Below are 72089 nucleotides of genomic sequence, written 5' to 3'. Positions count from 1 at the left end.
TATTAATTTCTGCTTTACTTTATTGTTTTCATATCAAAATCTTCCACAGATTCACTAGTATTATTGTGTCTGGTTTAAAGATAGATCATGTTGTTATTTCTGCTTAAAATTCTTTCCCTGAGTTAACCTGAACTTGCTGACTCCTGAAATTGTTCTTCATAAGAGTTGAATTCTCCATGATATAATTTCCACTAAAACATTGTCTTTTCCTACAGATATAATGCTTTTAAATTAACCCTACTAATATTATACTTAGAATATACTAGTATTCAATTTTTTGTTTATTTTTGTTCTAACAGCCTAGTTTTCTCATGAGTAGAGTTCTATTAGAGCACAGTTTCCATTGGTGTTTTGTTTTGTTTTGTTTTGTTTTGCTATAAAACATACATAGGATAGAGTATGTACTGCATAAGAAAGAATAGATATGTAAATAGATAGTTGAGTGAAGTATATAAGAGTTTTAAACTGAAGAAAGTCAGAGAATCAAAGTTCCAATACATTTCAGAGATGTTCCTTTACCTCAGTTAATTTCACTGAATCACAACTTCATCTTTAAAATATCTTTTCTTTTACATCCAAGGATGGACAGTTTCATGATTACAAATTTAAAAGCCAAATCTTTATTTGAGATGAAAGAGATCTGAACAATACATATTCTCTTAATAAATTCAGTTACATGTCACTGGGGAGGATACAAAATTTTCTGAATATCTGATAATAAGGAACAGAAATTCATACTAGGAACAAAAAGTCATTTTCTCTGGAAACTGATGCCACTTTTTGTTCTCAATCTTTACCTTCCTTTATTTAATGCTGAGTTAAGTCCATAAGCTATTTTTTATCTTGACTAGCTTGTGTTTGTAGCACTATGTCAGTGATACAGAGTTGTCAAAAAATGTTTAGATTAATTTAAGCTATTTTGAAGATACAGGAGGAGCTAAGGGACACACCTATATATAAATATAATCAAACCTCCCTACTCTGGGCTCTCTGTGGCTTTTTCCTCTCAGGTCACTTATCAATGAGTCTTCTGGAAAAAAATATTGCCTGAAAATGGGTAGGGTGTATGTTTACTAACCTCACAAGGAATGCATAACATTTTATGTATAAAATGCTTAACTAATGCCATATGGTAAGTTTATGTTGAATATTAATTGTTGTTTTTATCATCATTAACGCAAGTATTGATCTGATTATTCTCACTCAACCAGACTGTGAACTTGTTGAGATCAGAACATTGTGTTCTCTGCTTAGTACAATGAAGGCAATTTATCATTCTACTAAGTAAATGGATCCTTTTATTATTATTATTATTATTTATTATCCCTTTCATTGCCCTTGTTTTTTAATTGTTGTTGTAGGTATTGTTGTTGTTATTGATGTTGTCATTGTTAGATAGGACAGAGAGAAATGGAGAGAGGAGGGGAAGACAGAATGTGGGAGAGAAAGATAAACACCTGCAGACTTGCTTTACTGCCTGTGAAGCACTCCCCTGCAGGTGAGAAGCTTGGGGCTCCAACCAGGATCCTTACTCTGGTCCTTGTGCTTCGTACCACATGCCAGGTCCTTATGCTTGGTAATATGTGAGCTTAACCAGGTGTGCCACTGCCCAACCCCCTGTCTTTCCCTTTTTATTTATCTCTGTCACTATCTGGGAAAAAAATGACCCAAAGCAGTGAAGCTCCAGCAACTGTAACATTTTTTTTATTTTTTTGCTCATGAATTTCTATGCAAACTCTTAATACTAGCTTTTGCTCAGTACAGTCATAAGAAGCATATAGACTCAAAGGTAAGATATTAACCCTACAATCCCTATTATTACCACCCTAGTCCATAACCATCATAGTTCACCAATATCATCACAGAATGTTCCTATTTTTTTTCTTTAAAATTCCTTCTTCACACAGTAGTAATGTATTAATATGTAAACATGAGACTTTCTTGTCAAGAGTCAGTGAATGCCTACTCATTAAACTGAGACTAGAATCCAAGCCCACTGCAATGTTTTACAAGATCATCTGTGGTCTTGCCCTTGACTTCTCATGTCTCCTTTCATAAACCATCTCCCTACTTTTCGTTTGACACTAGTCTGTCTGAGCTTCTTTCTGTTCCTCAGTACAGAACATCCACTCCAGTTTTTTTGGTCTTTGGACTGCTTTACTGTCTATCAACATGTCTCCACATTTACTTGGCTATTTATCAACATTCAGGTTTCAGCTCAAAATGCCATTCTCTAAGGAAGCTTTCTTTGTGAACATAATGTAAAATCAACTATTGTACCACCTTTTTGTCACACTCAACTTACACAATGAATTCTCAGTGAATATTTGATTTTTCTTTTATACAAATTAATCCAGGGTTATCACTGGGGCTCAGTGCCTGCACTACAAATCCACTGTTTCTGTGGCCATTTTTTTTTCAAATTTTTTTTGGATAAGTCAGAGAGAAATTGAGTGGGGAGGGGAAGATAGAGAGGGAGAGAGAAGGATAGACACCTGCAGACCTCTTCACTTTTAGTGAAGCAACTCCCCTGCAGTTGGGAAGCTATGGCTCCAACTGGGATCCTTGCACGGGTCTTTGTGCTTCATACTATGTGCCCTTAACCTGGTGCACCACGGCCCACTCCCTATAATACTTACTTTTTAAAAAGTAGTACTAGGGAATGGTGCCAGAGTTAAGTCCATAATTGATACTGCTGTGTGGTTTCTCTGATTCACTGTTTTTGTTGTTGCTATTGTTGCTCTTCACGTATATACACAGAGAGATAGACAAGTGGGTGAAGGAGTCATATCACAGCACTGCTCCATTACCAATAGAGCTCTACTAGTGTCTTTCATGGTGCGAACCTATGATGCTGGGGCTCAAACTCAGGACTTGGCACATGGCAAAGCATGCACTCTACTGACTAAACAAACTTCTATTACTATGGAAATTGTATTCTAGCTATTAGGTGAGTAATCGAGCTTTAAGTGGTGTGTCTTTAAAGAGCCCAAATCTCCAGAATCTTGAAAAGACCACACTTTCTACATTGTGTTGTAATACATACTGACCTGACCTGTCCTGGGGAAAGCTGAAAGGTCCCTGATGTGGGATTATGTGAAAGCTTGGTAGAGCTTAGGGAAGCTCCCCACATCCTTGGATGGAGGTCTGGAAAGACACCCCACTTGTTAGCCTCTCTCATAGAGATGAGCCAAGAGGGAAAAGTCTCCCAGACTCAGTTTCTCCTTGTTAGTCTCTCAAGCTCACAGAAATATTACAGTTTCTCCCTGCTAGCAGCAGGCTGCATGGCTGCCTGCTTTAAGGTTCATTTAAAGTTCATATAGTCATTCAAAGTTCACACATCCACCCCACCTTTTTGATCACAAAAGAGAACACACTCTATTACATACCTCCCCAACACCAGACAGTATCCTCAAAATGTTATTTCCTTATGTCTTTTGATATCTATGATTTACATAAGGCATTGTTTTTCTTCTCTGTATCTCTCCTTACTGGTTTAATACCTATGCTTCTCTCATATGCCTTTAGATAATTAACCTGCCTGCATCATGAAGAATAATTGTCTTGACCTTTATGTATCGCTTCAATTCTTGTCATGCCAGCCCCCTACCATAGGGGCAAGCTGACCTTTAAGAAATCTGTAATTTCTGACGTATTTGAAAAATGTTCTTTGTTTAACTTTCTATGTAAACCCAAGCCCACCCTCAAATAAACGAGTGTTTGTACCAAGATACTCCCAATTCTTCTTTATCACGCAGTCACTAGAACTGGTGAGAGAGCCTCAGTAAGCTTACCTCCTGGCTGGAGACACCCCACCTGAGCCCCAGCACTCTGAGAGGAGGGGAAAATAATGAGAGGGCACAGAAGGACCATATTGATTACCTGGTGCTTTATTTCTTACAGAGCTCAGCTTATAGAGTGAAATAATAACAATGACTTTATTTCTCAGCTTAGACAGCACAACATGTTAGCACAATGTACAAAGTTTAACTCAGTGAAACAGTGAAGACATAACAAAAACTTCTTGTTGACTTTTCCTTTACCCAGCTGCAGCCTGTACTTGAGGTCAAAATAATCTTTGCCTGTCTGCCAATGATTTCTACACAACCTGTGTGAATGAGTTTAAAGGTCAGAGAAAACTGTTCCTGGACTTTGTCCAGCATAACCGTACAGACCTTCTTTTAAGGCAGTCATACAAGTTGTTCCTGGACTTTGTCCACCAGAACTGTACAGACTTCCTATGAAGCAACTGTACGTTCAGGTGAAGGTCCCCGACACTGACCTTCCTGATGATGTAGTTGTTTGTTTTTCCCTTTATTGGGGGGAATTAGTGGTTGTTGCCACATGAATAAAATTTTTCATCATGGGTCCAGGGTTGACAGTATAATGGTTATGCAAAGAGACACTCATGCCTGAGGCTCTAAAGTCCCAGGTCCAATCCCCTGCACCAGAGTTGAGCAGTGCTCTGGTTAAAAAAAAAAAAGTGAAAAAAGAAAAATTAATAAATAAAAATTTATCTCACCATATAGATGTCTACAGAACAGTCTCACCTCCAACTAGGTCCTTTTTCACTATCATGCAGGAGTATCCCTCCGTCTAGTCCCTCCTTACTCTCCTTCCCCAGAGTCCTTTGCTTTAGCTCAATATACTACATGCAATCTTAGTTTTACTTTGTATTTCCCCTTTCAGTTCTTTTCTCTTAAATACTGCCTATGAGTGAAATAATTCCATATGCATCTTTCTCTTTCTGGATTATCTCAATTAGCATACTCCCTTCAATTTCCTCCATACTGAGGTGAAGAAGGTGACAAGTGACTGATTTCATCATTATTTATAGCTGAGTAGTATTCCATTGTGCATATATATCACATTTCCTTAGTCACTCATCTGTTGCTAGGCACCTATGTTGCTTCCCTGATAATACAATTTAAAATACCTACGATACATGAAAAAGAAACAACCAGTACAATTACCTAATATTTCATGTTTTTCTTTGCTGTGTCAGGGGTTTATTTTAAACCTAATTTTAGGGTGTCAATGGCTAAATTTCAGCCAATTCTAAGTTTTCATTGCAAACAGTATGAATCCTCCAAAAGAGAATTATAATGTCCTTTTTAGTAACATTTTATGACAATTAAATAAAAGAGTAAAATTTTGTTAACAGTTACAAAAAGTCTGTGAATATACTTAAACTCACTGATTTTTATGTAGAATTTGCATATAACATTATATGATCTTTATGTGGACAGCATATTGACCATATTGTTGTCTATATTGTATGATGGCCACCACAATATATCTAGTTAACATCTGCCCTCATCCAAAATTATAGTTTTTTTCTTTTCATGAAGATTTTTGTCTTACACTCTCAGCAGCCTTCAAACATGTATCACATTAACTATAGTAACTGTTCTGTATAGAATATTCCCATGACTTATTTACTTTCTAGTTGTAAGTTTGTATATATTGTATATATTGATTCCATCTTACATGTATCTTACACCTCCTCAAACATCTGCCTCTGTAATGACCAAAATGTATTTTCACCCTACTAGCTACATTTTTTTAATTGTTGTATTTCACAAATAAATGAGATGACATAATATTTTCCTTTCTCTTCCATATTAGAGTTCATATATCTTTACAGATTAATATTTTCTTTGTAAAGAATGCCCAGAAAACGCAATTACTTGATCCAGTGGTAATTCTTCTTTTACTTGAGGAATGCCTAATGTATTCACAGCCATACACACACATTGCTTATTTTCCTTTTCTTTCCATACTCGCCGATATTTGTTACTTCATATCTTTTCAATACGAGCTATTCTACAGAGAGGTTAGGCTATTTCATTGTAGTTTTAATTTGCATTACCTTAATTAGTGATATGAAGCTTCTTTCCATAAACCTATTGATTATCTCTGTGTCATTTTATAGTAATGTCCTTCATAAATTCTGCCTGTTATTTTTAAATAGACTGTCTATACTTTTCTACTCAGTTATGACTATAATGCTTTAGAGAGGAAAATTATATATTGTGTGTGATCTATCTCCCAATGAACCTATTCTTTAAAAAATCATGAAATGTGTTATTTATTTACCCTTACCCCTTAAATTAAATTAAATAATGTATTTGATTTAATAGTTTATTTAAATTAATTTATTGGGGATGCTGTAGCACTGCAGAGCTGTGTTTCCTTTCTAAGTTCCATTTCATTAATTATTCTCAGAGCTTGAAAATCTTTTCCCTTATAGTAGGATTACTTTTTAGGAAAAAAAATTAGATTTATAAAGTATAAGTCACTGTAGGATAGATTCTATACTCTGAAGAAAACTTTAAATAATTTTCACATAGTGTCTGTTATAATTTTGTTAGGAAGCAGAAGTAGAATTGTGTTTTTTAGACCCCAAAGGGAGGACAATATACTTATTTAGTAGGTACCAGTTTAAAAAGGGGTCCATATGAGTACAAACTCCTTAATCTTAAACAAACAGTGTCATGCTAAAGTGGCTGTGCTATTCTTTGTTGGTATCCAGTATTATTCCTGGTGACATGTAGGTGGTTGTGTCGATGTTAACTCTACCAAAAAGTTAATATCATTATTTCTTCCAATTTCTGAGGTTTATAAATATGATTTATGTGTCTGTTATCTATCAAGAAGTAAAAGGGGAGTGGTCCAGAAGGTGGCGCAGTAGTAAAGCTTTGGACTCTCAAGCATGAGGGCCCAAGTTCTATCCCCAGCAGCACATGTGCCAGAGTGATGTCTGATTCTCTCTCCTATCTTACTCATAAATAAATAAAATCTTAAAAAAAAATTTTTTTAAATGAAAGAAACGGGGTTGGGGGAAAAGATACCCAGTTAAGTACACATAGTACAAAGAAGTGCCAGGATCCAGGTTTGAACTCTGGCTCCTCACCTGCAGGGCATCAGTTTCATGAGCAGTTAAGCAGGTCTGCAGGTGTCTATCCCTCTCTACCTCTCTATCTCCCCCTCACTTCTCAATTTCTCTCTGTACTATCCAATAAAATGGAAAAAGAAATGGCCACCAAGCCCAGTGATAATTCTGGAAGGAAGGAAGGAAGGAAGGAAGGAAGGAAGGAAGGAAGGAAGGAAGGAAGGAAGGAAGGAAGGAAGGAGAAGGAAGGAGAAGGAAGGAAAAGGAAGGAAAAGGAAGGGAAGGGAAGGGAAGGGAAGGGAAGGGAAGGGAAGGGAAGGGAAGGGAAGGGAAGGGAAGGGAAGGGAAGGGAAGGGAAGGGAAGGGAAGGGAAGGGAAGGGAAGGGAAGAGAAGAAAGGAGAGGAGAGGAGAGGAGAGGAGAGGAGAGGAGAGGAGAGGAGAGGAGAGGAGAGGAGAGGAGAGGAGAGGAGAGGAGAGGAGAGGAGAGGAGAGGAGAGGAAAGAAGGAAGGAAGGAAGGAAGGGAGAGAGGGAGGGAAACTGAGACTTTCCTCACTACTGAACATGGTTTGAGAAAATTCACAATGACCTGTGAATTTTTTTTTATTTTTTATTTATTTATTTTTTTGCCTCTAGGGTTATTGCTGGAGCTCGGTGTCTGCACTACAAATCCACTGCTCCTAGAGGCCATTTTTTCCCTTTTTTTTTGTCCTTATCGTTTATCAGTGTCGTTACTACTATTATTGTTGCCATTGTTGTTGTTGGATAGGACAACGAAATAGAGAGGAGGGGAAGACAGAGAGGGGGGAGAGAAAGACACCTGCAGACCTGCTTCACCGCCTGTGAAGCTACTCCCTTGCAGGTGGGGAGCTGGGGGCTCGAAACGGGATCCTTAAGCTGGTTCTTGCGCTTTGCGGCACATGAGCTTAAACCGTTATGCTACCTACCTACCACCCGGCCCTCCATGACCTGTGAATTTCAAGTGAACATTCTATCATTATCCAGAATTGTTTTTACTAATTTGTATTGTCACAAATGTGAATAATTATACCTAGTTGTATTCATTTCCATCAGTAGTGAGTCCTCTCACTTTATATTAGATGTTTTAAATCTTTGCTTATTTGTGAAATTAAACATTTTTTCATATGTTTATTGGCTACTATATTTGAAAACTTCCTTCTCATATGTTTTGATATTTTTTCATTTCAGTCCTTGGCAATGAAATCAGGTTCTCACACCTATTCTATATATTGAGCTAACTCAGTGATCCAATTTTTATTCCAAACATTAAAATAGAGTCAGACACCAAATGACTTCTTCACCGTTCCTGGAGTTTTCTTCATGTTAAAAAAAAAAAGCCATATAATGTCTCTAAACATTATTAGTCATACTTTTCTCATATGATTTCCTAAATGGATTTTGAAGGACAATGTTTTATGACGTGTGAGACTGAGAGAGAAGCAAAGAATTGAACAGAGGGAGAGAAACCATAGTGCCAACGCTTGCTTTCTCTGTAGTTACAGCTTCTGAGTTGTGCCAAGGTTTAAACCTGTGTTGCTTGCATGGCAATAGAGCCTCTCTAATCTCTGGTGAAAAAAAATAATTTTAAGACCAATTTAAGTAACTTCAGTAGGCCTCACTATTTCAGTGCTATTCAGATCTTATTTTTAAAGTTTTATTTACTATGAGAGTTCCACATATGTGAGAGAGAAAAGTCAGAGCACCTCTCCAGTACATGGAACACTGTGGACTTAACTGAATCTCGGCTGTATAAGCTGAGCTATTTCTCCACTGGCTACTCAGATCATTTATTATATTCACAATAGCCACCATTCCAGTGGATGTGAATACACCATCTTTCCAAAATATTTTTGGTAATGAATCTCTTAGAAAATGTCACAGATTGCTTTATTTAAATTGGCTTTAATAATGTTTTATTACTCTGCAAAACATTAGTAAAGAGGAAACTCATTAAAGCAATAATATGACATATAAAAATGATGTAAACTTAGTAGTAATATGTTCATAACTATTCCTAATATTGAAATGTACTTTATGAAAATATCAGTTCAGAAATCTGGTTACCTTATATAGGTTTCAGTTCACATGAAATATTCAAGGTTCATTTTATATGAAACAAAATTATGAATACAATGTCTAATTTTCTTTCCTTTTTTTTTTTTTTTTTTTTTTTGGCTTTCTGCTGTCTCCTGGGTACCATGCCTAACTTATTCAGTTCCTTGGGTTTATCGCAAGTTATTAATATTGAGTTTTTTTAGAGCCATCTACATTCTAAGACTCCAACAGAGTCGATTATGACTCTTTTAGTAGTACCATCTTTGCCAAATATTATTGCTTTCATTTGTGCCTATTCCTTGGAGGAAAAACTAATGTGATAGATGCTAATATTTTACTATGTGCAAATGAAATAAAAGTTAGGATACCCCAGTAATATACCTTTTAAGTTGTTGGGTGTTATTAGCAAGAATCATATTTTAACCAGTGATCCCATTCTTAGGTGAGACAAACTGGAAAGTATGTTGTTTTTTCGTCCGGTAAGATAGGAAAGTACTAAGACGTTCTCATGGAGAGCTTTCTGTTAGTTATTTTGAAAAGAAGATTTGGTAGGATGCACTCTGCTTTGTATTTCAGAATTCGGATAGAGATAGTAGTTAGAATTTTAAGACAATTATTTAAAATATTTAAAATGTTATATAAATTCAACCCACAAGCTGAATTTCTATAAATGCCTTCGTTTCCTTGATGCAGAGTTAGAAGCAAAATTCATGAAATTGATTCACTTAATTCATCCCACTAGAGAAAAGTATTGCAGGGCCGGTGGCACACCTGGTTGAACACATATGCTATAATGCTTAGGGACCCAGGTTCAAGGCCCTAGTCCTCACCTGCAGGGGAAAAGCTTTGTGAGTGGTGAAGCAGTGTTGCAGGTGTCTCTGTCTTTCTCCTTCTCTGTTACCCTTTTCCCTCTTGATTTCTGACCATCTCTTTCCAACAAATAAATAAAGATAATTGATTTTTTAATTAAAAAAGAAAAAGAGAGAGAAGTGCATTGCTAGGTACATCTTTTATCTCATATGTAAAGCAGTAACTGTCTTAGAATCACTCTTAGCACACTAAATTATGCTAACTACCATGCTTTATACAACTTCCCTGACAATCCTTCAACTAATGAAGCAGAGAACTTTAGGTTCTTAGATTTACCAACATCCTAGCTTCTCTCTCTTGCATATACAATATGTAAATATTTTTAAAATTTATCTAAATAAGAAATTAGACAAATTAATGTAAAGCACATATGAGGACCACAAATAAATCAGATTTGAAAGTGGAGATTTCTTCTCTGCCCTTTGTGTCTTAAGAAAAACAAGTGATTTGGGGGTCGGCGGTGGTGCAGTGGGTTAAGCACATGTGGCACAAAGTGCAGGGACCGGCATAGGGATATGGTTGAAGTCCGTGGTTCCCCACCTGCAGGGAAGTCGCTTCACAGGTGGTGAAGCAGGTCTGCAGGTGTCTATCTTTCTCCCCCTCTCTGTCTTACCCTTCTCTCACCATTTCTCTCTGTCCTATCCAATAACGAACAACATCAACGATGGCAATAATAATAACCACAACGAGGCTACAACAAGGGCAACAAAAGGGGGGAAAAATGGCCTCTAGGAGCGGTGGATTCATGGTGCAGGCACCGAGCCCAGCAATAACCCTGGAGGAAAAAAAAAGAAAAAGAAAAAGAAATGACTTGAGGAAAATGAATCTGGGTCCACATTATACAGTGATTCTAAACTCAGATTTCATGCATCACAAATAGAATTAACTTCACTGAAACTCTTTCCTTACTAGGAATATGCATATTTTTTTCTGAAACTGTGTCCAAAGGAGAAATATTTATATAAATGTGCATTTATGTATATTTCCCAGTTGTAAAATTTATAAAGAAAAATGAACATCCTCTTCAAGGAAGAGGTGAAAGCAACTTAAAATAAATAACACACTTAATTAGGGCACTGAGGTTGTTTATATCAGTATTTTCCTGGAGATGGGATAATTTTCACCTGCCACTGAGTGTTGGTATTTATAGTCATCTTCCAAGGACATTTATGTATTGTTTTCTATTTCTAGAGCATTTCTAATCATCTACCAGATGTGCTTGAATAGTAGCATACTTCAGAAATTGACTTATACCATATTCCGTAATGTGTGCTTCTGTGCTTTCAACAGGAAAGCAAGATGAAATAGCATGATTTGTTTGAAGGTCAAATCTAATAATTAGGGATATAGAAATTTTACTTTTTAAAAATTATTTTTTTATTTATTGGACAGAGACAGAAAGAAACCCAGAAAGAAGGGCATATAGAGAGGGAGAGAGGAAGAGAGAGACACCTGCAGTACTGCTTCACCATTAGTGAAGCTTTCCCCTGCAGGTTGGGGTTGGAGTTTGAACCTGGATCCTGTGCATTGTTATATGTACACTTAGCCAGGTGTGCCACCACCTAACCCCAGAAATTTCACTTCTTCTAACTATGTAAGCTTCATTTTTTTTAGAGTGTTAAAGATACTATGGGGAAGGAAGGGAAGAATAGGATAAAGGGTCATTAGGATACAGATGTGTCTAGACACCAATCAAAGAAATATGAGAGGTTGTGCCTATGTGTTAAAGACTATACTGTAAGCCATTAATCCCCTGGGGGTGGGGGGAGAAGCCAATGTAAGCAAACAACTTTTAGTTTAATGATTCAAGTTAGAAAAATTATGAGAAAATAAATTGCAGTTAACCTTGTGGAATTCATTTTTCATTTACCAAACATTGTGTTGATTATCTCTTTTGCTTATGTTTCCCTCATATTTTCTCCGTTTATCCTTGCCAGAACTGTAGAAAGTCAAAGAGCTATTATTATTTTTTTCTTTTGGCTTCCAGAGATACCGCTGGGGTTCCTGCACTACAAATCCACTGCTTCTGGTGGCTTTTTTTTTTTTTCCACTTTATTGGATAGGACACACAGAAATTCAGAGTGGGAAAGAGAGACACCTTCAGAGCTGCTCCACCGCTTGTGAAACACCCCCCCCCCTGCAGGTGGGGACCCAGGGCTCCAACCAGCAACCAGGACCCTTGTACATGGACTTGCCCTTCTTACTATATATGCTTAACCCAGTTCACCACTGCCAAGACACTCAAGGAACTATTAAAACTCCAAATGCTACAGCAGGAAAACTGAGGTGCAGAGAAATAAAGGAACTTTCTGAGTTTGCCCAACTAGCAGGTGGTTGAGTTAGAATTGAAACACAGGTTCATCCCTGATTCTAGGCCATGATTTGTAATAATGACATTGTATAGCCTCTAGAAACACACACACACACACACACACACACACACACACACACACACACACACACACACACACACATCATTCAAGCTTTTCTTTTCTTTTCTTTTTGTCTCCAGGGTCATCTCTGGGGCTTGATGCACACACTACAAATCCACTGCTCCTGGAAGCCATTTTTCCCATTTTGTAGCCCTTGTTGTTGTTATTGCTGCCATTGTTGTTGTTGTTGAATATAAAAGAGAGAAATCGAGAGAGGAGGGGGAAGCCAGAGAGGGAAAGAGAAAGATAGACACCTGCAGACCTGTTTCACTGCCTGTGAAGGGACCCCTGACCCATACAGGTAGGGAGCCAGAACTTGAACTGGGCTAATTATAGCAATTTATCTGTTCAGTTACATAACAAGGCATTCATTTAGTAAACTTTTAAGGAATTTCTACTTTATCTAGAAGGAATTCTATTAGATAATAAAGTTTTGTGAAGCCCAGAGCTCCCACCCTTGTTCACAGTTTAATTCTCAAACCAGAAGATTGTAGGGCAGGTAGGAAATCCTCAATAAATATTTGTTTATTTGATAATACTGTTAAAAAGAATATTTTCACTTTCTAGAATATTGGTAGAGGGAGTCGGGTGGTAGCACAGCGGGTTAAGCACACATGGCACAAAGTGCAAGGAGCAGTGCAAGGTTCCTGGTTGGAACTGCCAGCTCCCCACCTGCAGGGGAGTCACTTCACAAGTGGTGAAGCAGGTCTGCAGGTGTCTGTCTTTCTCTCCCCCTCTGTCTTCCCCTCCTTTCTCCATTTCTCTCTGTCCTATCCAACAACGTCATCATCAACAGCACCAACAATAATAACTACAACAATAAAAAACAAGGGCAACAAAAGGGAGCAAATATATATATATATCATAGATGAGCAGTGCTCTGGTAAATAGAATATTGGTAGACTTGAAGAGTTGAATATATTCCCTGAAGTCTGTTTGCATGGAATGAGGATCTTAGAGTAGTGAATGATGATATGGAAGAGGAAGTTGGGGTTAGGGGTCCTCTAAACATCTGCTGTTAAGAACTTGATGATTCCCAACTAGGCAAATAGATAAAACATTTATCTAGAGTCAGAGATCATTTTTTCTTATCTTCAAACTTCATTTATGACTTGAAAAACAATATTCCTTGCAGGTTGCCTTCAGAGATCTAAACTAATTTTCCCTTATTTCTTATGACTACTCCCAGAAATGTTTGGATACAATGACAGAAAATTAAGCCAGGCAGGAAAACTCAGTATTCCTTTGTAAGTCATTATAGAACACAGCACTAACAAATTCCTGTACCCATCTAGCAAAAGTTATATCCAGTAAAGGTGCTAAATCCATCCTTAGGAAGTACCTCAAGAGTTGGCCTCTTCAGTATGCCTCTTCCTTAATATGTTTTCTATTTTTTCTCATCAAGGTTTCAGTCCTCTAAGCAGACTTCTTTTTTTTTTTTTTTTTTCCATATAGAAAGAGACATAGTGATGAAGAGAATGAAAAATACCACAGCACTGAAATATCCTTCAGTGTGACAGGGTAAGGTTTCCAGCCTGGGCCTTGAACAGAACAAAACAGGCATAGTATTCAGGAAAGTTATCTTGCCAATTTATTATGCTAATTATTTAAACTAAAGACAAAGAAGAGAGTAAATGAATTTCATTTGCTTCTCCTTTTATCAAAGTAAATACTAGTTCTCAAGTCAGTGTCTTTTCCTTTATCTGAATGGAAGTAATTACTATTCCATCAAAAGTTTATTCATTCATTTTTTTCCCATCTCTGTGTCTGTCAGTTATTGGAGATTTACAAAGTAATCAAGTATTTTTAAAATGTATTTTATTTACTTATTTTAATGTGAGTAATATAGGGAGATATCAGAACTCTGCTCAACTTTGCTCATGGTGAAGCCAGGGAGTAATCCTAGGACTGGGAGCCTCAGGCATGAAAGTCCCTTTGCATAACCATTATGCTATTTCCTCAGCCCTGAAAGCAGAACATATTTTAAGTAGAACGGATACATTCTTTGCCCCAGGTAATTTACTGCTAATGGAGAAGACAAACTAAGTAACAACAACCAAGGATAACAACAACAAAGACTAATGTGACAGGGACAGCAAATTTACAATGGAAGGTGGGGAGACACTTCTGAGAAAATCCCAGTCTGATTTAAGATGATAAAGACACCTCTCCTATATAGGAAGATTTTTAAAGTGAGACCAGAAGGTTTAGGGGGTTATTACCAGGTTAATGATGCAGTGAGGTCAAGCAAAATTCACATGGGCTGGGACGTTATTGAATGTTGAAAGGTGAATGTAGAAAGCTGGGAAGTAACTGGTATAAAATGGTGAGAAATCTGAACCTTAACTTTAACCCTTTGTGAAACCTCCAAAGGCCCCTTAAACATGATTGACATGATCAGCTGGGTGGCTTTGAAGAATCAATCTTTCTACTGTGCACAGACAAGATTGGATAGAGGAAGAACAGGATTAAAGAGACCCAGTGAGTCTTGCCTAGTTATTCAAACAGATGACTATAATCTAATAGGAACAGTTTTCTAGAGTGACTGACCTAGAGTAAAACATATTTTAAAGTCAACCAATACTACTTACTCAACACTTAACACCATCAAACAACTTGTCATTAAATTGATTTGACCTTTTGTACATTAAAACTCTCTTTATCATCATTTCACAAATGCAAATGATGTTCTTTACCAGAGGATGCTCCGTTATCTTGGGGCAGGCATTTCTTTTTTATGGTTAACTTCATAGAAAGTCTGGGCAATGTGATATCTGATAGTTATATTAACTAAGAGCCTTTTTTGAATTGTCCAGCTTTAACAAGAGCAGAAAGTTTCTGCAGCTCACAATTGTCTTTTGCCAGGGAGAATGTAATAGTACACTACAAAAATAAATATATAAATGGTCACTATGTTATCATAACAATAAGAAAACTCATGGAAACATAATGCCATGTTTTTATCTCTCTAGTATGTATAGCATGAGGCTATGGGGTTTTTAGCATTTTTTGAGTGAAAGACATAGTTTATTCTTCTAGACCCTGGTTATTATTTTCTTCTTTTTCCATGAGTAGGTCATTTGTTAAATGGAACCCAACTGCTCTAAAAGTAGTAAAGCCCTACAAAAAAGAGAGCAGTTCATTCTCTTCTTTATCCCCTGTTATTGCTGTTCTTAACTGGCTACTCCTGAAACTAATAGCATTATAGGTATTATGCTCATTTTCTATGATTATGCATGTATTTTTTTCAATATTTAGGGTTAAAAGTGTGTGCTTGCATGTGACAAGGAGGTGGGAGGGAGGTCGTGTGCTGTAAGTATATGAGTAAATGGATACATAAAAATAGAAGACAGCTCTTGAATCTGGCTAAACTCTACCACTTAGAATGCAGTGGTCTGGTTTAACTACCTAGCTATTTCTTTGAATTTCTTCACTTAGGAGTTTTCAAAATTGATAAAGGCTCTGACTGTGAGATAACCTACAAAAGGAGATCTGGCCTCGTGCAGATAGAAAAGTGCTTCCAAGAGATAAAAATATGTGTGTGTGTGTGTGTGTGTGTATGGCACACACACACACACACACACACATATATATATATATATATATATACAATAAACAGCCTTAAAATAAATGTTCAAAGCAGAGCTGACCCCAGTGGTTAAAGGGTGGGTCACATCAAAGAGATTTAGAAAGCCCAGAAAATAAATAATTTTAACAATGGTTCCAGCACCTCACAAATGAACTAGTTAGTTAAAATATTAGCCTAGAGAAGGAAGAATATTGATCAGACTGAAATGGAGATAAAAATTTTGTGAATGAAAGGGCTGACTTACAAGTCTATAAAAGAGACTTTGGGAACTAATTTGAATATTTAAGTCCAGTTGATGTCATTATATTTGCATAAACTGGTGGATTCCCTTTAACAACCTAGGTGTTTAGTGAGAAGTTCTGGGAGAAAGCACTTAAGGTTTGTGCAATGAAACTTTTATGACTCTCCCACTAGCATGCCCAGCAGCACTGATTGATGGACATGTTCTGTGCCTCACTTGATATATGGCAAACTAATATTAGGCAAGTAAAGAAGAGAGAGCAACTTAATCTCCTTCCTGGTTTTCACTGAAATTGGTCCTTGTGGCATTTTAAATTCACATCTGGAAAAAAATTAATGTGACCACAATTATTGACACATTTTTAGAGAAATAAGTCAAGAGCTACTTAGGCGGCACAGGTGTCTGTTATCAAAATCTCAGCAGAGAAGTGTTAATATGGTGCATGTTATTTTAGACTCCCCAGGTGGGCTGCTGCTAAGAACTGGAGAGAAGATCATTAAGGGGATGCTTAAATACAAAATGTTAATTTTGCATGAAAGGAAATCAGTGAAGGAGATTAGAGGACTCCATTAATACATAAAATGAGACACTTCAGATGATAGTATAGGAAAAACAGACATAACCACTGTCTCAGCAGAAAGAATTTCATTTACAAGATTTTCTGTGTGGGCCAGACTATACCAGAGAGTAGGGCATGTGGCCATGTGATCTTCCCTGTGTACTGCTCAGGGTCAAGGCTAGAACTCCAAGGGAGTGCCACAGTATCAGCAGAAGCTCCAGCACTGTGGTGTCTCTGCCTCTGTGTGTGTGTGTGTCTATCTGAATGAAAAAGTTGACTCAGAGGAAGTGAAATTAGATATGCATAAGGCACTGGCTCTGGACAAAAGAAAAAAATATATATATATGTAAGAGAAAACTGTTTCTGCCCTTTTTCAGGACAAACTTGCAGCTGACTTATTCCCTTCCCAGAAGACATTTATCTTTGACCAAGTGCTTAATGAAATCAGCTCTTATGATTCTCTGTAAATAGATTTTTACTCAAAGTGAAAAACTATTTATTGGGATCTTCTGGTGTAAATGAATATCTTCCAATTTTATATTATTGGAAATTTTGAACAATAATTATTTTAGGTGGTTTTTTTTTTTTACCTAAAATTCAAACTTTTGAGGAACCTACTTTGTAGAACTTTATTTTGCAAATAATATTGCACTAACATCATAAAAATTGGTTAATTGTGTTGGGTTGTGGTTCACCCAATAGAATACATGCATTATGTTGCCCAGGAACGTTTTATGAATAATAGGGAAATTCTATAAGTGACTATCCTCTCTTTCCCTATCTTTTTGCATCTCACCCTTTATTTAAAAAAAAAAAGGAAAAAAAGAAAAAAAAAAACTAGAACATAAAGTAGTGCAAATATCAAGTTTCAGTGAAAATACTGGTGGCAAAGGGAAAAAAATGTAAAATAAAATAAAATTGGACTCATCTTTGGACACTAAGTGGTAGGTGACATAATGAAACCATTAGGTAGAAAATCTCTTCCCTAGGAGAATAATATTAAGAACATGAAACTAATGACAGTGAGTGATTTGTGAAAAACATATTGCTAAACAATGGCATGTGTGAAGACAGCTTCCATTATTGTGATTACATTCACATGCACAACTTTGATTATTTTATGTGGTTGTTTGGCATCCTGAAACCTGTATTCAGGAGACAGCAGGGAGTCTTGTATTCCTAAAGGGAGAATCACAGCCCAAACACAGAATTAAAATGCTGCACTCTAGGGAAGCTTGAGCAGGTTTGTGGTTATAAGTATATGAGTATGCACAAGAGGTGGGTTGGTTGGTAGAGAGTCAGAAAGGTTTGCTTAATAGTAGGCGATGTTATTAAATGTAGGTAAATGGGTTTATAATTAATTTTTCCCTTTTTATCCTGCAACCAACATTTCATTTGAAACAAGTACTTGATTTCTATTTATCACAGTAGTTGATTTGAGAATAATGAACCTTTTCTTTCTAAAAAAGAAGCGTTTCAGGGCTGGCAGTAGCACAGTGGGTTAAGCGCAAGTGGCATGAAGCATGAGGACCAGCATAAGGACCAGGTTTGAGCCCCTGGCTCCCCACCTGCAGTGGGCTCTTTTCAAAGCAGGGAAGCAGGTCTGCAGGCGTGTGTCTTTCTTTCCACTTTCTATCTTCCCCACCTCTCTCGATTTCTCTCTGTCCTAGCCAACAACAACAACAGTAACAGCAAGGTTAACAAAAATGGAAAAAATGGCCTCCAAGAACAGTGGATTCATAGTGCAGGCACCAAGCTACAGCAATAACCCTGGAGGCAAAAAAAAAAGTTTTCTGTTTCATGGCCAACTATCTGATGCTACCCATTCCCTAAATGATAACAGGAAAGGGGATAAAACTTAAAAAATTATTTTAATATGTTTATTGAGGTAAGATTAAAATGTACCATAAAGTAGAATTCAGGACTGTGACACTATATTCCAAAATATATATTACATTGAATTGGCAAAATAGCTCATTTGGATAGTGTACTGCTTTGTCATGTATGTGATCTAGCTACAAGTATGAACCCCACTGAGGGGCAAGCTCTGGATGGCCTGTATTGACAACTCTATGCCCACCTGTCTGTTGGCCACCAGAGAGGTGTTGTTGTAGGGGAGGAGGAGAACAGGCCACAGTGGCGGTGAGCATGCAGAGAGGCTTCTCTGGCAGTGGATAATGTGTTTGTTGGGTTACATGAAGGTATTCTTATACTGGAACAAGCAGACAGAAAAAAAAAAAAAAGTATGGTCGGACCAATCATTGTAAAGGTCAATATTGTGAAGCAGGAACAAGCTGCGGACAGGGAAGTTGTGGTCTTATCAGGAATGAGCTGGTGCAAAGGCTGATGCAGTCTCAATGGTTATTCTATTTGTGGTGACACCCTTTTGCCTGCAAGAATGGAAATTCAATTATAATCTGTGCAGCAGTTTTGGTAAACAGCTCCTGCCCCCGGGGCAGGTGACGAATACTGGCAACAAGGCTGGCTGAGGAGAGGGAGGAGGGGCAGGGAGGCTTTTTTGGGTGAACTCCTACCAGTATCAGAGAGATGAGTGTCAGCCCTGCTTGACCTGCCATATCCCCACACCCCACAACTTTAAAAGAAGCTTTGGTGCTATGGTCTCTTTCTCTGCCCCTATCTATCTATATCTATCTATCTATCTATCTATCTATCTATCTATCTATCTATCTATCATTCTATCTATCTATCATCTATTATCTTTATCATCATCATCTGTCTGTCTATATGTCTCTGTATCTATTTATCTAAATGTCTACTTTCTATGCTACACCATACAATTGATCTTTTACCAGTTTATTTACCTCCAAATTACCCCCTTCCTTCTGGTTAGCAACATTTTGTTCTTATAGAGTAAGAAATTGTTTTACTTGTTTGTTTGACACCTTCATTTTTCCGATGTGAGTGAAATCAAGAATAACTTGTGATTACATACTTCACTTATTTCACTCATAATCCATACTGTCACTTATGGCAAGGCTTCTTCTTTCTTACAACATAATGCTATTTTCTTACAACAGAATATTATTTAAAAATGTGAAAAGCAGGCCAGTGGGTAGGGTGTGGGCCTTGCCATGTATGCAACCTAGATTCAAGCTCAGAAACTGGAAAATATGCCAAAGAATTGAGAAAAGTTTCAGTGATGTGGCCTTTCTCTCTCTCCCCTTCTCTGTCTCTCTACCGGAATAAAAATGTTGCCCTGTAATCATGTAATACACACACAAATAAATGAATAATTCACAGAATATGTGCATTACTATGCTATTGTACTTATTTATGATAGTCAGGACATGAAAATAATCTTAATGCCTGTAACTGGATGAGTAGATATAGAATATGTAATGTATATATAAAATGGCAATAGTGTTTCTACACAGTAGAATACACTACACAATAGTGTTTCACACACAGTCATTCTATTATACTATAAAACATATACAAAGTGTACGGATGTTTTGTAAGTCAGTTTTACAAAATGAGAGGTAGCCCAGTGAGTAGAGGTCCTGAGTTCAGTTCTTGAATGAGGCTCTGATTTCAGTTCTTGGCATCAGATGTGGGCACCATTGAACATCAAAGGTGGCAGATGCGCCAGGATACTCAAGTGGTACTTTGGTATTTCTTCCTCTTTCAAAATGTAGAATAAAATTTGGCCCAAGGAGGTAGCTCAGTATGTAGCATATTTTTAAGTATCTGATTTCATTCCTCAGCGTTGCATTAAAATAGCAAAACATTTGAGAAAAAAAATATTTATTTTTCCCTTTTGTTGTCCTTGTTGTTTATTACTGTTGTTGCTGTTATTATTGCTCTCATTGGATAAGACAGAAAAATTGAGAGCGGAAGAGAAGACAGAGAGGGGGAGAGAAAGATAGACACCTGCAGACCTGCTTCACTGCCTGTAAAGTAACTACCCCAGCAGGTGGGGAGCTAGGGGCTTGAACTGGGATGCCTATGCCAGTTCTTGCGCTTTATGCCATATGTGCTTAACCCTCTACACTACCACCCGGCCCCTTGAGAAAAAAATTAAAAGTAATGATCAGTGGACATATTAAAAGATATTCACAAATAAAGCTATATAATATCTAAAATTAACAAGAGTGAATGAATCCATTGCTAATGAATAAATTATAACTGGGTATGATTACTCACATTTCATTATAACTTGATATAACATTTCTAGACAATTATTTAATGTTTGTGTAAAGAATATATCCATATATACTGCTCAAGCAATTTATTCTAAAAACGTACACTAAAAAGTGTACAAGGCATTAATGTCTATATTAGCAATAAACCAGAAACAACCTAGTATTAATCAATAGGTAAACTGAAAACATTAACTGTAATACAATGAAAGAGAATGCAAGCTGCTTAAAGAGCTTTATTTATTCAAATGGATGAATAAGACTTTTTTTGCTGAACTAATTCTTCTTCTTCTAGCATTTGCCCTTCTTCCGTAGCCACTCAACAGCATCAGGTTGAGCCTGATGTAAAGTTTCGAGACCTCCTTTGAATCTGGAGAGGTGGCAGTCGTTGACCATGTGTGTAGCCGTAGGGGCAGTTCGGGTCGTCTCTGGCTCCCCAGCGATGGGACATAGCTGTGCACCGGCCATGGCCTGTTCGATAGCGATTGAGGAGGGCCCAATCATAACGTGCTAGGTCAAAGCCGGGTTGACGCTCGCAGGGGTCTGTGATGAGGTGTTTGTTCTTTACCTCAGCTGACTGCCAACTCTGTTTCCAAGAGACTGGAATAGAGAAGTTCAGTGTAGGCGTAGGGGAACAGATTGGGTGACGAGACGTCAAGCGTTGGACAGGGTGGGCGAAGATATCCGCGTATATTGGCAGGTCCGGTCAAGCGTAGACGTGGGAAGTGAACTTAGATGATGCCGCATCCCGAGGAATATCTGGTGGGGCGATGTTGCTAAGAACTGGCAGCCATGGAACCGGGGTGGAACCGATGGTTCCAGAAATGATCCTCATGGAGGAATATAATTTGGAATTGACCAAGTGGACATGGGGGCTACAGAACCATACTGGGGCACAATATTCTGCAATGGAATAGCATGATGCCAGAGATGATGATCGATCGTAGTGTGGAAGCGCTCGCGCCCCATGAGGAGCTGGCCAGTCTTGCAATGATGTTATTCCTCGCGCCCACCTTTGCTGCAGTTTTTATGAGATGTTCGTGAAATGACAGGGTGCGATCGAGAGTAACGCCAAGATAGACTGGCTGGGCTTCATGCCGGATTCTCATATCGTCAAGCTGCACATTAAGCTCACGTGAGGCCGAGGCATGGTGTAGATGGAAAACAGATGATACCGTTTTTGCAGTGCTAGGGATTAGTCCCCATTTTTTACAGTAATCAGATATCAGAGACATGTCTTTCATGATGTTTCCTCGAGGATGTCAAACTTGGATGCCTGAGTTGTATAGCAGATGTCATCAGCGTAGATGAACTTCCTTGAAGAAGTTTCTGGGAGGTCATTGATGTAAATATTAAATAGCGTAGGGTCAGAACAGATCCCTGGGGGAGGCCACTTGAGACAAGTCTCCATCTGCTAGACTTGTCACCCAGATGCACCCAGAATCTTCTGTTTTGGAGAAGAAATGATATAGTGTTGGCCACCCATGGAGGCAGGCATCTTCAGATCTTGACTAGGAGACCACAGTGCCAGACCGTGTCATAGGCTGCTGTGAGATCAACAAAGACAGCACCCGTCTTTAAATTCTTCTGGAATTCATTTTCAATGAACTAATAAAATCATATCACAACAAACATGACTAAACTCATTTATTGACAGACATCTAGAATGAACAAAGTTTACCAGAATGTTCACAATGATTTTCTTTTATTTTTATTTATAAAATGGAAACACTGAAAAGATTATAGGATAAGAACAGTACAATTCCACACAGTTATCCCCACCAGGACTCTGTATGCTACCCTCTCCCCGATAGCTTTTCTATTCTTTAAACCTCTGGGAGTATGGACCCAGGGTCATTATGGGGTGCAGAAGGTGGAAGGTCTGGCTTCTGTAATTGCTTCCCTGCTGAACATGGGTGTTGACAGTTTGATCCATACTCCCAGCCTATCTCTCTCTTTCCCTAGTGGGGCAGAGTTCTGGGGTCATCTGCCCAGGAAAGTCCGGCTGGCATCATGGTTAGCAGCTAGAACCTGGTGGCTGAAAAAAGAGTTAACATATATATATTAAAACAAATATCACCAAGTAAGAACAGCACAAGTAGGGAACACCTCCTGCTTTGTGGAATATTCACATTCCAGGGACACTTTTTTCCCTAGATATCACATCACAATTTCTGTGTCTTTTGTTTTTCCTGTATTTGTGTGCTAGGCAGATGTCCTGTTGATTAAGACTAATATTCTACCTGTATGGCTATGCCATCCTCTGTCCCTATGCATCAGAAGCCGTGGTTCATAGAAAGTTCAAGCTTGTTATGTTTCTAGGGGCCTTAAACAAATTGAGAAGCCCATTTTTCATAAAATCTGTTCCATTGTTTGATCAAGGAGTTTTGTTTTGTTCATTACTGAGAAGGTGCAAAGGTAGTACTGACCGGGCCAGCCTCTCCATAAAGTTAAGCTCTCTAACTGGAATCCACTTTTCTTGTATGCTCACTATGTGACCTAGGTTCTCGTGTACTATTCCTGTATAAGGAAGTGAGAGCATAGTGGTGGGTGGTAGATTAAACTCCCATTGTATCTAGGTGGGTACCATAAATTTCCATTTATTAATTGTGCTGTGTAAGGTGGCCCCTCCACTGTGGGGAGCACCAGTCTTTCCCTATATCTTAGTGAGAATACTAAAGGAAGTGGTGTAGATAAAGGGGGGAACATTTTTTCCTCTTGGAGTCTTCTAAAAAATTCTGAATTATTGGTATTGCTTGTTCCATTATGATCAATCTTACAGAGTGAAGTGCAGGTTTTATCATTACTTTTGTTATTGGTTATTATTAAGTTATTATTCATTATTGTTACTATTAAGACCACGAAGAGCTTAATCCCAAACCCTATACATGGCAAAAGGCAAGATGGCTTCAGTTTGGCCTGGAGAGAGTCCAGCCATGCTGAACTTCCTGCGAAGCTGGTACCATGTCAAGCAGCTCGCATGGCAGCACCTGCACCAATTTTTCACTCATTGACTAGATACATCTAGCAGCTTTCAAGACCTTTCCTTCCACAAGTCTGTAATCAACATTAATACAGTCTGGACACACAGGAAGTACTCAAAATTATTTGATAATGCTGTAAATGAAACGCGCTACATCTAGACTCTACAACTTCTAAACCTCTCATACTGAGGTTTCCTATATATTGCAAGTAATGAAATTATGCTTTTGTCAGAATAACTTTAATCAGACATTTACCTGTGTAGATACTTTTAATTACCCTTTTAATTACCTGGGAAAGCTATTTAATCTCTCTAATACTATTTCCTCTTTTTCTAATAATGTAATGATGCCATGAGGACAAAGGATATCATTTATGTAAAGCATTTCAGTGCCTTAAATGTGTAGTAAGAGTTTGAACATTATTAATTTTTGAAGGAAAAGGATCTAAAGATATGTACAGTTCTCCAGAGATACATCAATCCAGGCTCAGTGTTTGAAGATTAGCTAATTTTACATTGTACTTTGTGATGTTGTCCTTTGTTATGGAAGTCCTAGGCTGTCAAGGACTTAGTAGAATCACTGATAATTTTAAGCTGTCTCTATGTCCTCGACCCTAACACAGAAATCTCAAAACACTTTGCTTTTAGAATATGCTAAAAATGAATTCCCCTAACTCTCTACTGTACTTTTTTGTACTTCTTAGTTTCTGTACTCTTCATTTTTAAAAGCAATTATATTAAGAAAAATATTGAAATGCTACCTTGCCTGGAAGTATACAGGATCAGTCTTAATAACTTTATATCATAATTTCTTCTTACAGAACTACAAATGTATATACATCCCTGTAACTACAATAATTTTGTGAAAATCATATTTATTCACATTCAGAAAGGGCAGCAGTATATTTTCTCAATTATATAAAATTACAATTAAATAACAGTTATTAAATGCTGCCCTTACAGTGCATGTGACTGCTAGATAAGACTTTCAAAATATTAAAGCTTTATATAACTAGCTTCTGTAGAGACTTTTTTAACTTTATTTTTTAAAAAATATTTATTTATTCCCTTTTGATGCCCTCGTTTTTTATTGTTGTAGTTATTATTGTTGTTATTACTGATGTCGTCGTTGTTGGATAGGACAGAGAGAAATGGAGAGAGGAGGGGAAGACAGAGGGGGAGAGAAAGATAGACACTTGCAGACCTGCTTCACTGTCTGTGAAGGGACTCCCCTACAGGTGGGGAGCTGAGGCTGGAACTGGGATCCTTATGCTGGTCCTTGCATTTTGTGCCACCTGCGCTTAACCCGCTGTGCTACTGCCCAGATCCCGAGACTTTTTTTTTTTTTTTTAATACCAACTGGAGATGTTTAAGTAAAAGTTGAAGCTGTTAAAAATGCATCTTGGGAAATGATAGGCTCTTTTTCACATGCTTTCCCCAATCTCTCTCTCTCTCTCTCACTTATCTTTCCATTTTGTCCTTTGCATTCTTCTCTTGTCTGCTATGTTTACCTCACTGCTTGGAAATGAAAATATTACATTTTTGCTGCAGAAATTGTGACCTTTGGCACTAGTGCATTTTTTTTTTGCATTTGACTTAATTGCATTGCTGATAGTCTCCTCAATTGTATTTGTTTCTTTTGAAAGCGTACATATGTCAACATATATGTAAATATTCTTTCCAGGTAGTGTTGATTAAACATAGACCAGGTGATTTATTAAGGCAGAGCAAAAAGTTAAAATAATGTATAAGGGTAATGGCTAACATGAACTTTATAAAGCACAATTATATAAGTCTATACACTGGTAAAGCGATTTTTATTTTAGGCCTGCAAAATATTCCTGCATGTCATAATTAATTCTATATCAGTACCCTAGTAATATGGAGGGACACAAAAGGTTTGGAAAGGATTTAGAGGAGATTATTAAAATGAGCTGAATATGCAGAGAAGCAGCCAGATGGCTAATCTAATATTGGCAGTGGCTGCAGAGTGTGTAACTAGTGATGAAGAACAGGGACCACCATATCTTTGCTCCACTGTCAACAAAAGGGAGATATTTTGGGAAAAAGAGGAAGAAGATTTTTTTTTATTATTATTAATTCTGTCTTCACGCCCCCACCCCTTTCTAGAATTTGAAAGTTTATTTTCCTGGGATGTTAACAAGCTGAGGTCTGCCGAAAAGCAGAGGGGTAGATAGGTTAACACCTTCACAAACCCCTCAATTTGAACTTACAGCAAGATTGCAAAAACACCTGAATATACAAACATTTTATTTGTTTATTTATTAATATATTTATTTATTTTAAACTAGTAATCTATAATTTATTTATACGATAACAGGGGTACCATTCTACCATTCCCACGAAAAGACTTCTATTTCCCCATTCTTTCTACTGGAAACTGCGGTGATTCTCCCAAGGTCATAGATATGGTGTGTCTATTATTTATATGACTATCTATGGTCCTGCCTTCTCTTCTGTTCTAAGTGATAACTATACCTATTACTGGTAGTGACCAAGAAGGCACAAACACTATTCTAAATGGGTGGCAAATATGCAGGAAAGCCAGAGCCTTTGTGAAGCTAATTTAGTTACGTTTTTGGTAAATAAGGAAATGCTTCTCCCTCTCATCCTTTTTTTTTTTCACCTCCTCTCTTAGCCATGGAGTTTGTGAGGAATTCTATTTATTTTGGCCCAACATAAAAGAGATACATAGAAGTAGTGAACATAATGTTGTTATATTTATGGTGCTTAAATGCAAATAAAATATTTGTGTCCATGGTACCATGCTTAAGGCAGAACCATATGGCTTGAAAGTTATATTCAATTCTCCTCTTGGTTTATTTTATCTGTATCTGAGACTAAGACAAATTAAACACCAATTGTATGAGACAGTCTTGTTTATGTGGAGAACTAAGATGTCTTTTATACATGAACTGGTGTTTTATTATCCTGTGCTTCTGCACTTTAAATTAATGACCTACTTAATTATGGTTGACTTCAAGTCAGAATTCTTTAACAATAACTAGTGAGTAGTATCCATATTAATACTCAAGCAGTTCATCAAGATGCATTTTCTTAGAGTAAATACCAAGAAAATTGACTGTGATGGATCCATTATACTAACATCAACATTTTTTTTTCTCTTTTGGGTTGTAGTGATTTTATAAAATTGAGTAATCTGCACATATAAGATAGAGCTTTATAACTAATAGATAGAAATTAATAAATAATTAATATACTGATACAATAGCAAGAAAGGCATGGGGAATGCCAAGATAACAGATAACTGAAGAAATGTGTTTTAGTTAAATTGAAGTTTGAGTAACATTTAGCTCACTTTGTTTGAACTGTCCATGAATTAAAAACATTCTTAAATGGGATTCTCTTATGTAATTAAGTATTGCTATATATTGGGCAATGACAATGAACAAGTAAGAGCATTTAAGAAACCATGTGATTGCAATAAAAAACAATCTTACAAATCTTGCAGGGTTAATTTAAAATCAAAATTGCTGAACTTGGTCTCTCTGACATAGAACACTTGGAGCTACCATCCTTTACTGTAGTGGAAGTTAAAACCTCTGTTAGTGCATTTTATGAAACCTACTATAAACTCCTGTATGTCAAATGGCCATTTAATATCAATCTTATGTGCATAAGCAATATTGGGAATAATGAAATGTAAAATTTCCTTGTCTCTAGGGATATCCCATAATGGCCTTTAGAAATCAATAGATATTTTCCTTAAAGTTTTTTTTCTTTGTGAAAAGAAGTTACCATGAGGGATTTCCCCTTACAGGAGGTGAGTAGGAAGGAAGTCACAGAGAAAGATTACTAGTAGTATATACTTCAAGTATGTACTTATTTGACTTACAAGGTAGTAGAAACTGTATTCCAATGTCCTCCACTATTTCAAAGTTGTAAATACATACATAAGTATTTACTAAGTTGGAGTTTGACTTACATGGTTCATTTGCTGTCATTCCTTCAATTTAAGACACTTAAAATTCCAGGGGTAAAAATGCTTTAAAATGATCCAGAGGGCAGAGAAATAACTTGCTGGGGAAGATATTTGCTTTGCTATGTGAGACTTAGGTTTATACTCTGACAGCCACAGAAGATTCCATGCTATTTGGGGGATCTCTGGTGCTAACTATCCACCTCTGTAAAAAAAGAAGTATCCCAGATAAAAGTGGTATTTGTGCATATGAAAGACCCCAGCTCCACTGCCACATTGCTGGGGCTGAAGATGCTTTTAGATTTGGTTTTATTTCATTTTATTTATAAATTTTTAAAAACATATTTTTAAATTATCTTTATTTATTTATTGGATAGAGACAGCCATAAGTTGAGAGAGAAGGGGGTGATAGAGAGGAAAAGAGACAGAGAGAAACCTGAAACCCTGCCTCACCACTCATGAAACTTTCCTACTACAGGTGGGGATGGAAGCTCAAAGCCGGGTCCTTGTGCACTCAATCAGGTGCGCCACCACCCAACCCCCACTTTTACATTTTACATGTGGAGTTTGTGCTTTCACTTTAGAAAACTGGAGAAAAATCTGTAAGCTGTACCTCTCTTCAGTGATTTAGAAATATCTAAAAATGGCTGAGAAGCACAGCACAGCATGATAGTTACACAAAGGACTTAGATACTTGAGGCTCTAAGGTTCCAGGTTTAATTCTCAGCACTATAATTAGCAAGAACTGATCAGTGTTCTGGTATATTTCTCTCTGTGTGTCTCTCTTTTTCTTTGTTGCCTCCAGGGTTATCGTTAGGGCTCAGTGCCAGCAGCAGGAATCCACTACTCATGGTGGCCATTTTATTTGATAGGATAGAGAGAAATTGAGAGAGGAGAGGGAGATGGTGAGAGAGAGAGAGTAAGATAGAGACCTGTAGACTAGCTTCACCACTTGTGAAACATCCCCCCTGCAGGTGGGGAGCTGGGGATTGGAATTCAGATCCTTGCAAGGGGCCTTGCTCTTTGTACTATGCATGCTTAACCAGCTGTTCCACTGCCTGAATCCCTCTCTGTGTTTCTCTTTCACAAAAATTAATAAATAGTTTAAAAGTATACCTTTAAAAATATATAAAGTTATAAACTACTTAAAATCATTTACAATTTCATAGTGGGAAGATACATCTTAAGTTCATAGTGTGTACAGTTGTATCAATAATTTTAGTCAAGTCTAATAACACTTATCACTACATTTCATTTTTATAGAAAGATGAAATTGGTCATTTTCCAACATTTTTGATTGCATGCTACTATCCAGATTTTGAATTTCATACATCATAAAGAAACAGATTTAATACTTGAGATTTTTGCACTTTCAACATGACAGTATCTTTCATTCTTTAAATGAATGTAATTATCTTTGGCTATGAAGTATGATAATTCAACCACACTATACTTGGAAATTAAATATATTTCAAAAAAGTTGTGGGCAGCTCATCAGTTATAAGTGAGATGTTGATGTTAGGAATGAGTTAATTTAATCATTATTGTTTGAAGTATGTGTATTGTACTAATCTGTGAAAAGAGTTATAAAATACTTTCAGTTTTCTAAAAATTTCTGAAGAAAATGTAAAAAGTACATTTTCATATTAAGTGAAATGTTTTACATATGTAAAAATGTAAGAGAATCTTACAGAGTTTTGGAGTTAAGACATAGGTGAATAACCAATAATTTGATTTGCAACTGGAAAAAAAAATGGCCCCAAAGGTATAGGGCTAACCTAGAAGAAGGAGAATATCTAAAATTGTAAATTGGGTTAAACAAAAATAATAAGTCTGTGTTTTGCTACAGAAACTGGCTTGCAAGGAACAGTTAGTCTACTAAAATGGAATTTGGAAAACAAAAGGACAATGATCAAAGATGCAAACCCTCCACTCCATCCCATCAGTTTTACTCTTTTCAAAGTAAAGAGAATAATCACGACTTCTTATAAGCTTTATGTTAGTAGAGAATTCACAGAAAGCCCATCAGAAGGTCATGACCTAGGATGCAGGAATATTTGTAGTCACAAGAACCCCAGCCCACTTGCCCCCAAATACAATCAACAAGTTTTCTCACTTCCTTCCACCAGTTTAAATGTCCCTTGAGGCCAGGGAGTAGAAAGTATTCTTAGAGTGAGTATAGCTTCTGCCTTCATTTAAAGGTTTTAATGCAATAAGTGAGCCTTTCAAAAAATTTGCTACAACAGTATTTTATTTGTATGACAAAGAAAAGTTTAGCCAGTGTTCATTTTTTGCCAACAAATATATTATTACTACTGTTATTATTTCCAGAAGTTGAAGAACTGCCTGACAGATTAAAAGAAATCTATGCCTTGCTATATTATTAGCTGTTATAAATCAATTAAGGTATTTATGTTTTAAATGCTCATTTTTAAATATTGTTGAATAACATCACTTGAATTTTATTTGTATATGATTGTTGCCCAATTGACAATTATTTATATGCATAGCTTCTTTAGATTGAGTGTTGTACCTACCATTTTTACTGTGAAAAAAATCCAAACTATTTACATTAAAAATAGAATTACTGGTTCACAGATTTTTATTTAGATTCTCACTTAATATTCAAAGTGGTCTTTTTCTGTCTCTTTGCTATGCAATAGTTTGTGTACTGACTTTATCAGATAACCAATGTAGCCACAATATCGCCAGCCTTTTACTTAACCATCTCAATAATCCAGTAGAAAGAGAATCTCTTAATTTGGAATCCTCAGGAAAACATCAAAGGAGTAGTTTTCAGCCATATATTTTCTCATAGAACAATCACTTTGGACAAGGGAATATGACACTCTGGCAGACCAAACCTATACTGTTGTTCATTTCTGAGCTATGGGATGCTTCATGTAGAGATTATTTCCTAGAAGAAGACTGAAATCCTGATATAAGAAGGGCTAATAGTATCATATAGTCACAATAGGTGATTGGTAGCCTTTCACAGGTATCCTATCCTATGCTTAAAAAAAAAATTTTCTGTGGACTGGGGGGTGGCACACCTGGTTAAGCACACATATTACCATGACCTAGAACCCAAGTCCAAGCCCCCAAGCCTCAGAGAGGTTAAACAAGTACTACAGCTATCTCTGTCACTCTCCATCTATCTTGCTCTTGTCTCAATTTCTCTCTGTCTATCAAATAAAGGGAACAAAAACAAACAAACAAAAAAACAAAAAAGCCACCAGGAGTGTAGATCCATTATGCAGACTACAAGCCCATAACCTTGGTGAAACAAACAAACAAAAATCCAATTCTCTTATCTCTTCAAATTGATTTAAATGCTTATTGATTCAAGAAGATTTCAAGGGCCCAGGCAGTGACTCTGCCACTTGAGTGCACACATTACTAAGCAAAAGGACACAAACATTAGTTTGCCCTCTTACAGTCCAACCTTTACTTGTGGGTCCTAGCTTGTAATTGTTCTTCCCAGCTTTATATCTACCTAGTCTTACTGGCTGATGCCTACCTTATAGACTTCAAACCCTGGAGGGGGTTCTTTCAGGAACAGTAAAACAAATCTACAGGTGTCCCTCATTCTCTCTCCCTCTCTGTCTCCTCTGGCCCCCTCTTAATTCCTCTCTGTCCTATCAAAATATATATATATATAAAAAATCACTGACCAACAAAGAGATTTTTCTCAAAGTAGAAAATAATCTTTAAAATGAATCTTGAAAGTGGATTAGATTTCAGTGACTAAATGTTATCCATATCTCAAATTTTTCTTGAATGTTTCAAGAAGTATCATTGTCTTGCCCTTATTCTTTACTACTGTTATTACCAAGTTCAGATGTCAGATGCACAGATGCTCTAATACATTTGAATTATTATGAATTATCCTTTATGTGCTATCATTTTATTGACTCTTCCCTTTCTTCTTCTAGTGTTTGCCCTTCTTCCGTAGCCAGTCAACAGCGTCAGGTTGAGCCTGATGTAAAGTTTCGAGACCTCCTTTGAATCTGGAGAGGTGGCAGTCGTTGACTATGTGGGTCATAGTCTGTCTGTAGCCGCAGGGGCAGTTCGGGTCATCTCTGGCTCCCAGCGATGGGACATAGCTGCCCACCGGCCATGGCCTGTTCGATAGTGATTGAGGAGGGCCCAATCATAACATGCTAGGTCAAAGCCAGGTTGACGTTTGCAGGGGTCTGTGATGAGGTGTTTGTTCTTTACCTCAGCTAACTGCCAACTCTGTTTCCAAGAGTCTGGAATAGAGAAGTTCAGTGTAGGCATAGGGGACCAGATTGGATGACGAGATGTCAAGCGTTGGACAGGGTGGGCGAAGATATCCGCGTATATTGGCAGGTCCAGTCGAGCGTAGATGTGGGAAATGAACTTAGATGATGCCGCATCCCGAGGAATATCTGGCGGGGCGATGTTGCTAAGAACTGGCAGCCATGGAACCGGGGTGGAACCGATGGTTCCAGAAATGATCCTCATGGAGGAATATAATTTGGAATCGACCAAGTGGACATAGGGGCTACAGAACCATACTGGGGCACAGTATTCTGCAGTGGAATAGCATGATGCCAGAGATGATGATCGATCGTAGTGTGGAAGCGCTCGCACCCCATGAGGAGCTGGCCAGTCTTGCAATGATGTTATTCCTCGCGCCCACCTTTGCTGCAGTTTTTATGAGATGTTCGTGAAATGACAGGGTGCGATCGAGAGTAACGCCAAGATAGACTGGCTGGGCTTCATGCCGGATTCTCGTATCGCCAAGCTGCACATTAAGCTCAGGTAGATCTTCCTGGGCGGAAACCAGCCTGGGCGGGTGATAGGAATTTCTCTGTAAAATGAGAAATACGTGACAGAAGCAGCCTCTCAAGGAGTTTGTAACACACGGAGAGGAGAGAAATTGGTCTATAGCTAGCGGCCAGTGTTGGGTCTTTCTTTGGTTTCAAAACCGCTATTATCTTCGCAGGATGCCGAACTTTGGGCATAGACTCAAGATTCCAAGATGTGGGTTAGGAATGAAGCGAGCCACTTCTTTGCCTCGGGACCCAGGTTAAGAATGAGTTCTGGGGTGATGTTATCATAGCCAGCAGACTCTTCCCTTAACGTAATGGAAGTAATTTTGACTTCTTAGTTCACTGCTCTCTATCCATAACACTTTGAATAATGTCTCACATATAGTAGGTATTTAATAAATGCAGAATCCTTCTCACCCAGCTCTATTTCCCAACAGTAAGATTAATTTGCATTAGAATTACTTAGCTCTGGATACTATGTCTTGTATTGTCATGTATATGTCTTATCTCTTTACTGTGAGAAGTCTCCTAATACTCCAGAGCTAGTGACAGCTATAGTTAATTTTAAACGAAGGTGTATTTAGTGAATCTCTACCTTGATGGTGTTGTAATGTGCCAGTTTAGCTAGATTAAAGATTATTTCCAGATTATCTTTTTTATTATTATTTTTATATATTTCTGGTTTAGGTGAGTAAAAAATTTCTGCTGGGAGATTTGGAGGGAATAAGTAAAATCTTGATGGTTATACACCTTATTACATGATATCTTACTTACCTTATTATCAGAAAGCAAGCCTGGGCCTGAAACCATTTTATTCCTCTTTTAGCCCACTGAACTTGTGGGGTAATGTATGTGTTTAGCTTTGTGAAAAGGACCTTAATTTCTTCAGGATACCCATATCATCAAAACCACTATCAGTAATTGACACAAACATTAGTTTGTCCTCTTATAGTCCAACCTTTACTTGTGGGTCCTAGCGTTTTTTTATTATTATTTTTATTTATGGAAACACTGACAAAAATCATAGGATAAAAAAGGTACAACTCCATACAATTCCCACCATCAGAACCCAGTATCCCATCCCCTCCCCTGATAGCTTTCCTAATCTTTAGCCCTCTGGGAGTATGGATCCAGGGTCATTATGGGGTACAGAAGTTGGAAGATCTGGCTTCTGTAATTGCTTCCCCGCTGAACATGGGCTTTCTATCTACCTACTCTTCCTGGCTGGCTGCCTATGGACTTTAAGCTCTAGCACCAGAAATAGGTAAACAACTCTTCAGAGACTATTTAGCCATCACAGTTGCTGAAGTTAAAAAAAAAAAAAATTAAGTTTCTGCTTATCTGTCTGTCCATCTTTCTGTGTGATCAAACTCTTACTGCAACACCTTTTGGAATCTAGAACCAAAGTTAGGGACCATTGTCTCCAGTCGTTTAGCAACATCCTATGTTAGAATTGCCTCCAAATTCCATAACATTCAAAACCACCTTTGCGTGTGTTATCTTTGCGAATCCCATACAATCATTTCCACTTCATATTCCTCTCTCAAAATATTTATAAAACAGAACATGTCTGCATTATAAATATATTAACATTATTCTGCTAGCTTCTGCCAAAGCATTTTGCATTTTGGAAGAAAAAAGTTGATGAAAAACAACACAAACAGCAGAATGTTTCTCCTCAATGAGGTCCATCTAGGAACTTTTCCAATTTGAGCCTGAGTACTTGGAAGAATCTAGATTAAAACACCAATTTTAACATCAGCTTGGAGTTTTAAAACTGAAGTGTTGGTGTATAGACTTACTCTTGACCTTATTTTAAAAAATGAAGATTTTAACTAAATAAATTCACTATTACACTCTACCATGACTTTTAACCTGAGAGTTTTCTACTTGTTTTTAATGAAGTATTTATTTCTGCAAATTCACTTTAAGAGTGAAATAAAATCTCTCATGAAGGTCATAGTCTAAAGTGTATGCTTCACAAAATATCCCCATATATATATTTATAAGTCAGCAGTGACTTCTTCCTATCCTACTCCAACCCAAATTATAGTACTTTATCTATTACCAGTCACAGGGAAATCTCCTTAATGGTAAAATGCATGCAAAGTGCTTAACTTTATGTTTGGAATACAGGCAGTTGTGACATACATTAGTTACTATTGTGGTATGTTAATTATAAGCTTCTGCCACTGTTGTATTGCAGCTGATTAAAGATTCTTCTTTCCACCAAATCCGTGATGCATGTCAAAGTCACAGTGTCACTTACTGGATATATGTTGCACTCCAATGTGACTGCAGGGGGAACAATGTTTTTCTTAAAAAATAACTATCTTCAAGTCATATCACACAGAACCTGTCTTTTCCATTTCCCACTCTAGAATGGGGGGAGAGGGGTGGTTCTCCTTTGTTACCCAACTTTATAGGCTAACTTCACTGAAGAGATTATTGAAAGTTCTAATTCACTAAGAAGTATTCATTGTCTCAGTAGCAAACTCATCCATTTTACAAATCATTCATTTACACTCATACATTTATTCACATATGACATATGGCAACATAGACATAAAATACTAATTGTGATTGAAGCTGAGAGACATATTTGAAGGAATAAAGGGAAGATTCTGAGAAATAGAGAAGAGTACAAAGCAGAGAGGTCTGAATATACCTGTTTGATGCCAGTTTGAAATCAGCTCCAACATTATGCTGACAAGCTGTTTAATGATTTTATTTCTCATTAGCGATAATTTATTAGCATGTCAATATTATGCCTATTTGGTAATCGCTTACTGAATGTGGCTCCCTCTGGAGGACAACACAAAGATATTTAATTCTTCAAGACAGCTTTTACTCTTCCTCCTTGAATTTGCTCAGTACTTTGTGCTTCCAAAGTGAATCGATAAACATAAGTACATTTAGTCTTTGCAGTGAATCTGACATCTCCAAGGATCGTTATTGTTAATGTTGTATCAGTTCCATATTTTCCAGTTAGAAGGAAGAGGTTAAGAACAGGTAGTTTTTAACTAACTTGGAACTGGAGTTTAGTGTCTTGATTTTCAGTGCCACTAGATTTGCACAGTAAACCTATCCATAGTGCTGTTCACTAGTTCACTAATACTTGCAGGCTGAATGTTTACTATCACTCTGCTGAGCAGTACTTCATCACCTCTATCTGTTGATTGCAAAACAGATAACTATACAGATAGAGATGAGATTAAAAAAATACCTGACCTTAGAAAATTATAAATAGGGATCTGGCAGCGGTGTACTAGGTTAGGTTGAGCACATAAATTACAGTGTGCAAGGACTTGGGTTCAAGTCTTGGATCCCCACCAGTAGGGGTGAAAGCTTCAAAGCTTCATGAATGGTGAAGCAGGGCTGTAGATGTTTCCCTTTCTTCCTTTCAATCACCGCCTTCCCTCTCAATTTCTCCCTGTCTCTATCCAAAATAAATAAATACAAAATATTTAAAAATGGGGGTAGATAGCATAATCGTTATGCAAAAAGACTCTCATGCTTGAGGCTCTGAAGTACCAGGCTCACCACCCCACCCCCAAACATGCCACAATAAATCAGAACTGAATTGAACTATGCTCTAGAAAAAACAAAAACAATATATATATATATATACATACATATATATATATATATGGTTAAAGCTGAACAATAAATGAAATAAGTTGGGCGCCATTTGTTGTTAAAATTTGGAGGCTCCAGCTGGCCGGGCTAGCTTCACGGGCAGGTAACAGAGACGACCAGAGACATACGGCTGGGCAGGGAAGCTGTAGCAAAACTAACAGGACTGATCCAATTTTCTTCTTGTTACTTGCTTACATGTTTCTCCATGCTTGTGCCAGTTTCTTTTTTTAAAAATGCCTGTATGATATAGGTTTCTGTTCACCCCACACCCTTGATACTGTAGCCATTTAGTTAAAAAGAGAAGGGGGAATTGTTGTATGCTTTACATTGGGTTGTTCTAGTTCTCCCCCGCCAAGAAAATTGGATCAGTCCTGCTAGTTTCGCGGGCCCGCTTGGCCCCGCCCCAAGGAACCCCAAGAGAGTTCCATAGTTCCAGAGTTCCAGAGTTGGAGAGTTAGAGAGTTCTTGGCGCCACCGCGGGGTAAGAGGCAACAGAGTTCTGTTTGGTGATTAGTTTGGTTTAGTTTATGAATCGTTGTTCCTGAATAAAGAAATACAGCTTCCCTGCCCAGATGTATGTCTCTGGTTGTCTCTGTTACCCGCCCTTGAAGCTAGCCCGGCCAGCTGGAGCCTCCGAATTTTAACAACAATATATATATATATAATATATATATATATATATATATATATAACCATAAATATATATATATATATATATATATATATATATATATATATATATATATATATATGGTTAAAGCTGAACAATAAATGAAATAATTTAAAAAAACTATTACAACTGCTCTAATTTACTTGAGGTATTATTGGCATTTTTATGATAATTAGAGTTAAGGAGCAGCTTTTTCATGTACTTGTTAGTCATTTTCATATCTTCTTTAGAGACTTGTCTGTCCAGACTCTACCTGTAATTGGTGTGATTTTTTGAATTGTATAATTACATATGAATATGTGTTAGGAATACATTGACTGTAAGCAAAAGGAATTATGGGTATTGCATAATTAGCATGTGGCTGACTTCATGAGCATGTGGCAGACCTATAATAAAGGAAGTCATGAGGGAGTGTAGGTAATGAGGGTTTGTTTAATCAGAAGTTCAGCCTTTTCACCTTTTGCTCCCTTCGACTGTTGCTGTTCCTGTCTCTTTTCTAGGGACTCACATGCTGTCTTTTCTCCTGGTACCCACATGTGTTGTATCACAACACTGTTTAAAAATGCTTACAGATTGTGACCCATGCCACGTGTCTAGTTAGTCTCTTTTCTCCTGACTATTTTTGGTTTTTATATATCTAATAAACCTGCCACATTTATAGCCCCCAACAAAAGTGCCTAGTACCTGTTATTTTTACTGTAATCTTTCCTCAGAAGTGTGATTCACATATATCCTCTTTCATGCAGCAGGATGGTTGCAAAGTGGACTAAAGAGGACCATACTACAGTGCTAATGGAAATGTTAGGTGTAAGTGAAAAAAAGTATTCAATCAAAGCAAGGAACTCTGGGAAAAGGGAGTACGGAGGGGTGGAAGAGAACTATGTGGGCCAGGTACATCATGAAATCATATGCATGTGATAGTGATTGCACTGTAAAGCACTAACCCTTTCAATAAAAATAAATAAAATCAGGTATGAGCAATATCTTCCACTGTAGCTCTTTACCCACAGTGGACATTATCCATTAAGCTCAATTATTTTGGAATTATTGATTACAGTATTCTCCTTATCACGGGGATATGAAATATATGTTGGCCTTCCTGTTTAGCTGTTTGGCTGTTGTGTTTTTCAGAATATAAATAAACATTCTTCATAATATTCTCATTCACTTAAGTCATGAGTCAGGACACTTATGGAATTTCTCCATTACTTTCCAAAATATTCTAGGAAACATGCTGGCACAAATTGGCACCATCTCGTATGCTCCATACTAGGTACAAAATCCGGAACCGCAGGAAACTGGTCACACAAATACACTCAATTACCCAACTATGATCCGCCTGGTTGAGCTGGAATTCTAGAATGTGTTCTCTAAGTTTATTTTGATATCAGTTTGTAATTAAGTTCTGTACTTAAAACATAGGAAAATGGAACTGTTACATTTTCACATATGGAGACAGGTTTCAATAGTTTGTTATGTTACTGATTTTTTTCTAGCACTTTAGTTCCCTCAGTCTTGTCTACTTTGGGGAATTGTTAAATTAATTCTTTGTCTTATTAAGGAAATAATGATTTACAAGTCACTTGTTCTTACAAGAATACAATTGTTCATCCTTCCATGGTATGTGTCTACACACCAATTCCATCATCAATTTATTCTCTTCCAGCATTGTTCATTGAGTCACTAATGCCATTTTGTTCCCTTGTCCTGCCCTGTATGCCCTTGGTCTTGCTGTAACAAACCACATATTGTCCAAGTTTTACCTTGTGCTTTGCTTCTCTGCTTATTTCTGGGCATTTCTGGGCATTTCTAGGGCAAGAGTAGATAGTGTAATAGTTATGCAAAGAGACTTTCATGCCTGATGCTCCAAGGTCTTAGGTTCAATCCCTCACACCACCATAAACCATAGCTAAGTGACGCTTTGGTAAAAAGAAAAAAAAAATTGTATTGTATTATGGGAAACTGGGGAATATTATGCATGTACAAACTATTGTATTTACTGTTGAATTTAAAACATTAATTCCCCAATAAAGAAAAAAAAACAAAAAAAAACAAATTAAAAAAAAAAGAAAGAGAGAGACTCATTTCTAAGTGAGATCATCCTGTGTTCATCCTTCTTTTGCTTGAATGACAGGCAGTACAAAAGGCACTGTATTTCTGCAGGACCTGGCTAAGAGTTGTTGTTGACATTGAGTTGAAGTTGGATAATTCAATCATTATGTATGGATGTGTTCACATAATGAAGTATTTTGTCTTTGCTTTTCCATTTTTAAAAAGTAACCATACAAGAAAAATGTCTAATCAGTGGCATATGAAGTCTTTAGAGAAGATTTACTTGTACTATGGGCTTAGGAATTATTCTTTCAGCTGCTTTCTCTCAGTTGCTCACAAGTCTATTCATAGTCATTGACACTTTTATTATTATTATTATTATTTGCCTCCAGGGTTATTGCTGGAGCTCTGTGCCTGTACTACAAATCCACTTCTCCTGGAGACTATTTTTTTCACCTTTTGTTACCCTTGTTGTCTGTCACTGTTGTGGTTATTATTATTGTTATTATTAATGCCATTATTGTTAGATAGGACAGAGAGAAATGGAAAGAGGAGGGGAAGACAGAGACAGGAAGAGAAAGGAAGACATCTGCAAACTTGCTTCATCGCCAGTGACATGTCTCCCCTGAAGGTGGGGAGCCTGGGGCTGGAACTGGAATTCTTACTCCAGTCCTTGCACTTTGTGCCATCTGCACTTAACCCGCTGTGCTACCACCCGCCCCCCAGTCATTGACTCTTTTAAAAATCAGCTAAGTATTGGGATTATTTTTGAGTCAGTGTAGTTAATTTTTAGTTAGGCCCTGGATGTCTGCAGAATCCACCATGCATAGAATTTTTTAATTTTTTTTTTTTTTTACTATTTATTCCCTTTTGTTGCCCTTGTTGTTTTATTGTTGTAGTTATTCTTATTGTCATCGTTGTTGGATAGGACAGAGGGAAATGGAGAGAGGAGGATGACAGAGAGGGGGAAAGAAAGACCCCTGCAGACCTGCTTCACTGCTTGTGACTCCCCTGCAGGTGGGGACCAGGGGCTGGAACCCAGATCCTTACTCAGGTCATTGCGCTTTGCGCCACCTGCACTTAACCCGTTTCACTACTGCCAGACTCCCCCATACATAGAATTTTAATGAAATTTCTTCAGGCTCTCAGTAGTAGTACTGCATGAACCAGTTTCAGCTTGTTGTGATACAGAGAATATTCATCCTTAGATGGAACTACTAAACTGCTTCATAACTACACACACACACACACACACACACACACACACATTTTTGTAACAATGTTCCATAGTGTATTCTTAGTCGATTTTGTTCCTTTAGTCTTGATTAAATCATATCTATCAATAATCTAAAACAATGCTGTATACTTAATTATTTATATTTACTAAAAGATATCAATTGTCTCAGAAGTAGAGTTTATCTGTTTGTGAACAACCTAAGGCCAGCTGATTGTCAGAACAAATTTCCCAAGAAGTAGCAAACAATAGTGGATGAGATCAGGGAAACAGAAGGCTAAAGATGAATATTGGCTTTTAGGAGGGTCTCAAATAAGACAAAACATCCTGCCACTGCTTTTATTTGACTCTCTATGACTGAGTTTAGTTTGGGGTGTTCTTACAACTTCATAGTGCACTGGTGTTACTTGCAATATGTAAAATTGCCTTTCAATCTTTTAGGGAGCAAGTTAGCCTAAATGTTTAAGTAATATATATCTAACATCCTTGGGGTCAGAACACAAAAATTATTTATGAATATTCTTCTTCCATATAATATAATCATTTCTGTAATCATTAAATAAAAGTATCAGCCAGAAATAATAGTATCTGAGATTAGGAAGGAGAGTGAAACTGAATCTTCTTTTATTGGCATAAAATTTAATTATCATAGTTAATAAAAATTATAATTATAAATAGTATAGTATCTGAAACCAAAAGTAGTAAAAGTTAACAGTTTAATGTACAGTAGTTTATCTTTCTAGAAAAAAGAAATAAATGTTTATATACATATTGAAAAACCTGGTGGTTTCTTTTTTTTTTTTTTTTTTGCCTCCAGTGTTATCTTTGGGCTAGGTGTCTGCACTATGAATCCACTGCTCCTGACAACCATTTCCCCCCCATTTTATTAGATAAGACAGAGAAAATTGAGAGGGGATGAGAGAGAGAGAGGGAGAGAGAAAGATACATGCAGACCTGCTTCACAGCTTGTGAAGTCTCTTCCTTGCAGGTGGGGAGCCAGGGCTCAAACCCGGATCCTTGTGAGGGTCCTTGTGTTTAGTACTATGCATGTTTAACTGGGTGTGCCATAGACTGGACCTCTCTTTCCCTCTCTTTTTTTTTCCACCTAACATCTTAAATTAATTTATAAAAATGTATCATTTTCCTGTTTTTTGTTCTGTATACAGCAGCTAGACTTATCAGTCTATCATATTATGTCTTGACTCATATTTTAAGACATTCTGTTTATTTTAAATTTAACTTTTTTAAGTTCACATGAAATAGTAGACAAATCAAATTAAGAGAAGTTACTCAGTTCCCATTGCACTGGGACAGGCTTCTGTGCTGTGGTCTCTGTCTCTGTCTGAGGAAAAATAATAATGAATCCCTGGCAATAATAACAAAAACAGAAAGTACTATATTGCTAGTGCTCAGTGTGTAACTTAGTGTGGTAACCTTCCATGTAAGAGACATTATTTAAAAAATAAGTAATGATTTTTATTTGAATCAATGATATCTATATGTATATGCATTATTTAGTTTTATTGTCTTTTTTTCAATTCCTGAAAGGCAGCATTTTCACCCCCATTTGTCCTGCACTGAAACTAATATCTCTCACTGCTGCCTCTGGAGGCTCAGTTACAACTATGTTACTTCTGGGGCTCCATCACTCTACCTCAGAGAAAAACCCTGTAAACTTGATGATCTCTCTAACCAAGGCTAATGTGATCAACTCTAAGTCAGTTCCCACATTTTCTGATAAATTGTCAAACCACAGAAGAGGACTGTGGCAATTTTAAATTTTTCAAGGAATGAAAGAAAAAGAACATGTCTGAAACTAATGAAAAGTGGCTGTGACTCGATAGTAACTCAGAGACTTGAGTTGCCCTGGTTAATATTGTCTGAAGGGAGTAAACAATTGCAAAGACTTGATTCAGACTATTACCTCTAAGGCATTAGGAGAGACAGAAGAGAGAAAATGACTAAGTAGCTTGTGTGATTTTCACACTTTGTTACTGAACATAACTTCTGCCTTGCGTATCATCCTGCACTAGGTTAACACCCACAGAATAGATAGAAGGAGGATTTATGATGGGCTTTTGATTTTATGGAGAAGTTAATTCAATGGGACTTATACACACACACACATCTAAAACATATCTAAGAGAAAATTATAGAAAACAGTCAGGAGAGGGGATGGGATATGGAGATCTGGTGGTGGAAATTGTGTGGAATTGTACCCCTCTTATCCTATGGTTTTTTCAATGTTTCTTTTTTATAAATAAAAAAAAAGAAAACAATTTTAACTGAAAGGGAGTGGGCAACCAAAAGACAAGCAATGGATAGGTAGGACAAGGAAAGTTTGAATTATTTAGACTATAATCTAATGCTTGCATTAACTCACTCCTTTCAACAAATATGAATAATTTATTAATGTCAAGTATTGTGCTGGGTGATGAAAAATACAAGTGTAAACTATTCTCTGTGACCCATTCTTTGACCCACCAGTGAATTCAAAATGTCTCATTTACACAAAATACCAATTCCTTCTCTTCTATACCTTTAGCCATTTGTCTTAGAGGTAGTCCAGTTTTCTCAAACATGACTTTTCCTGTCCAAACATCACTGGGATGGAATGGTGATGGAGGATTGTCTGCTACTGTGAAACCTACTTACTTAGGAAATGGTCAGATCATAGGTGTTTTTCATGTTGTGCAAAGAATGGACGTAGTTATGGTGTCATACGTGGCTTAGAAAGGACGAGAAGATTGAATCTGGAAGAACCAGGGGGTAATTATGTATAAATGTAAACAGATAGTTGTAGAGATGATGGTTGGCCTATGTCTACAACTTTGGGGAAATTGTGGTGGCTTGCAGTGGGGAGACTGAAGATTCAGAACTCTGTTGGTGGGAATAGTGTGGTACTATACCCTTGTTGACATGTAATTTTGTAGATCAATATTAAATCAATAATAAAAGTAAAAAAATAAATAAAAATAAAAATAATTAAAAATGCCAAGGTACATAAAAAGTTTAAAGTGTTCACTCTTTTATGTTAGCCAAAGGAGTATTCATTCAGCTCTGATTTATGGTAGTGCCTTGGACTGAATTTATGACATCTAAGCCTCAGCATAAAAGTCTGTTGTTACTGTAGTCAAAATAAATAAATAAATAAACAAACAAACACAAGTGAAGTCTATTGTATAATCACACACACGGGAGTCTTTAGATAATGGCAAGAATTGAGGGATTTTAACCAAAGAAATGGTTTTTCAAAATTTATATCTGATGCAGTAGGTTAAATGGTAACATACTCCTCTCCAATCATATATGTATATATATATATATATATATATATATATATATTTTGCATCCAGGGCGATTGCTGGGGCTCAGTGCCTGAACTACGAATCCACTGCTCCTGGAGGCTTTTCCTTTTTTTTTTTTGGTTGCCCTTGTTGTCACCCTTGTTGTTGTTATTATTATTGTTGTTATTGATCTTGTTGTTGTTAAATAGAACAGAGATAAATTGAGAGAGGAGGGGAATCAGAGAGGGAGAAAGATAGACACCTGCAGACTTGCTTCACTGTCTGTGAAGTGACCCTCCCCTACAGGTGGAGAGCCAGGGGCTTGAACCAGGATCCTTATGCTGATCCTTGCACTTTGCACCACATGTGCTTAACCCTCTGCACTACTGCCCAACCCCCCCAGTCAGATTCTTTGAGTTTGATTTTATTTAGAAAAACAGCATTTTGCTTTGTAATTAAGTTAATTAACCTATTAACTTAGAATGAGTTTTTATTGAGTTATCTAGGTAGGGGTTAAATTTTGTGACAAGTGTATTCTTTTTTTTTTTTTTTTTTAGAGACAGACACAGAGGACACAGAGGGCAGGTGGTAATACACTTGTTGAACTAAGTACCTAGCTTCAAGTCCCTGGCCCCCACCTGAAACAGTGCTGCAAGTGTCTTTCTTTCTCTCTCCCTCTACATTCCTCCCTCCTCTTTCAAATTTACCTCTGTCTTAATAAAATAAATGGAAAGGAAATGGTAGGATAGGAAATGAAGGGAAGGGAAGGGAAGGGAAGGGAAGGGAAGGGAAGGGAAGGGAAGGGAAGGGAAGGGAAGGGAAGGGAAGGGAAGGGAAGGGAAGGGAAGGGAAGGGAAGTCAGGGAAGGGGAGGGAAGGGAAGGGAAGTCAGCGAAGGGAAGGGAAGTCAGGGAAGGGGAGGGAAGGGAAGTCAGGGAAGGGGAGGGAAGGGAAGTCAGGGAAGGGGAGGGAAGGGAAGTCAGGGAAGGGGAGGGAAGGGAAGTCAGGGAAGGGGAGGGAAGGGAAGTCAGGGAAGGGGAGGGAAGGGAAGTCAGGGAAGGGGAGGGAAGGGAAGTCAGGGAAGGGAAGTCAGGGAAGGGAAGGGAAGGGAAGGGAAGGGAAGGGAAGGGAAGGGAAGGGAAGGGAAGGGAAGGGAAGGGAAGGGAAGGGAAGGGAAGGGAGGTGAGAGGAGGGGAAGTGGAGGGGAGTGGTGTTTCTGTCTGGCATGAAAGCTCATCTGGATAGATAGTGTGCCTGTATGGCCATATAAAAAACTCAGCCTGGCCTCCACTGCATTGAGGGAAGCTTAGGTAAGCTGGTATTTCCTTTTGTCTAATGTCCCTGCTACATGGAAAAAATGGTATCTCAGAGTGGTGAAGACCTAGCAACAACAAAAACTATTCTGTTGCTTCAAATCATGAAATTTGTGATAGTAAATTATAATAGTAGCTATAGGAAATCAGTGCAACATACAGCGCCGTTAAGACCAAGTTTTTGTTTTTTTTTTTTAATAAGAGTAAGAGTAGAGCTGTGCTATAATGGAACAGAAATATGTTACTGTGAAACATATTCATAAATCAAATGTTAATTCTGGAGGATGAAACTCTATATAACTCTCTTACCTTTTATTGATATTTTTCAGCTTTTATAGAACTATATGTATATGCTACTGTGCAACGAAAAGTATAGAAAAAATCAAGTGAAACAATACAGACTTGACCTTAATAAATGGTAACACCAAAGTATATATACATATATCTATATATTTTTTGCCACTAAAGTTTTCTCTGTGATTAAATCCCTACAAGACAAATACACCATTCACTGTCACAACTCCCATACTTTATTCCCCCTCTTTTATTTGATAGTACAGAGAAAAATTGATGGGGTGGGATTGGGGGAGGAATAGTGAGGGAGAGAAAGAGCTATAAATAGGCATCCCTAGCATATCTTGAGCATTGCTTCAGCACTCATGCTGGCTGAACCTACGCCCTTGAGCATGATAATCTGTGGTGCTCAAGTAGATATGTCACTGTCTAACTCCACCAAGGGTTTATTTTTGCCTTGTTTTTTTTTTTTTTACAGTTGGATTTGAATTGGCAAAGATGTTGCAAAAACTTACCTGGGCTACAAAAGATGGATGAGGGCAAAAGACTGGTACACATAATGATGGCCTTTTTGGGCATTATCAGACACCCCAACATCTGAGACTCTAGTCAGGGAATCCTGGGATTTCCTGATATTATGAGATATAATATATATATTATGATATATATATATATATATATATATATATATATATATATATATATATATATATTACTGATATGATGAGCCTAAACCTCTAATAGATCCCATTTTCCACCATCACTGGTCACTTCCATCAGAAGCATCATCATAAACCCTCTTGTGGGCCTCTCCAGGACCTTGCCTTCCCTATAAAGTAGTAATGGTAGAGACTGCTCCAGCCTTTGAAGGGAGGCTGGGTCATCCTACTCTGCCACCAGAGAATGACTGGTCCCGATATGAGTACACCTCGAATGTTCCTACCTGTGATCATGGACTGTGAACTCAGACTGACAGGGACTCAGTAGTTACAAAGGATTTTGTGCTAAGTAGGAATATATGTGGGCCCTGGGCCAGACTGATGAGTAAACAATTAACTTTATTAATTGTTTATTAATCCAACTTACTAGCCCTATTCTCAACTTCTATCTTTCCAGACAATGTTTGTCCACCTCCAGGTTAGCTATCAAACTCAAGAAAAGACTGTGGAAACCACAGGCCCCTAGATACACATCTAAAATAGACTTCCTAACTTCTTCTTACCCTAAAGTCACTATTCTCATCTGTTGTATTCCTATTTTTTTTGTTCCTGTTCATTAATCATTTTGTTCTTCTTTCTATTTTACCACCTTTCAGCCACCAAGTTGTAGATACTACTATGATTCCATCCTGACTTCCATGGGCCTCATTAATGTCCAGGAACCTCTCCTATCCCACCAGGGAAAGACAGAAATGAGATGGGGGGGTATTAATTGACCTGAAAACAGTCATACCCAGTGGAGTAGCAATTCTAGAAGCCAGAATTTCCACCTTCTGCACCCCATAAAAATTTTTGGTCCATACTCCTGGAGGGGATGAAATGTTACAGAAAGATGACCAAGGGCTCTGAACTCCCCTTCCTTCCATCAAGACCCAGTGAGAGAATAGGAAAAAGCAAGGGTCATTCAGAAGTATGACATAGGAAGATAAGGCAGGGTGTTAGAGAAAAATGGGCAAATATAAAAATATAGATGGATAGTTACAGATATAATAGCCAATCACATCTGTGACCTTAGTAGTTTCCAATGGATGGAGTGGTGATACACAGCTCTAGTGGTGGAAATGGTGTGGGATTATAACCCTGTTATCTCATAATTCTGCTGATCAATATTAAGTCACTAATAAAATAAAATAAACTTAATTGGAAGAAAGTTCTACTGACACTTTGCCAGCCTGCTACTGAAACCAAAACAGACACACAAAATAGAACTGAGAGACCATAAATTAATCCCTACACTTGCAAACCCTTCATCTTTGACAAGGGAGCTGAAACATCAAATGTGGGGAGAAGAATAAAAATATTATGAAGCCACAGGAAGAATGCACAATACAATCAAATATTGTTAGGTCCTGGTTTTCAGGAATAGATGAGACTTTAGCAGGCTGTGTAGTGGCAACATGATTAGGGTAAATGCAGATCAAAGTTTGGGGTCAATGCAAACTGATTTTATGGAGATAAGTGTACAAATAATAACCAATACTATACGATCTTGAACTTAACACATTCTCTAATTACAGTCACTTTTGAAAATCTATTCTTAATTAGTTGACACCAATGTAGATAGTTAAAGTCTCACTGAACCTATATTAAGTAAGGGTCAATCTCCTAATGGAATAGTTTTCTGACAGTGAAGCATGAGAGCTTCTTTTCTACATTTCCTTGGATATAATACCTATGTGCACTGCTCTGTATGGATTTATGGCATTCTACTAAACTTTTTATTTTAATTTTTAATTTTAATTATATTTATTTATTTGTTGGATAGAGATGTCCAGAAATCAAGGGGGAGGGGGAGGTAGAGAGGAAAAAAGAGAGACATCTGCAGCACTGCTTCACCACTTTCAAAGCTTTCCCCCTGTAGGTGGGGACCTGGGACTCAAACCTGGGTCCTTGCACATTGTAGCATGCATTTAACCAGGTGTGCCACCACCCAGCCTTAATACTTTATCTATTTCATGAAAGACATTATATATATAATGTCTTTATATATATAATGTATATAATTATATATATAATGTATATAATTATATATATAATGTATATAATTATATAATTTCTTTTTCTTTATATATATATAATGTCTCTCTCTCTCTCTCTCTCTATATATATATATATATATATATATATAGCACCTTCTTCTTCACCAGGTGCCCATATCTTATGTATAGTGCTGACTTGGCACACCTGATGAACCAATTGATATTGATGCTAACTTAGCTCACCTGCTGTGCTGACCGATGTTAATTCTGACCTGGCACACCTTATATAACTATGACTGTGTATATCTAAGATGATTACATGAGTCAACAGTCTAAAAAAGTTCAGTTGAGAAAAATAAAGTGGCTTTAGATGGAGTCTCTTCCTCACTGTGTTTTCTTCCATATTTCATCTCCCAGAACCACCCCCTGCAACCCTCCAAGCAGTGACACTTGCTTTGACAGAGGCACATTCACAAATATAATATCTTTCAAAAAGGAGAAAAGCTCTAGCCTCATTTTAAGGCACTGAAACAAGAAGTCTCTTATGATACACATATATTTCAGGGAAAGTGGTGTTCTCAGAATGCAACAAGAATGATCATGTCACTTGGTACTTTCTAATTCAAACTACACAGTACTGGCATAGAAAGCTTCCTATGATTCGAATGTTTATTTGGAAGATTGTACATCCAATTTTCTTTTAGTACAAGTATTTAAGTTCATTAAAGGAACTCATTCTCTAAAGAACATTTCCAGAGAGTCTACTTGAAAATGCATTTAATGTGTATGTTTGATTTGAACAAGTCCAAGTTTTCATATAACCAAATCTGCATAAAGTAGGATTCAATTAAACTAACATTTAATAGCAAAGAAATATGGCAGCTGTACATTAAATTTGAAGTTTGCAAAAATTTTTCTTGGAGGCTACAGTTTGGAAGGCAGACTGTATACAACACAAGTAAAATTCAAGACTAAATTAACCTACCTTTGTATTTGGAAATAGGGGACTTTCTTGTCTCTCGCTTATTCTTTCTGTAGATAGTACCTATACATCTCTAACTCACTAGGGTATATTTTCATGAATAAGTTAGACATATGATCTAATACTCACTTTGAGAAGTTAATTAGGATGATTTAACAACATAAACTATATGATCAATATAAAAGTATTGTGCCAAAATAAAGAATCACATTCCAAAATATGAATATGGGATGATCTCACTCATAGGCAGAAGTTGAAAAACAATATCAGAAGAGAAAACACTAAACAGAACTTGGAGTGGAGTTGGTGTATTGCACCAAACTAAACGACTCTGGGGTGGGTGGGGGGTAGGGTTCAGGTTCTGGAACATGATGGCAAAGGACCTAGAGGGGGTTATTTGTTATATGGAAACCTTGGAAATGTTATGCATGTACAAACTACTGTATTTAATGTCGAATGTAAAATATTAATCCTCCAATAAATAAATTTTAAAAAGAGAGAATCACATTCCATCCCTCCTCACTTCTATGATTGTTCAAGTCTAACTCCATATTCACTTGCTTTTCATGTTAAAGTAGCTTAAAGGGGAGCTGAAAGGGTAGGTATGGAATTTGGAGCTTTATCATAAGTCAATAGTCCAAAAAGTTTTTTTTATTTTATTATTGAAGTATAATTGCCATATAATATATTTTTATAATATGCAAATATATTTTATAATATGCATATATATTTTTTATAATAATGCAAAGCATTATTTTTCTATCTGTATATATTGTGAAGTGTTTTTCACAGTATATATAGTCAACATTCATTGACTTATGAAACTTATGTGATATTTTTTGCCAGAGGTAGATTACATAATGTTTTTGCAAAGAGACTCTCATGCCTGAGGCTAAAAAGTCACAGGTTCAATCCCCCACACCACTATAAGCCAGAGCTGAGTAGTTTTCTGGTTAAAAAAAAAAAGGATGTAATATTTTTTCCTGTGATGCAAATTATTGAGGATGATTCTCTTTAACAACTTTCAAATATTCAGTACAATTCAATGAAATGTATTGGGCCGAGCAGTGGATGCATCTTATTAAACAAGCATGTTATAATGTGCAAGGACCAGTGTTCCAGCCCCTACTCTGTACCTGTAGAGGGGGGAGCTTAATGAACAGTGAAGCAGTACTTAACCTGTCTTTCTCCATCCCCTATCGATTTCTTTATGCCCTATCAAATAAAAGGAAATAAAACCAAAAAAAAGAAAAATAATAATAATAATTGGCCAATGGGAGCAGTGGCTTAGTCATATAGGAACCAAGCCCCAAAGATAACCCTAGTGGCAACAAGCAAACAAAAAATTAACTATAGCAATCATGCCTCCTATAATATCCCAATGCTTATTTTAAAACAGGACATTTGTACCTTTTGCTTTTCTTCACTCATTTTTTCCAACCACTATTCCTACCTTTGACAAATATCAGACTGCTATAAAGAAAGAGTTCAATTTAAAAATGAGAAAAGAAAAAAAAAAACTTTGGGGGCCAGGCAGTGGTCCAACATACAAGGATGGGGAGGGCATTTCACTAGCATTGAAGCCAGTGTTCAGGTGTCTCTCTTTCTCTCTTCCTCTCTTACTCCCCCTCTCTTTTCTGTCCTATCAAATAAAAATAGAAAGAACAAAATAAAAAAAGGAAAACACCCACCAGGAATGGTGAATTTTTACTGCCAGTCCTGAGCTTCAGTAATAACCTTGATGGCAATAAAAAATAATATAAAAAAAAGCCTTAAACATTTGTATTCATGACAGAAATAACGCATAATCAAGAGAAAATATTCATATTATGAACGTGTGATCTTAAATACTGTTAGCTATTGAAGAAAACTGTTTTGAGTTTTATTTTATTTTATTTTATTTTATTTTATTTAGATTCTCATTACATCACTACCAAGTTGTAAACTGAAATTGCACACACACACAAAAAAAAAACACAAAAAAATGAGGCAGCAAAAAAAGAAGAAACAGCACTTAAAATTGTCAGGTGGCTGGTGAAATAACTCATTTGGATGTTGTACAATCTGTCTATGTATGTGAGCCAAGTACAAGGCTGTCTCCCACTTTGCTGAAGAAAGTTAGCTTCCAGGCATGGGCAGTAGAGTACCAGGTTAAGCACACATAGTGAAGCACAAAGACCCACAAGGATCCAGGTTCCAGCCCCTGGCTCCGCACCTGTGGGGGGTGGGGTGGGGGTGTCTGCTTCCATAAAGCAAGTCTGCAGGTGTCTGTCTTTCTCTCTCCTTCTCTGTCTTCCCCTCTCCTCTCAGTTTTTCTCTGTCCTATCCAAAAAACCTAGGGGGAAAAAAAGCCACAGGAGTAGTGGAGTCATAGTCCAGGCACCTAGCTCCAAAGATAACCCTGGAGGCAGAAGAAGGAGGTGTAGGGGGGAAGGCAAGCTTCAGTGTTGTGGTTTCTTTCACTCTCTCTGCCTGTCTGCCTTTGTCTCTGTCTTAGAAAAAAGAGAATAACCTGCAAAAACAAAACAAAACAATACACAAGATATTAAGTAGAGTTTTATCTTAGCTTACCTGGTTCTATCTTTAACTGAAAAATCAATATTTTCTTCTATTCAGTAGGTTGCTCTTCATTCATTTGTTGAAGATTGTTTTTGTTGTAGAGATTTTTTAAAATTTTTATTTTGGTATAGCCTCAATTATATATTTGCTTTTGTTCCTTTTATTTTAAGTATCAAGTCTAAATAATCACTAAGACAGATGTCTAGAAGTTTACCTGCATGCATTTTCCTGTCAACTTTATGTTGGGGATATGTTTATGGATTATGTCCTCTTTGTTGTTATTAATTTAAGATATATGTGTTGCTGAAGTGAGCACAGTGTTTTTTTTAAGTATCTCTGTTTATGTGTTTGAACATGTGGATTGCACAGTAGGGATTATGTATAGTTAATCAGAGATACAAACTAATCCGCTGAATGTTGCTAAGCAAATAGTAGACTCTGATGGAATAAACAACTATTGAATTCTAAAATTGCCTAATCCGGGAAGTGCTGAGTTATGTTCACGGAATAAGCAATGGACTTATTATGCTTTCTCCAAATCTACTCTTCTCCCCAAGGGAAGATTTAAATAGAACATAGAGCCTTTGCTAGTCAAAATTTGAAGGGCACTGAGCTGTAATCTTCAGTTATTTTTCCCTTTATCTTCTGGATTGCAATTCAGACTCATTTTCCCAAAGTGAATATTTACCCCAGCATATTCTGAAGCCTCAACAATGGAATGGCATGTAGGGTATTGCTCCTTAATATGGAAATTTACCTCTCAACCTGGTATGTTAAGAGTATAAGCAATCTCTCCTGAGTCAAGTTAAAATAAGTTACCACTTCGTGAATTCATTGAGGAGACCATAGTGAAATGGGAAACTGACTCTGCCAAGACTGTATGCTACTCCAGCTGTTTTCCAGTCACAATCTGGTTCTGAACAGACCAAGGAAAACATAGAGTGAGGCAGTGCTCAGCTCAATTATACATTCAAATTGCCTATATTTAAACCCCCTAAAAACTGTAATGGCTTAACTAAGCTGGTAACTTTATAGCATGTTTCGCTCTTTTCATAGTCTAACTCTAAGACCTTTCTTTTTAACTGAACAGACAGTATTATAGTTGCCTTGATGATAGAACAAGGAAGGGCTCACATTCAGCAGAGTAGTTTGTGTTTCTGATAAACTATATGTAATCCCTACTGTACACTCCATATATATGTATATGTATTCATATGGATACATATACATACATATGGAGAGAGAGAGAGCTAGAGGAAGAGAGAGATACTTAAAACATCTCTGTGCTCACTTCAGCAGTGCATATATTTTGAATTGATAACAATGCAAAGGACATAGGAAACATGGGAAAATTAAGAGAGCAGATCTTGGTAGAAGCTAAATGTCCTTTGTGGAATACAATCTTTAAATCCCCCTTCCATTATAGTACATAAAACAGTGCTGTCAGAGAAAGCATAGACATTCATTTAGGTTCTAGAAAGAGCAGAGTGAGTTTCCACATGGTGAAGCTGCCCTTTGGAATCTATCATCTAAAACACTCTTCCAAAGAAGAGAAAACTGCAGGTTGTGATCTGCATGCTACTTGAAAAGAAAAGAAGGCCTGTTATACTATAGCAGGGTAGACTCATTCTCTGTTTCTATCTACATGACTTTTTTAAAAATTCATTTATAAAAAGGAAACACTGACAAAACCATAGGATAAGAGGGGTACATCTCCTCACAATTCCCACCACCAGAACTCCGTATCCCAACCCCTCCCTTGATAGCTTTCATGACATTTTTCTTTCCTTCCATGCCTTCACAATTTATAATCTTAGAGTAACATTTTCATGTTATTGAGTGGACTTGTCACCTTCATGTAAAGGTAGTTGACCTTTGCTACTTCTGAATCACCACTGTATATACTTTACTACAAGAACTTTTAGGACCTATAACAGCTTTGCTTTCAAAACATTATTGCCTTTTGATATAGTTTGGTAAATTCTTTATGTTGGATTATGTTGAGGCCTTTGTTAAATCTAAGAATGAACTTCAGAATGTCAACTACTGGCCACCTTTACATTTTACAGTGTTGGTTAAAGATGTGAGTTAGAGAATCACAATTTTTCCTTTAATATCACCTCTCTCACTAGTAAGGGAAATGTAAATTAACTTCCTTTTTCTTAAATCTGTGATGAGATGATAAATACTAGCTCCTATCTCAATACTTCAAAGGATTTAATGACATAATATATATAAGATAATTTGGAGGGTGTCTGGTTTTTAATTATTCACTGTTACCTTGTGATATTAATTTAACTAAATCTATATTTTTAGGGTTTGTATTTATAGAAATGTACTATATCACTACTCAGGTTTACGATTAAGTTAAAGAGATATATTAGCCACCCTGACACCTTAGAGTTACAGGAAGGTGCTCATTGACCCAATTTCACTTACTTTTTGCTTAGAATTCTAGTGTCTTTTTTATTTCTTCTTTAACAGCATCTTTCATTAGCCTTTTGGAAATTGAGCAGAAAAGTTTCATTTTCTCGTATTTAGCAAGACACATGGCTTTACCTTTAAATCAAAGGTGAAAGGCAGTATGCTATAGCAATATTCCAGAATTTGAAGGCCACATGGGCTTTCAGGCTTATGTTCATTTTCTAGAAAATCAGAATCTAACCTTCTCTGAAAGTGCTGAATGTGATTAGCAGAGATAGCAGCGAACAGACATGATACTGAGTCCCCTGGTGGCAGAAGTAAGGCTTCTCCCTCTCAACATTTTAATTGCATGCGAAAGGCATTAATCCACACTTTCACTTCCTATTAGCCAGATAAAAATGTCTTGAGATAATGTGAATACCTTATGATATAAGTGACTTTCTAAAGCATTTTATTAGACTTCTCATCTGGATAAATCAGGCAGCATTGAGGCTTGACAGCCAGGAAAATATATCTTAAAACCTGACTGCTAGGAGTAGTCCATAGAAAGTTAGCCAGATGCCATAGTGAAAAATTCTAGAGGACATGGAAGCCCTTGCCTTATCTCAAGCAGTGTTCTGTCATGTCACTTCTGGGGAAATTCCTTGTGTGGCAACTTCACCTGGCAATCTAGTGATTTTTCCTATATACCTCTCATGAATAATTAGCATAGATCACATTGTCACAAATGGAAGTTGAGATATAACACAAGAAAGTAAAGAAATTTCATCCTTCAAAGGTATTCAGCATGTTTTTGAGAATAATGCCTTTGGATCTAGATGTGTTCTATTCATAAGAAACTTTATATAACACCTTGAATGTTTAGTTGATTCTCACACAGAAGTAGCTAAGGAAGGCATGGGTTTAACAAGATTAAAAACAACTACCCACAAAAGAACCCTCCTGCAATGTTGGTAGGACTGTAAATTGGTAAAACTCCTGTGGAGAGCAGTCTGGACAATTCTCAGAAGACTAGAAATGGACCTACCCTATGACCCTGCAATTTCTCTTCTGGAGATATACCTTAAGGAACCCAACATACCCATCCAAAAAGGCACCTGTATACCTATGTTCATAGTAACACAATATGTAATAGCCATAACCTGGAGTAACCCAGATGTCCAACAACAGATGAGTGGCTGAGAAAATTATGGTATATATGCACTATAGAATATTACTTAGCTATTAAAAATGGTAAATTCACCTTCTTCACCTCATTTTGAATGGAGCCTGAAGGAATCATCATGAGATAAGCCAGAAAGAGAAGGATGAATATGAGATGACCCAATTCATAGACAGAAGTTGAAAAATAAGACAGAAGGAAAAACACAAAGAAGAATTTGGACTGGGTTTAGTGTATTGCACCAAAGTAAAGGACTCTGGGGATGGGAGGGTAAGTTTCATGTCCTGGAGCATGATGGTAGAGGAAGACCTAGTGAAAGCTAGAGTTTTATGCAGAGAAATTTTACACACATTCCAAGAACTGTATTTATTGTGGAATGTAAACCATTAATTCCTCTAACAAACAAACAAACTAAAAACATTGTGGCTGGGTGGTAGGGAACCTGACTGAGCACAAATTACAATGTGTAAGAACCTGGGTTTGGTCCCCAGGTCTCCATGCACAGAGGGAACACTTTGCAAGTGGTGATGCAGTGTTGCGGGCATTTCTCTATCTCTTTCTCTATCACCCTGTTGCTTCTTAATTTCTGGTTATCTCTATCCAGTACATAAAGATAATAAAAAATGAAAAACACCCACACCAACAAATACCCCAAAGACAAACAAGCAAGTAAAAAAAATAAACTAACCAAACATCAACAAAATACCCTTTTAAAGTTCTTCTATCTCTTCCAATAGAAGCTTATGTTCAAAGTGTTTTATTTGAAGATATGCAAGAGATAACTAGGGATGTGACATTGCCCAGTTCTAGTCTTTGTCTTCCCATTTCACTTGCTTGGCTCGGCCATCCAGGGCTACATCTCTGTAATCCTCACAATAAACCTTCTACTACCCCACTCAGATCTACTAAAGTCATTTTCTGTATTTCTTTTGGCAGAGACTATGCTGACGCAAAACACCCACTACCTACATAATTTTCTTTCCTTTCCTTTCTTCTTATGGGACTGCTTCCAGTATACTTCTATTTTCTAATATGCACAAACACCATTTCCTTCAAAATTGGGTTCACTGTATTCTTAAAATTAAACTGATCACTTACTAAACATAAGTATACTTCCATCAAAGACAAGCTTTATTTCTCAAGATTTTCTTGTAGGTCTTTTTTTTTTTTTCTTCCCCACTTGGTATCTGAATGCTATGATGAAAGAGCTTTTACTTAAAATGTAAGAATATTTGATTTTTTTAAACGCCGGCCATTTATCTTGTTCCATGAATCAATTTCTTCTACTTTTCTCATCAATACTGCTGCTTTTCAATTCATCCAATGTATTTAAGTAAATGGTTAAATCAGTGTGGCCCCAGCAAGGATTTATCAGATATCTCCTGCTGAAGTAGATGAGATGAATACAGTTAATGAGTAAACGATACTGTGAAGCTTACATTAGTGTTTTCCTATGTTACAATACATCCTGGTAACTGGATAACTACCAAAATAAGAAGTCAATGATCAGTAGGGTATGTTATATTCTCTCTGAATAGTTGCATTCAAGAAATATGGAAATTCTGAAAGTAGAAATTATAATGATATTGTAAAAATGTCTTTGATCCTGAAAGGAAACAGCCTTTCACAGCAAGGATTTCTCACTGGTTTTCAAACTTTAATATGCATCAAATAATTTCATATGCCTTATAGATGCCATTTCCTCGACTCCACACATATTATCAACTATACATGGTCTTTTGCTTACCTACTACTTTAGATCAATTTCTGATATCTTGAGACATGATCATATTGTTTTTCTTAAATATTGTACCAATTTACTTTTCTACCAGCAATATAAGATATTCCCCTCTTTTCTTTTAATCCACATTGTAGTCAACACTTGTTCTTCATCTTTTCATCTACACAGGCTTGTCTCAAAGTTATGGAGTGATGCTTTCTATCTTTTTATTTGCAATTCCCTGACAGTAAATGGTAATACACATTTAAAAATTCTATTATTCATTTGCTTCCAGCCTGGGAGGTAATTTTTAAAGTAACCCACCAATATAATGATACTTGACTTAGAGTCAAATATATATTCAAAGTAGTACATGGGGCAGCAGAGAGACCTTCCTAGTTACAGTGTTTCTGACAGCCCATGTCCTGGCTCCAGAATCATAAAGGATTTAAATGTAAAGTAAATAAATGATATTTCCTATATGTGAGCATAAATGAAGTAAGACAAGCACTATTATTGTTTACATTTCCAGATATGTGCTTTATATACTTAGCTATATATATTTCTCTAAGATTGTAGAAATCTCCTAAACAAATTCTCATTGGTAATGATGGTGATTATTTTGATATCAATTCTGTAGTCATCACATACTTTATCTCTCTTTTTAAATTATCTTTATTTATTTATTGGATAAAGTTAGAAATTGGCCTGGAAAGGGAAGATAGAGAGGAAGAGAGACAGAGAGATACCTCCAACACTGCCTCACCACTCACAAACCTTTCCCCCTGGTGGGGACCGGAGGCTCAAACCTAGGTCATTGCATATTGTAACATGTGCGCTCAACCAGGTGCACCACCACCCGATCACTCAAGCAAAATTCTTTTGTGGTCACGCATTGTTCTTGGAAGAATGTCAACACATAAAATGTACCAAATACTTTTTGTCCTTTAGGAATTTTTTTATTTATAAAAAGGTAACACTGACAAAACCATAGGATAAGAGGGGTACAACTCGACACAATTGTCACCACCAGATCTCCATATCCCATCCCATCCCTGATAGCTTTCCTATTCTTTATCCCTCTGGGAGTATGGACTCAAGGTCATTGTGGGTTGCAGAGGGTGGAAGGTCTGGCTTCTGTAATTGCTTCCCCGCTGAACATGGGCATTGACTAGTCGATCCATGCTCCTAGTCTGCCTCTCTCTTTCCCTAGTAGGGTGGGGTTCTGGGGAATGGAGCTCCAGGACACATTGGTAGGGTTGTCTGTCCAAGGAAGTCTGATTGGCATCATGCTTGCATCTGGAAGCTGGTGGCTGAAAAGAGAGTTAACATACAAAGCCAAACAAATTGTTGAACAATCATGAACCTAAAGGCTGGAATAGTGCAGATGAAGAGTTGGGGGGTCCTTCATTTTGTAGATAGCTATCAGTCATATTTTAGAATTTTTATGAACATTTTAGGTCTTATTGTTGTGCTTATTTACTTTGAAAACTTTTAGTAAGAGTGGGAAAACAATCATAACATGATGAGCAAAAAATAAGCATGAGATACAATATATTGAAAAAATGTCGAAACAGTATTCTATGAGATGTTAAAAAGTAATGGTTTTTCATGTTTAAATAAGTTTTCAAATTTATAGTTCATACATATATTATAATAAAGCAATTATTATGAATTTATCAAAGTAGAGAACAGTTTTCCTCTTTTCATGTCACAGAAAATGCCCATAGGTTTGCTATTTGTCATGATTCCTTATTTCTTACTCTTTTTTGTTATTGTTGCATTTTGCATGTTTGTTTAGCCATACAGTAATGGAAAGACATTTCTGTATTTTTACATTTCTTAATTCTCTGTAAGTGGTGATGCTTATTTCATAATTTACAGTTGATTCTATTGTTAATTTTATAATTTATACTTATACACAAGTTACTTAAAATTATTGGAATTTTGGTTTTTCTTCATACAGACTTGCTTAAATACTGGGAAAAATATATGTATTATTCTAAAGTCACTGGGGCTTGGTGCTGGCACTACAAATCCATCACTCCTGGCAGCCACTTTTTTTTGTTTCTCTTCTCTTCTCTTCTCTTCTCTTCTCTTCTCTTCTCTTCTCTCTTTCTCTTCTCTTTTCTTCTCCTTTCTCTCTCTCTCTCCCTCTCTCTTTCTTTCATTTTATTTGATAGAACAGAGAAACTGAGAGGTGAACGGGAGCTAGAGAGGAAGAAAGACAACCGCAGACCTACTTCACCACTTGTAAAGCCTGCCTGCTGCGATGGAGAGCAGGGGGTAGAATTTGGTTTTCTTTCTTTTTATTTTACTTTTTCTTTCTCTTCTCTTTCTCTCTCTTTTTTTTTTTTCCTCAAGGGTTATCGCAGAGACTTGGTGCTATCATTATGAATCCACTGCTGCTAAATGTCTTTTTTTTTTTTCATTTTCTATGAGAAGACAGAGAGAAATTGAGAGAGGAGTGGAAGATAGAGAGGGGGAAAAAATGATAGACACCTGTAGACCTGCTTCACTGCTTGTGAAGCGACCCCCCTACAGGTGGGGAGCCTGGGGTTCAAACCAGCATCCTTGCTGGATCCTTGCACTTTGTGCTATGTGTGCTTAATCCAGTGCACTACTGCCATGCCACCGCCACGAACTCCGCCACCAACCTTTCCCCACTGCCACCCAGCCCACTGAAGTTTGCATCTCAAGTAAGATCATGATTGCGTTACTTACTAGGTGCATGGCATAATACCAATGAAATCCCACGTGAAAAAAAATTGTGCCTTTTAAACATAGCATCTCATCTTTTAATTCATCTATCTTCCTGTGTAGAAATAGCTATAATTCTGATTGGTTTAAGGTATTGATGATCTGACACTGAATTGGTTCAGATGACAAATTACACAGTGCTTCTACTTTGAGGAAGACACTAGAGGAAAGATGAATATACTTGGGGTAGCTACAATTCACACTAAATATCACTTCATTTCTGCCAAAATTCTGCCAATGTGTTCAGCATAATTTAAATGACATGATAAAAATGGAAAACAGTTTCTAATCACAGTTATTAATTGCCAAGAAATTTGGAGAGATTTCCTAATTACAATTCCAAAAATATTCTAAATGCAATGTAGGTATTGAATAATGAAACAATCCAAGCAGAATATTAAAAGATCAAATTTTTCCCATATCTTATTTATTTTAATGAGAGTGATACAAAGTGTAAACTACAGAGTGAGAGATAGACCAGAGCACTACTCAGCTATGGCTTGGTGGTGCGGGGGTTTAGAACTGGCACTTCAGAGCCTTGGGCATGAAGTCTATTGCATAAGCATTATGCTATCTCCTTTGCCCAACACATGGATTTTCTGTAGCTTAGCCTACATGGCGTTAAGAAAGAAGGAAGATTCCAAGTTTATAGACAAGTAGGAAAATGAATGTGCTCAGGAATTCCCATTTACTTAAACAAATAATCCTTATTCCTAGTTATAGTCCAACATAGTAAATTGGGCTGGAGGGTAGTGCAGGCAGTGGTGTGCACATAGTACTATGTGGAAAGATACACGAAAGGACCTGGGCTAAAGCCCCTGATCCCCCCTTGCAGTGGGGACACTTCACTCGCGGTGAAGCAGGTCTGTAGGTGTATAGTTTTCTTTTCTTTTCTTTTCTTTTCTTTTCTTTTCTTTTCTTTTCTTTTCTTTTCTTTTCTTTTCTTTCCTTCCTTTCTTCCTTCCATTCTCTTTCTTTCTTTCTTTCTTTCTTTCTTTCTTTCTTTCTTTCTTTTTCTTTCTTTCTTTCTTTTTTCCTTGCCTCCAGGTTTACAGCTGGAGCTTGGTGCCTGCAATGTGAATCCATTACTCCTGGAGGCTATTTTTTCCTTTTGTTGCCCTTGATGTTTATCATTGTTATTATTATTGTTGTTGTTATACTGCCATTGTTGTTGGATAGGACAGGGAAAAATCGAGAGTGGACAGGAAGACAGAGGGGGAGAGAAAGACAGAGAGGGGGAGACCTGCTTCAGTGCCTGTGAAGTAACCCCCCTTGCAGGTGGGGAGCCAAGGCTCAAACCAGGATCCTTAAACAGGTCCTTATGCTTTGCTCCATGTGCATATCTTTCTATCGCCCCTTCCCCTCTCAATTTCTCCCTGTCCTATTGAATGAAAAGAAGAAAAAAGAACTTAATAAAAGGCCACCAGAAGTGATGAATGTGTAGTTCTGGCTCCAAGCACCAGTGACTGGAGGCAAAAATCAAGCAAACAAACAAAAATGTAGTAAATTTAGAACTTCAATAAGTGCTATAAGAAACTGGATGAGACCCATTTTTTTCGATATAAATACAAAATAGACTGGTAAAACATGATGGATAATATTTCATTTAATAGCCAACAAGGATAAGCAGTAAATAAATTATACTAATAAATTTCAACAAACTCATCTTAGGTACCTTTCAATGCTTTCTAAAATAATTTTATTGGAGGAAATAATAATTTATAAGGCAGTTGTTATGTAAGTACAGTTTCTTTTCTTTTCTATTTTGTCTCCGGGGTTATCTCTGGGGCTTGGTGCCCGCACCACAAATCCACTGCTCCTAGAGGTTATTTTTTCACATTTTGTTGCCCTTGTTGTTGCTGTTGGATAGGACAGAGAGAAATCAAGAGGGGAGGCAGAGAGAGGGAGAGAAAGACAAACACGTGCAGATCTGCTTTGCTGCTTGTGAAGTGACCTCTGTGCAGGTGGAGAGCCAGGGGCTCGAACTGGGATCTTTACTCCTTGAACTTCGCGCCCTGTATGCTTAACTGGCTGTGCTACCGCCCAACCCCCATAAGTACAATTTCTTATCTCCCTAGGATAGTTGTTTTCAAACCACATCCACCGTCAGTTGACATCTTTCTCCAACATGGTGTATTGGATCTTCAAGGCACTTCTTCTCACTCTTCCATCTTCTTTAAAATTCTTGATTTTATTCCAATACATCAAGCTAGCCTAAGTTTCACCCTGTGGTTTCCTTTTAAGTTCCACCTATGAGTGAGGTCACCCGGACTTATTTCACTTAATGCAGTGTCTTCAAGTTCCACCCAAAGTGTAGAAGATTTTATCATTTCTTACAGCTGGAAATGAATATATATATTAACACCCTTAATCATTTATTTGCATTGGATGTTTGGTTTGTTTCAATATTTGGCTATTGCAAATACTATTGTTATGAACATGGGTGTGCATAGATTCATTTGAATGTATGTTCTTGTGTTATTTGGATAGATCCTCAGGAGAGGAAATGTCAGACCATGTGGAAAATCCATTTGTAATGTCCTACAGAATCTCCAGATTGTTTGCTACAGGAATGAACCAATTTATTTATGAACCAATTTATATTTCCACTAACATTATAGAAGATTCCCCATTTTTTTAAAAAAAATTATATATAAAAAGGAAACACTGACAAAACCATACGATAAGAGGAGTATAACTGCACACAATTCCTACTACCAGATCTCCATATCCTATCCCTTCCCTTGTTAGCTTTCCTATTTTTTAACACTCTGAGAGTATGGACCCAAGGTCATTGTGGGATGCAGAAGGAGGAAGGTCTGGCTTCTGTAATTGCTTCCTCACTGAACATGGGCATTGGCTGGCCCATACATACTACCACCCTGTCTCTCTCTTTCCCTAGTGAGGAGGGGTTCTGGAGAATTGGGGCTCCAGGACACATTGGTGAGGTTGTCCGTCCAGAGAAGTCTTGTTGGCATCATGCTAACATCTGGAACATGGCGGCTGAAAAGAGAGTTAACATATAAAGCCAAACAAGTTATTGACTAATCATAAACCTAAAGGCTGGAGTAGTGCAGATGAAGAGTTGACGGAGGTCTCAGTTCTGTAGCTAGCAAGCCTATTTTAGTTATATTCCAAAGGGCCTGTGACTATACTAGTTTTTTTTTTCTCCCCTGAGCCTGAAATCTGATATGCAGGTGGACCCAAGTTATTGTCTGGGGAGATAATGTCATGGCTGGAAAAAGGTCCAGAAAGCTGGATCAGGGAAGAGAGTAGCTCCCAAATATGGAAAAGGTATATAAATATTGTTGACTGTAAACCCCATCGATTTGATGTCATCTGGGGCCCATATTCAGCTTAGGAGCCTATGTGACCTCTGCATCCCTGTAGATTTGACCTCACATTCTGTGGTCATCAGTGGGATGCATTGGATCGACCTTCTCGTGGTGCATCCCGTGAGTACCCATTCATTGGGGAAAATGGTATCATCTGTTTTCCATCTACACCATGCCTCGGCCTTGCATGAGCTTAATGTGCAGCTTGGCGACACAAGAATCCAGCATGAAGCCCAGCCAGTCTATCTTGGCGTTACTCTCGATCGCACTCCGTCATTTCACAAACATCTCATAAAAACTGCAGCAAAGGTGGGCGCGAGGAATAACATCATTGCAAGACTGGCCAGCTCCTCATGGGGCGCGAGCGCTTCCACGCTACGATCATCATCTCTGGCATTATGCTATTCCACTGCAGAATACTGTGCCCCAGTATGGTTCCATAGCCCCCATGTCCACTTGGTCGATTCCAAATTATATTCCTCCATGAGGATCATTTCTGGAACCATCAGTTCCACCCCGGTTCCATGGCTGCCAGTTCTTAGCAACATCGCCCCGCCAGATATTCCTCGGGATGCGGCATCATCTAAGTTCATTTCCCACGTCTGCGCTCGACTGGACCTGCCAATATACGCGGATATCTTCGCCCACCCTGTTCAACGCTTGACGTCTCATCACCCAATCTGGTCCCCTATGCCTACACTGAACTTCTCTGTTCCAGTCTCTTGGAAACAGAGCTGGCAGTCAGCTGAGGTAAAGAACAAACACCTCATCACAGACCCCTGCAAGCGTCAACCCGGCTTTGACCTAGCACGTTATGATTGGGCCCTCCTCAATCGCTATCGAACAGGCCATGGCCAGTGCGCCACTATGTTCCATCGCTGGGGAGCCAGAGATGACCCGAACTGCCCCTGCGGCTACAGACAGACTATGACCCACATAGTCAACGACTGCCACCTCTCCAGATTCAAAGGAGGTCTCAAAACTTTACATCAGGCTCAACCTGATGCTGTTGACTGGCTACGGAAGAAGGGCAAACGCTAGAAGAAGAAGGGGAAACTGAGGATCCTTCCTAGCCAACTGAATCCACATGGATCCCAGTCACTTTCAAAGCCAGCAACGAGCAGCTCCTGACAGCTTTCAACCTGACCTGTTGACTGGCTATGGAAGAAGGGCAAACACTAGAAGAAGAAGAAGTAGGAACATTTCAAGCTGTCCAAATATTTTTATCCACATCCTTGCCAACACTGTTACTTCTCATGAATGACATTTTTATAATTTAGCAGTGGTATCTTATTTTTATCTTGATTTACATTTATCTGATAATCAGTGACTTGGAGCATTATTCATAAGCCCATTGGTCATTTGAGTACTGTCTTTGTTGGCGATTCTGTTCATCTCTGCCCATTTTATAATATTTTGTTGTTATTCTTTCTGAGATTTGTAAGCTCTTTACATTTTTTTGGTTATTAGTCTTTTTTCTGATATGTTCTTTAGGTACCTATTATAAATCATGTGTAGTTAAATGCACCTGACATAATTTAATGAAACAAGTAAAGCTTCTAGGCTTTGAGCCCCTGCTTCCTAGCTACGGGGGCTATGCTTCACAAGCTGTGACACTGGTCTACATTTGTTTGTCTCTCTCCCTCTCTATTTTGCCTCCCCTCTAAATTTCTCTCTGCCCCCTCTCAATTTTTCTCTGTTCTGTGAAATAAAATAGAAAGGACAAAAAAAATTATAAAATGTAATGGATTCATAATACCGGCACCAAGCCCCAACGATGACCCTGGTGGTAATATAAATAAGTAAGTAAATAAATAAATACAACTTGTGATCCTAAGGGGAAAAAGCTTCTCTTCTTTTGGAAAATTGTAAGGGGAAATAAGTGTAATGCCAAATAAAAATGTAAATTTTGTGAGTTTTGCCTGTGAGCAGCTGATGTTTTAGTAGAAACATTGAAAGCTCGGGCTTTAAGTTGTGTGAATTGTTATTTCATTTATTTAGTTTTGTCCAGAGCACTGACCAGCTCTGGCTTATGGTGGTGCCAGGTCTTGAAACTGAGACTTTGCATAACCATTATGCTGTCTATCCCCACCCCAGAGGTGTCAATTTTAATTAAGCATATTAATATTCCTCATTGAGAATAATTGGTTGAGCAAAGAGTCTGAAAAGTCAATGAATAATTTATGCTGCTGTTTGAAGGAAAACCTGCTCTTCAGTAGTGTTTGAGAAAAGATACTGAGGAAGCCAATCTGTGTAGCATGGAGTGGGCATGTAGAAAGAATCACGGGGCATGGGTTTCTTAGTGTAACAAAGACTGAAATCATACAATTCATCTTAGGCAACAGTGAAAACTTCTGCTACTTGACTATTTAGATTTCAACAACATTGGTCTTAATTTTCTGTCCTTGTATATAATTGCTTTTAGCATGAGAAAACACTTCAATACTCTCCTGCATCCTTTCTTACTACTGCATTACTTTAGTAAGCTTCCTGATTAATGCTTTGGCTCATTTCAGTTCACACTGTCTTTGTAGAATTTTTTCCCCCAAAGTACAGGGAATCTTCCCTCATAAAATAATGATTTAGCATTGTCACTGCTTCTAGAATGAAAGCAGAACCTCTCCCTAAATCATGCAACATCTGACTTCTCTCTAATTTTCAACCTAGTACCTTCCCATACTCCAATTATTCTTCCCAATTTTATCCCTTTGCTTTCTAAATGTTCAGGCCAAATGTTTTTTTTTTTTGTTTTGTTTTCAGATTTCCTCAAGTTTTACAAGCTTCTTTATAACTACTCTTACTCTCAGCAACAAATGCTTTCACAGTTTGACTAAAACTCAGGCACTTAAATTAAAGACAGATTCTACATTTGCAAATCTCAATTGTAGATGAGCTCACACTGGGGTCAAATATATATGACTTTGTCATGTTCTCATTTCCAACAAAACTGGGAAATATAAGTGCACCAATCAACATTGGCAGAAAAAAAATCACTATTAATCTGTAAGCATTGATGGGGAAGTTTAGAGTTATTGAGACAAAACCTTTCTGAAAATACTGGTCAGTTTTTTATCATGAGCAATGGGTATTTAATTTTATGATTATAGAAACATCAGTGCTCCTTATGAGTGTCAGTGTTTCAAGTCCAAGACAAGGATTAATTTAGGAATCCATCATATTTCTAAAGCCTTGACAACAATCTGTATCATAAATATAGTAGATCACCCAGCAGCATAAATAATGGAAACAGTACTCTGTGGGTAGTAAAAGTGATTGATGCATCCAGTGTCTCTTAACCTTAGTTATCCTTATTCCATGTGGATCTTTGTAGTCTTCCTTTGTGTCTAAGATTGGCACTTCACAAACAGTAACTGTGGGGGGGAAAATCAGATGTCAGTTATCTGCTGTGCCTTCCTAGTCTAAATTTACAAACAAGGGGGAGTATCTGGCCCAGAGTAAAGAATGTCAATGTGGGTCCTAATAATATTCTTATTGGCAACCTAGAAACACTGAACAAAATGAGAGAAAGAAATTAGATTAATCTTTTTTATATTTATTGCCAATAACAAAAGGCTTCACAATAACTTACCCTTTACTTAAAGCCATAGGCAACGATTCCTTCCTTCTCTAATCTCTAGACAACTTTTAATGATTCCACTGTGGTTCTTTTTTAAAAAAATTATTATCTTTATTTATTTATTGGGTAGAGGCATCCAAAAATTCAGAGGAAGGGAGAGGAGAGACAGAAGAAAAGAGGCAGAGAGACACTTGCAGTACTGCTTCACCACTCACAAATTTTCCCTCCTGCAGGTGGGGACTGAGATCTTGAAACTTGGTCTTTGTGCATCATAATACTTGTACTCAACCAGGTGCGCCACCACTCAGGCCCTCCACTGTGGTTCTAATATAATCCATATTCTGGAAACTTTAACTCAGAGAGGCATGATGACTTAGAGAAAAATGTCACCTAAGGTCCAAAAATCTGGTTCTTCATTCTGTGTCTGCTTTTAATTGGCTGTGTTTGATAAACTGCAGAGGAAAATCTTTGCAAGTGGTAAAGCAGAGCTGCAGGTGTCACTCTGTCTCTCTTCCTCTCTGTTTCCCCCTTCCCTCTCGATTTCTGACTGACTCTATCCAATAAATAAAGATAATTGTAAAAAATTAAAAAAAAAAACTTCTTGCGTGGTATAGTGTTCAGTTGAGATGGGGCTGTAAATCAGCACCTTGTTCAGTTGTTCACCAATAAAGAAAGGCCCTTCCTTCTATGAATAAGGAATTACGAAGCTCACTGAAATGTGGCAAATGGTTATTAAACAAAATGGGCAATGTATTGACTGATCTTTGTTCATTATATAGATAAGTTATCTTTGAAAAACAGAAAAATACTTAATGACTTGTGATAACGCAATAGACAGAAGAGGAACCATACCACTGGAGCTGCCCCAGGTGTCACAGTACATCCCATGTGGTATTAGATTTTGTCTGTATGTCAGCATATGTGTCCTACACAATAAGATCTCCCTGCACTCTCTGAATGTATAGATTTTTACAAATATTTTTTTGTGATTCTAATACATATTACAATTGAAATTCTCCACTTGAGGAAAAAAAAACTTTATAAAGAATGTAGAAAGAGAACTAGACTGGTGGAATATATTCTGTAGAAAGGTCTACCCCTGAAATGTTGATGTAATTCTTTGATGTCTTTATAAGCCTGAGATTTAATAAATTCCTAGGCTCTTTGAAAGAAATATAGGCTCTTCCAGTTATAGTTTCTAGTAAAAGATTGCCTGACTCCTTTATACACTGATAATGAATACAGGTGTTACTGCAAATACCAGAGTTAAATATATACTCTCTGAATGGTAATGGAGGCAGGTATTGGCAATGCCTATGGAAAGTTATGGAGTTGTATTTATCAATTCTGTTTACTCTCTAGGCCTATCATCAATCATCTCTTCATTGCTTACAAGATTCATAGTTTGTGCTTAGAGTGCATTGGTAAACGAATAATCCAGAAAATGCAAACCTTCATACATAAATGATATCCAGATTGATACGTCTGCTGATTTTCAAAAAACTTTAATGGGGAGTTGGGCTGTAGCGCAGCGGGTTAAGCGCAGGTGGTGCAAAGCACAAGGACCGGCATAAGGATCCCGGTTCGAACCCCGGCTCCCCACCTGCAGGGGAGTCGCTTCACAGGCGGTGAAACAGGTCTGCAGGTGTCTATCTTTCTCTCCTCCTCTCTGTCTTCCCCTCCTCTCTCCATTTCTCTCTGTCCTATCCAACAACGACAACAACAATAATAACTACAACAATAAAACAACAAGGGCAACAAAAAAATGGAATAAATAAATAAAATAAATATTAAAAAAAAGACTTAAATGTTTAAATTAAATTGTCCTAATAATTAAAATTTACTCTGAGGGTGGGCCCTGAGGTTCTGGTGCACAAGGGTAGAAAAGGAACTAAGTTGGAATTGAAAGTATCTTGGGGAGTTGAAAAATTGTACTCATGTGTCAACAATTGTACTGTAAACCACAAACTCCCCAATAAAATGATAAAATGAATTTATTCCAGCACAACACTGATATGTCTATTAGTTCCTATACTTGCTTATATATGCAGACTTGCTCCACCTCCTGTGAAGCGACACCCCTGCGGGTGGGGAGCAGAGGGCTTGAACAGGGATATTTACACTGGTCCTTGTTTCAAGCTCCAGGTCTCCATTTGCATGGGAAGTTTCAGGAAGAGAAAAACAGCATGACAAGTGTCTCTCCTATTTTTCCCTCCTTCCCTTTCTCAGTATCATAAATTTGTAAGTTAAAATTTAAAAGTATATGTTTTGGAGGCAGGACTATAGCACACCGGGTTAAGCACATACACACATACAGTGCAAAGTGAAAGGACTGGTGCAAGGACCCTGGTTCGAAAACCTGCCCACCCATCCCCACCTCTGGAGCATGGAGGGGCTCTATTCACTAGTGTTAAAGCAGGTCTTTCTCTCTCCCTCTGTCTTTCCCTCCTCTCTCAATTTCTCTATGTCCCATACGACAACAGCAATAACAACAATGGGGAAAAAATGACTTTCAGGAGCAATGGATTCTAGTGCAGGCATAGAGTCCCAATACTTCTTCTAGCATTTGCCCTTCTTCCGTAGCCAGTCAACAGCGTCAGGTTGAGCCTGATGTAAAGTTTTGAGACCTCCTTTGAATCTGGAGAGGTGGCAGTCATTGACTATGTGGGTCATAGTCTGTCTGTAGCCGCAGGGGCAGTTCAGGTCATCTCTGGCTCCCCAGCGATGGAACATAGCGCCGCACCGGCCATGGCCTGTTCGATAGCAATTGAGGAGGGCCCAATCATAACGTGCTAGGTCAAAGCCGGGTTGACGCTTGCAGGGGTCTGTGATGAGGTGTTTGTTGTTTACCTCAGCTGACTGCCAGCTCTGTTTCCAAGAGACTGGAACAGAGAAGTTCAGTGTAGGCATAGGGGACCAGATTGGGTGACGAGACGTCAAGCGTTGAACAGGGTGGGCGAAAATATCCGCGTATATTGGCAGGTCCAGTCGAGCGTAGACGTGGGAAATGAACTTAGATGATGCCGCATCCCGACGAATATCTGGCAGGGCGATGTTGCTAAGAACTGGCAGCCATGGAACCGGGGTGGAACCGATGGTTCCAGAAATTATCCTCATGGAGGAATATAATTTAGAATCGACCAAGTGGACATGGGGGCTACGGAACCATACTGGGGCACAGTATTCTGCAGTGGAATGGCATAATGCCAGAGATGATGATCGCAGTGTGGAAGCGCTCGTGCCCCATGAGGAGCTGGCCAGTCTTGCAATGACGTTATTCCTCGCGCCCACCTTTGCTGCAGTTTTTATGAGATGTTTGTGAAATGACAGAGTGCGATCGAGACTAATGCCAAGATAGACTGGCTGGGCTTCATGCCGGATTCTCGTGTCGCCAAGCTACACATTAAGCTCACGCGAGGCCGAGGCATGGTGTAGATGGAAAACAGATGATACCGTTTTTGCAGTGCTAGGGATTAGTTGCCATTTTTTACAGTAATCAGATATCAGAGATGGGATGCATTGGATCGACCTTCCAGTGGTGCATCTTGTGAGTGCCCATTCATTGGGGAAACTGACGATCCCTCTTAGCTGACTGAATCCACATGGATCCTAGTCACTTTCAAAGCCAGAGTCCCAATAATAACCCTGAAGGCAAAAAAAAAAAAAGGTATGTTTTGAATTAACCAGTCAATTTATAATTCTAAAACATCTTTAAATGTTTGGGGGTTTTATGCTTCTTTTTTTTTTCCCCTTTTCATTGAATAAATGCTGTTTTATAAGACTATTTAGCTGTTTTGCTCAAAGTATATGTTAGTACACTTTCCCCATTATTGAAATGTCAATCTCTCACTGAAGGGCATTGGGAAGCCTACATCCTTTGAGCTCCCTATCCCACCCTATTCGGCTCTTCATATTTATTGATAAAGACTGATGGGGGGCTAGGTGGTGATGCAGCTGGTTGAGTGCATGTGTTATAATATTCAAGGACCTAGGTTCGAGCCCCTGGTCCCCACCTGCAGGGGGAAAGCTTCACAAGTGGTGAAGCAGAGCTGCAGGTGTCTCTCTCCCTCTCTATCTCTCCCTTCTCTCTCTATTTCTGGCTGTCTTTACAATAAGCAAATAAAAGTTAAAAAAAAAGACTGATTGCTTATGCTTCACTGTCTGTTCCCATTTTTTGTTTCTTAATCCTATTTTATAAGTGAGAATTCTTATTTTGAAAGATATCATTTTGTTCAACAGAACTTCACAAACACCTGTATCATAACTTCCTGGCAGCCCAATTTTTCTGGCACCCCAATTTGTAAAATCTAATTAAAAACAATAACATTTTAAATCTAACAAAAACAATAGCGTTTTCTTTACACACTAGATATTGAGTTGAAATAACTGGCTTGACTAGCTTTAAAATTTTACAAGAGTCTGGGGAGTAAAGTCTCCCCAAAACATGATATATTATTGTGTGATTAAAGTGTTTCTAGTCTTACACTCAGAACCAATAATCAAAACAGGTCTCACCTGCACTCTTTGGCCTAAAGCTGGTATTCATTTATACTTGTAGGTTGGAGGAAAATTCAGTTTTCCTTGCTAAGAGGGATATACAGAATATCCTTGAAGTACAAACATGTTTAGTTTAGGGTTATATAACAGTAGCTTAAAATCGTTACTAAAAATAAAAATTCTACAGGTGGAAAGGGGACATGTTAACTAATGGGAAAAAGATTTATAAACCCAAAAATAATTTAAAAAATTATCTTTATTTATTATTGCATAGAGACAGAGAGAAATTGAGAAAGGGAGAGGGAGATAGAGAAGAGAGACAGAGAGATACCTGCAGCCCAGTTTCACCACTTGTGAAGCTTTCCCCCTGCATATGGGGACCAGGGGTTTGAACCTGGGTCCTTGAGCACTGTAATGTGAGTTTGTAACCAGGTGTGCCACCACCTGGCCCCGACCCAAATATTCTAACCAAAGGTTGAATGAGTTGCCATTAGAGGAGAAGTAAAATCGCAGAAATTCCTTTTCATATTTATTTAGACAAAGACAATTATTTATGGTTCCACAGACCTTCTGTAGGTCAATAAATCCTGATTACTCTGCAGAACAAATAGTTGCAAATGTTTATTGCTGACTTGGGGAGATAACAGTGCTTATACAGAAAGACTTGTGCCTAAGACCCTGGAGTCCCAGGTTCAAAGTCCTTTGCACCACCATAAGCCAGTGCTGAGCAGTGCTTTGATAAACATAATTAACTAATTAATCAATTGTAATTTAAAATATTTATTTACTCTTGAAAGTGCACAACTATTGGTATAATGCAGATATGATTTGGTCATTTGTTCATCAATGCAGTCCTTACTCTGACAATTCAGTCCTTACTCTGTTACCTTGGCAATTTGTTTCATGTTTTTACGTATCTATTTCTCATTAAAATAGTAGGACAAGTCAGAGTGATTGCTGAGACTACTTTTATAAATATCTTAAAATACTATTTTAAAACAACATTATTTTTGTTATAGGTATGGGTGACTTGTATATTTGTCTAATATTTATCTAAATAGGAGCTCACTTTGAAAAAATACCTAAAGTAGTACCTAGATCTTGCCTTAAATGACAGCAGTAAAAATACGGATTTGAAGGTTTTTTTAAACTCTTGAAAGTAATCATTTTCTAAAACATATTAATCCCTTTAAATTATCTCATGTGTAATGTTAATCTGCCTCACAGCAGTTAAAAAGGAAACCAACTAAATCCTATAATCAGAATGTTAATTTTGCAGAAGAGTCTTGACATTCTTAAGTGTTTATAAATTAAAAAAATAAG

This window comes from Erinaceus europaeus, chromosome 14 (assembly GCF_950295315.1).
Source record: "Erinaceus europaeus chromosome 14, mEriEur2.1, whole genome shotgun sequence".
NCBI classification, from domain to species: Eukaryota; Metazoa; Chordata; class Mammalia; order Eulipotyphla; family Erinaceidae; genus Erinaceus; species Erinaceus europaeus.
The sequence above is the reverse complement of the archived record's forward strand: the minus strand, read 5'-3'. Positions refer to the sequence as shown.